The sequence below is a fragment of the Pezoporus flaviventris genome, unplaced genomic scaffold (assembly GCF_033815535.1).
Source record: "Pezoporus flaviventris isolate CSIRO_AGI_PZ_B2104156 unplaced genomic scaffold, CSIRO_AGI_Pfla_v1 ptg000035l, whole genome shotgun sequence".
NCBI classification, from domain to species: Eukaryota; Metazoa; Chordata; class Aves; order Psittaciformes; family Psittacidae; genus Pezoporus; species Pezoporus flaviventris.
The window spans coordinates 13119784-13191527 of record NW_026892583.1 but is presented as its reverse complement, the minus strand read 5'-3'; the positions used below and the strand labels follow the sequence as shown (position 1 = coordinate 13191527).

The window sequence follows — 71744 nt, the reverse complement described above, 5'->3', positions numbered from 1 at the left end:
GTGAATGATTTCAGCATCACCTTCACCTATGGCCAGATTAGCAGTTATCACCTGAAATCCTGAAGTGATTTTTTTGATGACTCTTCTTTGGGTGATCTGGAAATAACCCAGAGGAGCTGCATTCAGGAGATAACGTGCTTGTTCTAAAATGGGCACCCATGGCTTAAAGGAAATCCTGCACCTGCTGCTGTTTCATGGGGCTGGCTCCACACTTCAGAATGCAGCTTGAATATATACGAGTGTATATAGAGGTACACAGTGTGGTATATAAAAGCTTCAAAGCTCCACTGCTGCTAGGGTCTGCCCAAGCAGCTGTGAGCTGCTGATGTGCAACCTTTTAGTAGATGCAGCAGCACTAGAAATAGCAAAACAATCAACAAGGAGCTGATTTCGACTATTTGATTCAGTACTTAGTTCAGCAGCAGTCTCTACTCACACAATGCTGTTGCCAATGGACTGTTTCACTAGATGTTTTACTACATCTAGTAAACCAGAGATTTGCATATTTTAAGGATTACACAAGAAAAGTTATTCCTAGATTACAGTGGAATATGTGTTTTTCACAGTCCAGGGTAGCAAGAAGCTGTTAGCCTGTGCATTTTTCCTCCTTGGTGGCAAGTACTGAAGTTTGGACCCAACTAATTTAGCCACTGTTCCTCTACTCATACCAAGACATCCTGTTAGGTTTACTGCAGACAACATGGGTGAAACGCATTAGTCTTAAATTGAGCTTTGCCGGAACACTCCACTGCTACACCGCAACTTGCAGGAGATGGTGCCTGCTGGAGGCCGCGTTGTGAACATTCAGGACAATGAATATTCTAGATAATGGACAACGGACAATGAATATACCTCATCGGCCTACAGCTGCTCAGACTCATATCCCAGACCGAACTCGTCGCAAACCTCTAAATACACAGTGACAGTAGCCGGGCCCACTGGCGGCCTGATGTAAGGGCAGAGAAAGCGCAGCGCAGCGCAGCACAGCCAGCGGTGCCGCTCGGAGCCAGGCGAAGGCTGCGACGCTCCCTCTGGTGCACGGGCGGCCCATACCGTGCCTCGGGCAGGTGGCAGCTGGTGACGGACGGTCAGCGCTGAGCTCGCAGTGCCACCTGGCGAGACCAGCCGCCACACGAGCCCGGCTTTGACACCGCGGAGACAGGGCAGCTGCATCCCACCCAGCCCGCATCCCACTGCCATTACCCTCGAACCACTTCGGCCCCGTTCAAACCCCACCTCACTTCCGCGTTTAACGTCACCACCCCCACCGGTGTTTCCGGGGTGAAAAGCTGCCTGCGCTGCGGGAACGCTTCGGAGGGGCGGGGCTAGAGGGGAGGGAGAGGGGCCTCAGCGTTAGGGCGGGGATATGTGAGCATGGACCAATGAGCGACGGAGGGGGCGTGTCTGGGGCGGGGCTTGGCCGTGGCATGTGGCGCGGCGCGGGGTGCAGTCTGCCGCCGTTCTCGTGGGGCCGCCCAGGCGCGGGGCGTGCCGCCTCTGCCGGGGTAAGCGCCGCTTCCGTCCCGCTGGCCCAGGCCGTGGTTTGCGCCGGGCTGAGCCGCGTCGTGACGGAGTGGCTGCGGGTGGGCGGGCGGTGGTTTGTCCTGGGCCTGAGGGAGATGGGCGGAGGAGCGCCGCGGTCGGGTCTCGGAGGTGGGGGTTTCGCGGAGCGGGTGTCGGTTTGAAGCGTTGCGGGTCGTGACCATGGCCTGGGAGGGGAGTAGGGGCTCGGCAGTCTCTCCCATGAATGCCCCACGGAAGTTGCTAATAAAGTTGCAACTCCCCTCCCCATAGCAGTCGTGGCAGTGGTGGTTAGCGCTCACCCGCTGCTCGCCCGCAGTGCGATGTGTGTGTGCTCGTAGGTGACCGTGTTCTTGGGGAGGAAACTCGATTTCGTTGTGGGGAGGAAAGCTAATTGACTCAGCAAGTAATTCTTTGCCTGAAATGTAGCATTTTTAGGCCCTATGGGCCACCTCAGAAATACGGTGCCTGGTAGCAGATCACCCTTATGCATGGCATCACAGATGTGTACACATAACTTGTGTCTGAATAAATAATGCCAAATGCGTACAGTTGAGATCACCTTTGTAAATGAAGCGTAAGTGGAAAGAGTGAAATCTGTCGCATCGTACCAGTAGGTCTCGCTGTACCCTGGGCAATGTTAGCAAGGTGTCAGCTAGAATCTGGAAGTTGGTAGGAAGAATAAATACTGTCCTTTGCTCAGGCACTTGAATATGGCAGACTGTAGGGATATCCTATCACAGTGGATCTTGTTCTGGTGGATTCATCAAATGCCTTAACTTTCCCTTCTGCTGTCTCCCAAACTTTGTCTTCTAGGATTGGCAAAGAAAAATCCTGCTAAGTAAGGTGCCTTGATGTCCTACATGTTAGCTGACTGAATCACTACCAGGCTTGGTCATGCAACAGCACTCCTGTTTCCTGATAAAGTGAGTCAAATGACTGCTTACTGGAGGGGCAAACCCATAGAAATATTAATTTTCTGTACATTGAGCCAAGTTGCAGCCTTGCTGAGTGAGGTAAACTCACTGATAGTGAGCAGTTCGTGCCCTTTAGACCTCACAGGGTTTGTGGTTGATCAGTACCTTTGAAAACTAGGCTGTAAGATGCATATTGATGCAGTGTCTGTCTCAAAAAAGTGCATGAATTTCTGTGTTAATTTTACTTATCTACTGTAATTATCCACTACTATACGTGTTAATGCAGGCCATTGCATGATAGTGGCTAATTTAGAAGGAATCTATACATTTTTATTAGCTTTTACATCTATAGTAGATTAATGCTCTTGCTGTGCATGTTTACTGCTTGGTCCTAGTTTATATGTATATAAACATAATGTATGTATAATGCGTGTATTATTTTAGTAACTTTCAGGGATAAATTCAAGATTACATGCCTCTTAACACACTGGTGCAGACCTTTGTTTTTTGTTTTAATGGCAAATTCACTGCTGGATTTATAAACCCATCTGCCAGAAAACAGACTTTGTATCTGGTTATTTTCTCTTGAAATTCTAATTGGCACATCCATGCAACCCTGCAGCCTCTGCCTTCTAAGGGAAGTCTCCTGGCACACACATCTCCAAGGCAATGGGAATAATGTGCAAGCAAAATTTCAAGCTTTAGTGGTGAAAAACATTCGTTCTGAAGACGTGGTAATGTATTTGAAATGTCTGCTTGCATACCCTGGATTACAGGCTTAGGTAATGTACCTGCTTTTAAATGTGGTAGCTTTTTCAGTGACTAAATTTTCAAGAGAAAATGTTGCAGAGACATTAAGTAATGGGGATGTTTGTTTAAAGCAGTGCATGCTCGAAATGTCCAAAACTTTGCTTGAAGAAACCATGAAGAATTGATTTGTTTGGGTAGAGTTTCTTGCCTCTTTTTGTTTTGTTGGTTTTGATTTATTTTTAAGACATGGATTAAACTCCATGAAGCTTTTAGTATACAGTTCTGCTGATGTCTCCCTATGCTCTAATACACAATGTTAACTGAGCACGTCATTATCCAAGCTTTCACACGGTTTTATAATCTGAAAGTGCCTTCAAGCATGTCAAGCAAGACTTTATGCCACCATAATTGCAGTGAGAAACTATGGGGTACCTAGATGTAGGAGGAATGAACTTTTTGCTCCACTTTCACCCGCAAACCAGGTATATTGCAGTGGCTTCTTCATCCCGGCTGACATGCATGTTCTGATTGATGCTGGGCTTACGGCTCAGAGCAGTGGTACACATAGCTGCGTGTCATGCACACGTGTTTCCTTGCAGCCCTCATCTCTGTATGGAGATTTTGTACATTGCCTGCATGTGTGTGCTGAACAGCTCAGATTCATGTGCTTCGACCTGGTTCTGTTCTCATTGCTGGACCCCACATACAGAAGTGTTCAGGCACTGTTAATGTCAGTTTTATGTTTAGATTATTCTTGCATTTTAATTGTTGCTTTGTGTTTTATATGAACTTCTAATCGCAAGAGCCGTTACACATTGGGAAAGACAGAGGAGAAAGCTTCTGTCAATTCACTGGCATTTGCCGGTAGATCCTCAGCTGCTGTGCAGTGGCTACGGTTCTCGTCATGTCTGCCATTTCTGGCAGTGTTCAAGGCCAGGTTCAATGTGTCTTTGACCAACCTGATCTAGTGAAAGGTGTCTCTGCCAGTAGCAGGGGGGTTGGAAATAGATGGTCTTTAAGGTCCCTTCCAGCCCATAGCATTCTGTAGTTCTATGGTATGTGTTCCCTGTGGTGATGTTCATCTGTGGGACTTGGGCTAAGGTTGTCATTCTGTTGTACTTGGGAGCTGGGTTATGATATCATAGACTTGCAGGTCATGAGACTCATCTGGTCTGTGTGCTCGGTGTTGTCGTCACCGTTGTTCCTCGAGAGCCATCTGGTGACAACTGTGAACAATTGCACCTTTGGCCTTTTCTGGGGAACCGGCTGGTAACAGAAACCTCTTCCTACCACTACTTTCCATCCAATATCCTCATTCTTCTCCAGGATAATTACAGTAGTATCTGAGAAGTTTAAAAATTTTGAATATTCTTTGAACTCTTGAAACCAGCCTGGTTCTTTTGCTAGGAACCAGCATGTTGCTGAATATAGTTCAGATCCTGCTCAGGGTTAAATAGCTGCCTGTGGCTACTGCAACCCTCATGAAAAACACTGCAACTTGCAGGAGCAGGACTCGAGACTCTACTGACAGGCACTGTGGCTACTCAAACCCCAGTGGCAAGGAATTTGGCTGCTTCAACCCCTGCAGCACATGCTGTGGCTACTCAAACCCTGGCGACAAGCACTGCAGCCTCTTCAGTCTTCACAACAAGCACTGTAGCTACCCATACTCTGATGACCAGTACTGTGGCTACTCAGACTCCAGCAACAGGCACCGCAGCTACTTTTATCCCCATAAGAAACACTGCAGCCACTCAAACTCCAGCGACAACTATGGTAGCTGTTCAGACTTTGGCAACAGGCACTGCAGCCACTTTAATTCCTGTGATGAGTGCTGTTCCAGTCTCTGGTGGGCACTTTTCTAGATGGAGTGGAAAAGCTGATTTTTTGCTCCAGCTCCTATGCAAAGGGATTACAATCCCTTTGTACAAGAAGTAAGTGAAAAATCATATGGCCATTATTAAAGGGCCCCTGCCTCCAGCTAGGTGGAGGAAAAGGACAGCCAGGCTTAGTGGACTGTGTGGCTCAGATGGCCTGACACATCAGTCCCACAGGAGTATAAAGCTCTAGTAGACACCGGTGCACAGTGTACCCTGATGCCATCAAGAGGCAAATCCTGTTTGTATTTCTGGAGTAACAGGGGATCGCAACAGCTGACTGTACTGAAATCAGCCAGACTGGGAAGGAGTGGCAAAAGCACCCCATTGTGAGTGGTCCAGAGGCTTCTTGTGTCATTGGCATAGATTGTCTCGGGAGAGTTTACTTGAAGGACTCAAAAGGGTACTGATGGGCTTTTGGTATTACTGCCTTGGAAATTGCGCAGCTGTCCACCTTGCCTGGTCTCTCAGAGGATCTTTCCGTTGTGGGGTTGCTGAAAGTCAAAGAACAAGTGCCAGTCTCGACCACAACAGTGCACCGGCGGCAGTATCGTACCAGCTGAGTCTCCCTGATTCCCATCCATCAGCTGACCTGTAGACTGGAGAGTCAGGGGGTGATCAGCAGGACCCGCTCACCCTTTAATAGCCCCATATGGCCAGTGTGAAGGTCTAACAGAGAGTGAAGACTAACAGTAGACTATCGTGGCCTGAATGAAGTCACACCACCATTGAGTGCTGCCGTACCGGACATGCTAGAACTTCAGTATGAATTCGAGTCAAAGGCAGCCAAGTGGTATGCCACGACTGATATTGCCAATGCATTTTTCTCCATTCCTTTGGCAGCAGAGTGCAGGCCACAGTTTGCTTTTACTTGGAGGGGTGTCCAGTTCACTTGGAACCGACTGCCCCAGGGGTGGAAACACAGCCCTACCATTTGACGTGGACTGATCCAGACTGCACTGGAACAGGGACAAGCTCCAGAACACCTGCAGTACATTGATTACATTATCGTGTGGGGCGATACAGTGGAAGAAGTCTTTGAGAAAGGGAGGAAAATAATCCAAATCTTGCTGAAAGCCAGTTTTGCCATAAAATGGAGTAAGGTCAAGGGACCTGCACAGGAGATTCAATTTTGGGGCATAAAATGGCAAGATGGACATAGACAGATCCCCACAGATGTGATCAACAAGATAACAGCAATGTCTCCACCAACTAATAGGAAAGCTTGTATTTCTTTCTTAAGTATTGTGGGGTTCTGGACATCCTGGATTACAGACTTAGAATAAGAATGATTTCAAATGGGGCCCTGAGCAACAAGCAGCCTTTGAGCGAATTAAAGGAGAGATGGTTCATGCAGTAGCCCTTGGTCCAGTGCGGACAGGGCCAGATGTAAAAAATGTACTGTACACTGCAGCTGGGGAGATCGGTCCTACCTGGAGCCTCTGGCAGAAAGCTCCAGGGGAGACTCGAGGTCGACCCCTCGGCTTTTGGAGTTGGTGATACAAAGGATCTGAGGCCAGCTATACCCCAACTGAGAAAGAGATACTGGCAGCCTATGAAGGGGTTCAAGATGCTTCAGAAGTGATTGGCACTGAAGCACAGCTCCTCCTGTGCGTGGTACTTGGTTGCTGGCTGTATTTAAACCACCACACTGTTCAGGAGGGCAGTGGGATTGTCTTCCCTGAGCTCCAGCTGACTTGGTACCAGGATGGAGAACTGCCTAAGCAATAATTCAGCAAAACACTTGGGCGGATATGTCAGACAGGGAATATGCACTGGTGTTTAAAATTGTTTTAAATATATATATTAAAAAAGGGGGGGGGGGTAGATAAAAGGGATTTGATGACATTAGCATTGAATTTTGCTTATTTATTTGTGTTGGATTTGTATTTGTTTGGCTTGAGGAGACTTTGCAGCGCTAACTAAATTTGGGTTTAAATCCACTTAAGTTAAACCCCAGTACAACTTGTGTGTGGACAGCAGGATTTAATTTAATTTCAATAGGACAGAACATGTTATTTTGTGGAGTTTTCTTCTCTTTTTTTGTTTGGCTTCTCTGTATTAAAAAGGATAAACCTTTCCACTCTTCCATCTCTTTGTGAAAATACTTTGACTGTATCAGAGAAGTGGCTCTCTGGTTGCATACAACAATATTTAATTTTTTTTTTTTTTTTTTAATGCTTTCAGCTCTTGTCCTACTGTACCCAGGCTTTTACCGGCTTTTGCGTCCCCTAAAGGTGCAGTAAGTCCTGGCAGTGAGAAAACAATTACAAGGGTTTGCCTGGTAAGTTTCCACACTCAAAATTATTATTTTTCTTTTGCTCCCTCTGGACAGATTTGAAACTGCTGTGAAACAAGTCCATTGGTAAAGTGAAAATTTGTGGAAGTTGGCAGAAACTGAGCAGATGGGTGAGGGCAAAATTCATCCCTAGTTGTGAATGCTCCATCCCTGGCGGTGTTCAAGGCCAGGTTGGACAGAGCCTTGGGTAACATGGTTTAGTGTGAGGTGTCCCTGCCCATGGCAGGGGGGTTGGAACTAGTTAGCATTGGAAAAGACCTTAAGATCATCTATTCTATGATTCTATAAAGGTAGAAGTGTTATCAACGCAAACTGGTTGAATGGAAATATTTGGGATCCATTTAAGGTCAGGCAAGCCATTAATTGGAGAAGAGGCTATTTCATGTGTTTGTGCTATCTCTTCCCTTCCTCACTTCTCAATGTACATAATCCTCTGAATCTTAACTATTGGTTATTTTTGGTTTGTATGTGATATATGTTATAGGAACACTCCTTTTGCCCCTGTCCTTCAGAAAAGAAAAATCCCACAGGAGGTATTTCTGGGTATTCCTGAGATGTTTTTCATGACACACTTACTAAATATATGCTTTCATATTAAAAGTAGACTGTCTTGTAGCTCAGGCACTAAGCTGGATTTCAAGAGACTCAGTTTTCATTTGCAACTCTGACCAGTTCCTTCTATAGCCATACACAAATGGCTCAAGTCTTCTTGCACTTCTTTTTCCACCCTATGAGATGAGGGAGGGTTGGTCTATCTTACCTACACTCTGCTCTTTTGAACCTATGCCATGTTGTGCTATGGACTGACATGTGTTACAAAGGTTGGCCTGATGTATTTGTGTCAGCAGAGCTCCTTTACATCATCATCCTTTTGATGAAACTTTGTATAATTAGTGTGTCATCTTGCTAGCAGTGGCATCTGGACTTATGTTCCCATATCTAATTTAAAAAGGAGAGCATGGTAAAAGAAAAAAGAGAAAAAAGAAAAAAGCTATTTGTTTTTGCTGTAAGATAAGCAAGAGATTGGCTTATTAAGGAGGTTAAGGATGGGAGTATCTGGTGGGTGAGAAATGCCCAATGATGAATTGAAATATTCTATGTCCAAGCAAAGGGTATTTACTCCCTAGTTCTTTACCTGCAGTAAATGGGTGTTAGTCTATTTGGTAACTTAATAAGTATTGCTATAAATTTTTTTTGGCATTTCTCAGCTGTGCTGATCAAGTTTCTTTTCCTGCTGAGACCAGTTTTCTTTCAAGTTGTCATTTCTTCCCATTTCTAAAACTCTTCCTATCATAGCTGATCTGAAAAGATGATGCTGTCACTAGGATTTCACAGCTATTTATGTGAAACTTCAGTGTGAATTTCTGACATGCTGACTTGATGAGGCTTACAAAAAGGAGCAAAGCGGCTCTCCCTCCTCTAAAAGAAAATATTCTATACCCTGGTTTAATTTTTTTAAAGTATTTTGTTTGGAAAATGTCTCATTTATGAGCATGATGGAAGGTGCAGGGACAACTGTAGGCATGACTAGCTGGTCTGAAGTCTGAGTGTGAAAACTTGAGACCATCTTTGAAATGAGCAAACACACTCCCTCCTCAAGCTATTTTTTTTAGTTATTATTAGTCCTTTTTATTAATGAATCCTAATTATCTAGAGCTTTACAAAATGCACAAATCCTATTTAATCTTTCCAGTTTCTTTTTATATGTGAGGTTTCTTTCTGGGATAGTCATAGTTTGTGATACAGATGATGTTGTGTCTGTACAGTATTTGCTTAGGCTGATGTAGAACTGTAAATCCTGATGTATCTCAGATGCTTTCCATGCCTGGAAATGACCTTGTTTGCAAGAGCAGCAGCTCCTTCATTGTCTCAAAATGGTACTGCTATGCAAAGCTCCTTTAGGAACAAGAAGTGTAAGTGGTGTGACTGAAGGCTACCTCCCACCTGATGGTGGAGCGTATGCCTTTGAAGGCCACACAGAAGCTTCTGTTCTTCAATTTGATCTTGAGCAGAAGTAGGAACTTCTGTTCTGGGAAAATCTTCTATGAAGAAAAGCTGAGAGAGCTGGGACTGCTCAGCCCTGGCTCATGGGGATCTTTTCAATGTATATAAATACCTGAAGGGAGTGGTGCCTAGTGGCAGTGACATCATCCCTGTGAACTGGCGCACTGAACCTGGAACAGAGCCTCTTCTGATGGAGAACCCTGCTTTTCTGCATGGTGGTTCACCTGAATATTATTTGCAGTCTTTCTTCTAAAGTCTTCATGGTTACTGGCATTAGGATAATAATGTATGTACTTTCTGCTAATGAAAAGGTATCTGAGACACTGTCATCAGGCTTGGAGCCATGTTTTCAGGCTGTCTCATCCCTTTGATAAATACATAAATGTTCTGTAGCCAAGACCAGGTTGTGCAAATGTTCTGTTGATGATAATTAAAGCTTACTTACAGCTTTAGATGCAGGCTAACCATGCAACTCAGTCACAGCTTCTGGTCTTGGAGAGGTAATGTCACAGTGTCCTGGTTGCTGTTGATTCTTTCATAACGTGTAGCATGCAAAGTCTTCTCCATTAAAAGCAGCTGCACCTCTTTTTTAGTACTATGTCAAGTTTTGTAAGACTTAATTGTTGCTAGATGAAGATTTGCACTGTTGGCTCTGGCTAATGATAGATTTCTGAGTGAAAGGCCAAAGTACCTCTTCTAAAGAGGCACTTCAGAGTTTGTAAACAGGAAAAAATGAACTTTGGAGTTACAAAGGAGAGCTGGAAGAGCTGAGGGTTGTTGCCAACATCCAGTGGAAATGTTCTTCCTTTTTCTTGTTTATGTTTGAAAGTTGGTGCCTTCATACTGCTGAAGCCTGATGCCCACCACTTGTTAGTGAAGAAGGTGAAAACCCAGCATCACTTGCAAAATTCCTTCATATTGCCTTGCCAGGGCACCTTTGTACCTTATTATGCTTTAAGGCTAGGGAAACTGATTGTCTCTTTAGTTTTTGGCCTTTTAGACGTGAGCATTGGTATTAGATTTACCAGAAAAAAACCCTTGGGAACTTGCTTTTCCAGCTTCTTACTGAGATGGACACAGCCTTTCACAAAGGACTCCTATTCCTCAAATCCACTAAGCTGACCCAGAATAGAGAGGGAACCTGAACATGAGACTGATACCCCTCTGACCCATGTAGTCACTTAAAACATAGTACTTTTTGCTGATCTACTTTGGAAACTTTCAGGTTTCTGGGTGATTTCAAGAAGCAAATACATTTCGTAGCCAGAGCATGCAGTGATCTTTAAGATCCCTTCTAACCTGAACCATTCTATGATTCTTTTAGCAGTGAAGAGTCATTGCATTGGGACCTTGCTTTGGCTGTTTCAAGACTGTCTGAACTTTTTTCTCTGTTTCTGAACAATCCACAGTATTGCCTGATGATTTTGTAACATAGAGCACCATCACTGTTGTGCATAACTGTGCTGAAAACCAGGCACAGGCTTAACTTCCTGAGCAGACTTGCAGAACCTTATGTTCTGGATGAAGATGTGTCCTGTTTCTTAGTGCCCAAAATCAGTATTACAGCTACATGAACCGATAGAGGAGCATAATAATTTCTGAGAAATATCTGGAGTGAAAGATAGGATTGCAACTGTTAACTCCAGTGAAATTTAATTTGACCTGTATTGCCAGGGAAATGCTGACTGCAGTAAAACTCTGTAGGGTAGGGGGTGGGCAGGTAAGCATACTTTAACACACTGGCAGCTTTATTTGCTCCAAAAGTAACACTTAGTTGATTGTACCTTCAGGCTGAAGTCGCTGCTTATTTAAAAGTCTCTGTTAGGTCCGGACTTGGCAGTTTTGAATTTATAGCACCTCAGACGCAATTTATTCCTATGCATGTACATTGTGCTGGTTCTGGCTTCTAATGCCATCTCTCAGCAAGCATGAAGCACCCATGCTGCAGAGTACCTGCTTCTGCAGGCACTTAGAGAAACCAAAACCCTGAGCTTTCCTTTTACCCTTCTTGATCTCCTTTGTTCTTTATTAGCTCAGTTGTAGCAGAGCTCATGGGGGAACTAATGGGATGGTTCCTTTGAGGGCCTTGTTGAAAGGTGTTTAATTTGAAACATGTCTTATGAAATGCCCTGCTTATGATCTCCTGTTCCTGTGAGACAACAGCATGTCTGAAAACTTGCTAGCTGCTTTGGGTGTGCATCAGCCCAAGGAAGGTTGCACTTGAGGCATAGTGCAGATTTTTATTGCTTGGAGGTATCTTTGTTGCCAGATTTATTGCCCAGTTACAGCTTTATGCAGTTAACGTAGTTGACAGTTCATTTTTCTGTATCTTAAAACTGGATTGTTTCAGATACTCCAAAACAAGCCACATTTTCATAAATGAAATAGCTGTCTCATCATTTTTCACAGGAAAAAGTGTCTTGCTGAGTAATACTTCTCACCATCTGAACTGTATCACATGGTGCTAATATGGGTGAGAAAAGTTGATGGTGGGTAGTGCTGGTTTGAGGGTTTTAGGCTTAAACAGGCTTTTTTCTCGGAGGCAAAATGTGATGGCAGTGGAGCGTCAATGGTGCCAGTGTGGGTTGTCCTTGTTAGTGGGATAACAGATGCATTAACTGCCTTGCCTTGTGTCCTGAAAGAGGAATACAAGTGGAGACCTGAGGCACAGAAAGGTGGAGATTGCCAGAGCTGGTAACAGTCAAAACAAAACTAATCAAAGAAAGAAACCAAACCCACCCACAAAACCCACTGTGTTTAAATGTGTAAAGATTGTGAATCCATAGCACTGCATTACTTCCACAGGAAGCTGGAATGAGGGAGGGAGGCTGAGCTCAGGTTGTATCACTGTCAGTATGGGCTCTAACCACTAAAACCTCCTTCCTGTAGGGAAAGGAAGGTTGAACAAGTTGCTGAAAAATCTTGAACCTGAAGGATACAGCACTTTAATATTTGCGTGAACTGTTCAGACTGCAATTAACTCGGTTCTTGCATGGAAGTGGGTTTCCATTCCTTTTATTGGAGAGTAGTAGTGTTAACCTTGCAGAGATGCTGCTCCTTGTGAGCTTTGCACAGTCTTGGCCCTATGGAGCATAACATGCCCTTATCAGCATGGAGCCTGAAGTACTTCATACTTGTGCAAGTTTCAAGTGTTGGCCAAGTCCAAGTATGATCACAGAGTTTCTCAGCAAAACTTGGCATTCCACCTCTTTGAAAGAGACTTTAAGGTGTTTTTTCTGTTTATGCAGAGCATCTTGAAAGTCCTGATCTACCATGTTTGGCCGTTTATGAGCAGAAGAATAGGTTTTCTTACAGAGTAATATGTGGCAGCTGGAGAAATGTTTTAGCAGCTGCAGACTTCTTTTAAAAAGCACCATTTTACACCAGTCTTCCAGAGGATGCAGCAGCTTTCTCAGAGGCTGTCTGCCCAATGATGTTTGATTATTCCTTGCTCTCTAGCTTAGTAACTCTCATCTAAGTTGGTCAAATGTGAATCTGGGGGATGCGTTGGGTATGCTGAGCAAGGATGCTGTCTCTGTTCTTTTTATGTCATTGTTTGCAACTGTTGGATCATCACCTAAAGCTTGTAGATGCTGCTGTAGTCATTGCACCTTTCCTGTGGGGTTAGTGTCATGCAGATTGAATGGAGATTCAGCCATAGATGTGAACTCCACTACAAACTGAAGGAGGTGGTTTGTGTTTAAGGGAGGAGGAGATGGATAACTTTATGGCTGCTTAATTAAGATGGTTTTGCTTACTGGGCTGTTTTTCTTAACACATTCCAGTGTGATGCAATTTGTGTGGACTTTCTGACTTTGTAGGAGTTTAAAATCTTTCTTTGTGGACAGGTATTAGGAGAAACATCAGAAAAGGCAGCAGCAGACCAAACCAATGCCCATCCAATACCCTATTCAGTGAGAGTGTGCCTGCTATTGTGGATAGATGTGCCAGCAGTTCTGTAATACATGGCTGGCTGTCCAGTGTTATGCTCTGAAGAAGTTGTGTTGTAGGAGAAGGAATATAAGTGATTTTCTTCCACACCTGAGCTGGCAATGTTTCTTTGAATCACATTTCCGAGTATGTTTAATTTGTGTCCTACTGTTGTAGCAGATCAGCCTTGAATGCTGTGCTGGCCTCATGTCAGCCCCAGGTGTTATCAGATTCAGCTTTTTGGTCACCATCCTAGCTTGGTGGATGTATCCATAATGTATCAGTGATTTCTAGGCGCATTTTCCTTCAAAACTCCCTCTGAAAGTATAGAACTGTGCAGGTCCCACCACAGTCATCTTTCCAGGGGAGCATTTTGTTAGTACTGAAAATGGTGGGGACATGGAGACCCTGTATTAGGACAGCAAATGGACCATTGACCATTGTATTCTGGGTTTTCTAAGGAAGTAGAAATGCTTCATGCAGTGCATGTATCTTGGGAAATGAAAGGAACTGTGTCCAGACCAAGGACTTGGTAATGCACTTCTGGTAATCCTAGCAATTCTCTGCTTCACAGTCTCTGTTCAGCTCATTCTTAATTGTTGATAGCATATGACATTTTGTAGAAACAGCTTTGTAACTTGTCATTAGCTTTTTTTTCAGGAGCCAAAGGAACTTAATGGCTCTAAAGCTGCTCTTCAGAGAATTATCCAACTTCATGTATGATGTCTTCAGAGAATGATGTAACGTCAACTGACAGTGTGTCAGCCACATGTGCCTTGGTGCTGCCCCTTCTATCTCCAGACCTATCCATGTGTGCAACTTCAGCCTTGGAGATAAGTTAGGGAAACCAAATGCTTCTCAAGATTGCAGTGCAGATTCCCTGTCTCCTGCATTCTAGCCTTGATGCATGAAATGATATGTCTTCCCTCAGCAAAATCTGGTTTAATACTGTTTTTCAAAAGAGTGAAATATTGCACTTGTTTTGACAGCTGACAACGGATGAAGTGTTTAGCAGCAATTACAAGTTGAAACCAGGCTTTATGTCTTCTCGAGTTGATCGGAGCATCATTATCTGCAAAAGACATTCCACCCTTGTTTTCCCTGCTTTGTTGTTACACTCGGGATAGAAGTTTTCTTTGCAGCTCTTTGGCCTGATTTCATGCCTAGTTCATGCACACTTGTTAAGTATGAATTTTGGGGCAGTGTCTGCTAGCTCTTTGATGACAACTCAAAAGAGTATGTCATCAAATGATGGCATGACTTGCTTCGCTCACTTTGTACCTGTGATCTCTTTTCATGCTTTTCTTGTCTAGTTCTACATCTCTTCTTTCACCTTGATGTAGTCACTTGCATGCCCCTGCAGCTGCTTAACCAGGAGCAGCTGAGGCTGGCTCGGTGGGCATGAAAGCAAGGGGGTTATATTCCAAAGGCTTCATTTTGCTCTTGCAACATCATCTCAATCAATGCTGTTTGAAATAATACTCCCCCCCCCCCCCCCCCCCCCGATTCCTTGGCTGGAGCACAGGGAGATCAGCAAGAAGGAAGAATGCTTCTTGAAAAAGGAAGTGCCCTCTGGATATGTGTGTACGTTGCAAAGTCATTGGTCATTCAGTTGTTGACTCAAAGTTATTCTAGTTTTCCATGCTTGTTTCCTGATGAGTTATAGCCACAGATGGTAAAAGTAAGCTTTGAATTTTTCAGAGTGTAGTCCTTTCCCTGATTTTATTTGTTGCTGTCTTCTGTGGTTTGGTTTGACTTTTAAATTCCTTGGGAATGCTCTTCAGATGGAGAAGATAGTGCTCAAAGAGTGAATTTTGTCCAGGTTTATCAAAATTACTTCTGATGGGCACAGTAGCATTCATCTCATTCTCTTCGTTGTCTCTGACAGCCACAGGATGGTTTATTCTAGGGAGAAACATGGTCTGGAGAAGAAGCTGTAGCTGATGCTCTTCTGGGATGTAGGTGTGTGGAGTGGGTGCTCAGTGGGCTCTCTGAGTACAAATGGAGCCTGTAGGACTGGCTAGAAGCGTGATGGGAAGACATAAATAAAGCTTATTGCTTGTAATTATAAAAAGTTGTTAAGTTGGGAAAAGTGATCTATAGGTAATTGTGACTCTTATTCTGGATGTATGGGATTGTGCTAAAGTGGAAGAAGCCAGAAAAAAACCAACCTGCTAGCTGGAGTTTCTGATATTTAATACAGCATCCCAAGCATTACCTGGACTGCATTAAGGTATGACTGTGTCTGGTTATCCCCTTGCTGGACTTGGAAATGAGCTGTTTGCTTATCTGTTGTACTTACAGTCTGTATTGTGTTTGTCACATGCTCATTCTGCAATTTGTAAAGGGATTTTTATAACTGGCTAAAAAACATTTAAAATTATTTTAAACTTGTAAGTTTCTACTGAGCAGCTTGGGGGAGGAATTCCCAGTTGGCTCCTGAGGAGACCATGTTTAGTGAAAGAGAAAGGGGAGACAAACCTTTTGTGCCTGAGCTTGGTGTGTCCACCTTAACTGGTGCTGGCGTAATCCAGAAAGGCTGCCAGGTGCTTTGGATGAGGTGAGAGGCATTTACTGGTGTTTTGCTTTCCTCTGGAACTGCTGTAGTCAAGTGGGACTGAAGTCAGATGTAATGAGAAGGACTTCTGGTGTCTTAGTGTGGTTGAGGAGACAAAGCATCTCTGTGCACCTGGGAACAGACAGCATAGATATAATGCTGCTATATCTACATTTCCAAAATGCAATGGAAGGTGTTTATTCTCTGTGAGGGTTAGTAAGTGTAACGACAGAGGTATTAGTAAAGTTAGGGAAAAAAATCACAATGATGAGAGTGTTCTGTGTTTATTCATTGCAGTTTTCTTTAAAACAGTAAATGCATACATTCTTGCACAGCAAATTCCTTCTCAGGGTCACTTCTTAGGCTATAAAATATTGCATCTTCTAAGCCTTTTACCTTGAAAAGGGACTGCAAACATAACCTGGACTCTTTAAAACAAAAAATTTACCCTTAATGATGTACTTTTTTTTTTTTTCCTGTGGGCCTAATAATGTATTTTTTTTCTTTTTTTCTCTGCTTGCTGAATCTCTGCCTGTGACCTGAGAACTTTACAAGAATTGCACTTATTTCTGCATAATGTGTGGGAGTGCAGGTTGACAAGTTGTGCTCGGTGTTGGTGGGGTACCTATAGTGTCAATGAAAGAACCCAAATCACTCGCTTTAAGTTGAAAGATTTGTATTTAAAGCAAACTTTTGCTGTCTGACATCAATAAGGACCTGTCTGCTCTAAGAAAATCTCTTGTGGGCAGAGTATTTCACATCTTCTCTTGCTTTCCCTCCTGCTCACAGTCTTGTCAACAGGAGTTTTCAATGATTAAGCTACGGTTTATGCTAACAGTGGCAGCAAGAGTGTGCTGAAGGCTAAGGCAAACTTGTGGAAGTGCCTTGTAATTCAGAACAGTGGGAAAAGTGTTGAAGTTACCTTGCCTGAATAATACAAATTCATATTACCAGCATGATGCTGAAAACATGGGGTTGATTTCCTGTGTAGCTCATTCTTGTGTACTGTGCTGCAGGGGCTGCGGTTATGTATTGCACAGGTTATCTCCTCTCTTGTGCTGGTTCTTCCAAGTCACTCTAAGGTGCATTTGGAAGAGCAAGTGATGAGAGGGAATGAGCAAAGTCAGTCTGAGCTGTGTGTGCACAGTGTGAAGTGGGAGAGAGCCCTCAGCAAAGCTTGTGCTGGCTGGACACCAGGCACAGTCTGGTACGCAGGACTAGATGGGGCTGGTGAGCTGCCTTTCCCTTACAAGCCTTACATTGTCAGATCAGACTTAGAAATGTTTTCAGCTGCAAGGTGGGATGACGCAGACGTGAACTTTTGGCTGCAGTGAGAAAGCTGCTCACACAAACGAGCATGATGCTGTGCACATTTATTGCAGGGAGAAAGCCACAGAGGACTGCATAAGCTAAGGTCAGCGGTGCAAGTACCCAGGTACCTTACAGTGTCGTCCTTTCAGGCTCCCCGGCTCTCTGGGGAAGCAGATGTACAAATATTCCATCTATTTCCAACAGCCAAAGTAACTCCTTTTACTAGCCTAAATAAAAAGGCAGGCAGGAGGCTTTAAGTTCCTTTAGGAATTTGTAGGGCAAATAGGGATGCTGAATTTGAGGCACTGCATTTTAGTATAAAGTTTTGTCCCCATCTTTGACTCCTTGGTAGTCTAAGGTGGACCTGCACGTTGTGTCTTCTGCAAAGCTTGGGGTTGCTGTTTATATTTCACCCTTTTTCAGGCAGGGTGGTTTTGAAGCTAAAACTCTGTTACCCTGTTTGGGGCTTTAGGATGTAGAGTAGAGGAAAATTTCAAAACAGAAGTTTCATGGTACGAAGCATCCGAATGTTGTAATATGGGAGTCAAGGCTAGTAAGCATTATCTTGGGCTTTCTTGGAGATAAAAAAAAGGCTCTTACTCAGATTCTTAAATTCACAGGCATGATTGGGACTGGAGTTGAGAGCTCAGGGTGAAACTTCTTGCATGGATGGCTAGATCAGGGTCTTACTGATGACTGTTGGATTTTTTTCACTATGCTATTTATATCGTTCACACATGCTGTTCGTTCTGTGTTGTGAACTGTCTTTGCATCTTCAACTGCAGTCATCACATACATCTCTCAGATGCCACGGGGAGTTGAATCTCAGCAATCTTCTCTTTGAAGGCTATGAGATTTCTCCTCAGAACTGCAGGATGAAGACCAAAGCTTGCTACAGCGATGAGGAGGAAAGTTCACCTTAAAACTGCTTAAGGAAGAGACTTACAGTTGGTCTTGTTCAGGCTGAGCTCATATACAGTTTTATAAGTCTTGGAAACAGGGTAAATTCAGGTAGAGGCTGATGATGGGCTCTGAAGTCAATGGAAGCTGCTCCAGCGACTTGAAGGGTGAGGGCCCATCCACAGGGACAGTGTTTCATGTGTGCATTGGTAACGAAGAAAAGACATAGCCTATTCATTGTTTTATGTGGGGAAGCCTTACTGTGGGTGTGAATCTTCCTCAGCAACAGATCATGTGTGTGTAATGTTTCGGAAGACCTGAAATATTGGCTTTTGCTTGTTTTCAGTCAAAGTTTCTTTTAGGTTTTTTTTTTTTTTTTTGCAATGAGCGGGAATCAACTAAGGTTGATGCTTGATTTCAACTGACTTAGTGTAAGGGTAGAGCCACGACTATAGTTCCCATACTAACAGTGTGCTTTAGCTGGTGCAAACCCTTCTGCTGAGCCTGGGAACAATATTATGGGTCCCAGAACGTGTCAAAAAGCATCATCTCTGTGCTGCCCTACACCTGTGGGGTTTGATTTTTGCCATTTATACATGGCTTTTGACTTGAACTGTTCTCTGTTGGGGCTTGAGGGAAGAAGACCAAAGTAGCCTTTTTGAAGAAAGTGCCTGTCTGTGAATTCGGGAATGGTTTTTTCTTCCTGCTTCTGCATCCTTGCCTGTATGTTGTGTGTAATGATACTTGCTTTCATTTTGTATATACTTTTTTCCCATTCCTGCTGATAGGAGTGTATTTAATATAAAAATTGCTTGATATAAATTGATTTGTTTTCTTCTTTTTAATAGGAATACTGCAGTGGATTGAAAGCGAGATAAGAAAGAGCTGCTCCTGGGAAAAGAAGCCTCTCTGCTAGGCCAACCCTGAAGATGTGGACTGCCGTTGTATTCTTCCTGCTGATCTCTTTCTGTATATGCGAGCACAGGTTTTCTGTCCTGAAAGGGAGAGGAGTCCATGTAGTGCGAATAAACATGCTTACAACTGAAAAGGAGTGCAGGCAGGCTTGTCAAAGCCTGGGTGCTTCAGGTGAAGGTCTTGTCCCTTAGCTGAAATTTCAGCTGTGTTTTCTGTTCCTTAAAGGTCTCCTCTGCTTCCCTGACAACTGTCATTCTTAATTTCAGTTGTTTACAGGCATTTACAGTTACGGCGGCTCTGTACAGTCCAGTGGTGCTAAATAACTGATTAAACTGAATTCAGAAGAACCATTTCCCAGGGCCCTTCTACCTTCTGTAAGAAACAGCATGCATGTGTTCTTGGTGAGCACTGGCAGCTTGCAAACAGTGTTAGGTCACTTGACTTGAAAATGATTTTTCCGTGCTGCCAGATGTTTGCAAGTGAACAGTGCTCTTGTAGATGGCTGCACTGGGATGAGTAGTCTGTGCTCACTGGTATTTATGTGTGGTTTTTCTACCTCAGAAGAAACCAATCGTATCCTGCAATGAAGGGTTAAACAAGTTTTGCAGAATGAGAGCCTTCTGCTTTCTTCTTCTGGTGTCTTTAAAAAGCATTAAACTTCTAAATGAGTTTTTCAGAATTGTCCTTATGAAGGCCCTGATCTTATCTAGCCACACTTGAAAGCTTGTGGCACCTACAAACAATTGGTGATAATGTGGTGAAGATGAGACCTTGATTCAGGTGGATGAATGTCTGACAATCGGATTGATAGGAATATCATAAAGATGCCTTTTTCTAAAGCCCAGTGGTTTCAAACCTTTATTTTAAACATGAGACTTCCCTTCGTGGTGGAAAGAAAGCACCTTTGTAAACTGTTTTATTTAGGAGGTAAAAGATGAGTGGGTTTGTCTCCCAGGCACCAGAGCTGTGAAAACTCCTGCTTTTTAAGGTGGTAAACCATAGAAAGATGACACATTCACACCGACTTTGCTGACACTTAGGGTATGTAGCACTGCATGTTTGTCTGTTCCACCTGAGAATCTCTAAACACTGCCCATGTAATTTTAACTTCCTGATATTTTGATAAGGGTAGAAAAGTTGCTATCAGCTGCCTCATCCTGGGGATGTGAGGAATTTAGTCCATGGTCAGGGCTGGGAGATGATCTGAGTGCATGCTTCATCCTGTGACTGACTTCAACCACGTTTTTTTTTATGCCCTTCACCTTGTTCTCTCCTGCTCTGTTTTGTACAGAGCAAGTCCAGTTGAGTGTTGCCTTTATTGGGCAGAAGGGGTGGACCCTCTGGAATTAGGTGACCCTTTCCACCCTCAGGATGGACACAAAACTAAACCAAGGTTTTATGTTCTGTATTAAACCCACTGAAGCAGTTTATTGCTAGTTGTTACTTGATGGCCCATCTGCTGCACTGCCTGGTGTCAAGGGAAATGGAAAATATGCAAGCTCTTCATATCAGTGTATTAGCCATGTGCATAGAAAGAAGGACCTGAAATGTCTTTAAGAAAAAAAAAAACAAACCAAAAAACAACTTCAGGTTTTAAGATCAGCATTACTGCTCTTGTTCTCCATTCCCACCTTCCCCAAAGTATATTTATTTTTGTGCTTTCTTTCATTACAAATGTGAGGCCTGAGGCTTAGGTGTCAGAATAGTTATACCTATGAAACTGTCAGTAAAGGAGCAGTGGTTGTTATTTTTTAAGGTAATGTAGTGTTAACTTACAGGCCAAGGTTGCATGGGGAGGCATCTCACGGCTACGTTGCTTGGAGAAGTGGAAAAATAACATTCCTGGCTGGTTAGGCTCTATTCTGCAGATGTTATGACAGCAAGGGTACAAATCACATCACTAACTTGGAGTAGTGTAACTGTCACAAGAAGAACTTTTGCTAGTATATTCACGTCTCAGATATGCTCTGCAGAAAAGGGAATGTTTGCTGGTCTAGCTATTCCAGCATTGCCTTCAAGCACCCACAGCATCAGCCAGGGTACATAGTTAGCAAACTAACATATCACAAAACAGAACCCTAACCATTCTGTGATTGTATCAGTATCATGAAACAGTTTGACACTTCAATTGCATGCTAATAAAAGCAGCAAAACTCCCTAGGGCTGACAACATGGGTAGTAGATTTAACCTCCATTTGTTGTCTAGTGCAATGGGTTCAAGTCTCCAGATACTGCTAGGGCAAGCATCTTAGCAAAGATCTGGCAATCCAGGATTCCCAGGTGCTTCATGAATGTTGGAAGGTAAGACCATGCTCTTGCATTTGCATCCTCAGCCATATTCAGAGCTCTCTCAAGTTTCTTCTATGGCAGCCAGTCCAGAGCTGAAGGGGAAAATCCTGGTCATCTGAGCAATCTGGCTCTGAGAACATACTTTTGGGCTATCCTGCATACTCTGGGAAAAATAAAGGAAAAATATGACATGGCTGCAAGAGCAAATATTCCTGCTCACTAATTCCACAGTGCAGCTGCTTACCTGGCTTCTGTTTGCCTATGTGTATCTGCAGTTTCTTTCCAGTAGCAGCAGGCTTAAGCATGAAGTAAACCAGTTTTAGGGAAAACCTTGGCATCTGCCTACGTAGTTTCCTTTCAGAATAGCTCTGAAGAACATTTGTTGTCCTTCCACATTTTTATTCTTTTTTTTTTTTTCCTTCTGTCTCCTAATTAGAAGTAAGCAAAAAGGAGCCACTGGGTGGCATGTGTCTTGCAGTGTACATGTCGGCTGGAGCTTCAGTCTGGAGTTGCATGAGAGAGTATTAATCAGTACAGCTCAGTAGAGGTCTCTGGTTCTCCTGGGGAGCAACAGGGAAGTCATGAGCAGCTGGATACCATCCTGAAGGCATCAGAAACCAGGGTGTTTTAATGATGCTGACCACATTTGTCTCTTGATCTTTCTGAACTGACTGACTTAGACAAGTAGCCAGTGCAAGAGAGGCTGGTGGCTTTTTGTTTTCCCCTTCCCAAGAAATGGGAAATGGCATGATTTACAGTAGTAGATGGCCTGCATTTCTCCACTAGTGTGGCTTGTCAGGTGAGGGACAGGAGGTGGGATTTGGAATTGGGGCACATCCAAATGTGCTTTCATTTCTGAGGAGTGGGTTTTAATTTCTTGAAATGTAATTGGTTCAGCAAATGAAGAGTAAATTTCTGTGGAACTCCAAGCACTGAGATGAGAGCCCTCTCCCATGGGTGATGAGTGGCTTCTCAGTTACAGCTCACTTCCCCTCACCCTACCCCCCTATTAAGACATGTGGATTAATGCTAGCATTTAGATGGGTCCAAACTGTACAGCACTCTCTTTGTCATTGTCTGGGTGAGTAAATTGCTGTTGTTAGGAGATGTTGATACCAAAAGACAAGCAGGTAGGTAGGCTGCAGCAGCTATATTGATTGAACTAATCTTCCAGTTGTTTTCACTAAGGCTGTTAGGATCCCTTAAGGCCTGACCTTCCAGCTATTGTGGTTGGGGTTTAGTTTTGTTTTTAATTCTTTAATTACAGACCTGAAGCAGTGCATTCAGTATACAGTGTGTAGTGACCCAACTGGTTAGATTCTTTAACTGGCAGTGTTCAAGGCCAGGTTGGACAGAGCCTTGGACAACCTGATCTAGTGGGAGGTGTCCCTGCCCATGGCAGAGGGGTTGGAACTCGATCTTAAGGTCCTTTCCAACACAAACCATTCTGTGATAACATGACTTTATTTTCTCTGTTGTTTTCAGGTAACCATCACTGTAATTGGTTTGTGCCCTACCAAAATTATTGCATCCTCTTCCACTGTCACCAGCTGAGTGTGTGCCACAATGCTGGGGAACGAGACATCAAAGATCTGCTTGGAGGTAATTCCATGGTTCAGGCTCCTGCTAAATCCAGGATCCTTGTCCTTTTGCTTTAAATGCCTGTGTTTACACATTGACTGGCTTTTCGCAGAGAGAAATGGGTTGCGAGATGCCTTGCAGGATGATTCTGTAGGTGAACTTAGTCCACTGGAAAAACTGTTTCTTCAGCCTTGTGAGGACTCTGGCACTTACAGGTACATGATCTGTCTTTGAGTAACAGTTTGTCACCATATTGAGCACATCATTCATTCAAGCTGTTTGCACTCCATGCACCCTCCTTTGGAACATAAAGGCATACATTTTTTTAAGAGAAAGGAAAAATGCTTTGGCATTGCTTTTCCAGAGATTGCAGGATTTTGCGCCAGAGGCAGCAGGCTGTTTCTATAATGGGAGCAGCCTTAGTAGCAATTGCTCATGGTGACTTTACAGTGCCAGGGTCTTCAATTTTAATTAAGTGACACAACAACAAAATGGAGCTTGTTGGAAACTGGGGAATCAATTTTCTACAGTATGTTTCAAGAGTTTGCTGTACCCAAGTTTTTTGTTGATTTTTGGTTGGTTGGTTGGTTTTGTTGTTGTGGTTTTGTTTTTGGTTTTTTTTTTTTTTTTTTTAGAAAAAAGAAGTTTGTCCATGGTTCTTTTGGCTTGGCAAAGTTTTCTTTGCAGTATAGCTACAGACCTTTGATAAGCAAAGGTCTTTGATGGGATTTAGGTCTCTATAAATCTAGGTCACTAATTGTGAAGGAGATTCTTCTGAAGTATGAAAGTGTAAGCGGAAATTTCCACTCAGTTTTGAGAGATGGAAATTATGAATCTAAGCATGAAGGCTTTGTTGATGCTGTGTAACTTTGAAAGTGTGAGAGCTTCTTCTCAGGAGCTGGCACTTGTAACGCTACTCCTGTTGATAATGTGCTTCTACATTGCAACTCTGCACTTCCTTACTCCCCTTTTGTGGAGATAATTCCTTGGTTGGGCAAATGCCAGTGGTCTGAGGCAAATACAAATGACAAACAACATCTTCCCCTTCCCCCCCCCCCAAAAAAAAAAAAAAAAAATTGCTGACTTTAGGACTGATTTATTTCAGTTGTACTACATGTGCTGCAGAATGTGTTCTGGTTTGCATGTTGGGGTTTGAAGTCAGATTTGATCTTGAGAGTTTTAGTCTTACGACACTCATTGTTTTTGTCTTTTTGAAGGAATCCTGTTTCACCACCAAAGCTATCCACAGAAAAAGAGGAGGATGCTGAATGCACAAGTTGACCAAAACAATGTGGAAAACCTGTCCTTACCTGTTCAAACTCACAAGATTCATCTGAGGGATTTTCTTGGGGCTGACAGTGGAAATGTAACAACAAATGCAACAGAAACAATTGCAAGCAATACTAACACTGCTGCCACAGCCGTAACAACAACTGCAAGAGAAACAATTGCAAGCAATGCTACCACCACCATAGCAACCACCACTGCTGTCACAGACATAACAAAAGATGTTATAAATGCAACTGTCCTCACTTCAGCTTATGAAACAACTGCTGAAGCCTCAAATGCCCGTGAAGTTTCTGGTCATCTTTCTACAGCTATGTCATCCATTCCCTCTTTTCCCACGTCTGGTAACATCTCTGCTTCCACATCCAGCCATGTCACCAAGCGTGTGGCCACCACTGAAAAATCAGGAAATAGTAGCTCTGTCTCAGGGTTGTCCCCCACTTCTGCTCTTCTCACTGTCACTTCAGGTACTCCAGTGAGTCAGACAGAGCAGTTTAATCCAGCCATCACCACCACCAGCACTCCCTGCTCTAGTAGCCCCACCACTACTGAAGCTGGCCTGAAGACACTGACCACAACACTGGCCACCTCCATCCCACCAGCTGTAGGAACATCTGCCACTACTTCCACTCATGCCATGAAAATTACACCCTTGGAGAGTTCTCACTCTGTGAATCCACTCCCTGTTACATTGCCAAATCTAGATTCAGAAGCACGTATAGCCACAACATCCTTGAGTAAATCGACTTCTCATATGGGCTCTACAAGAAGTGCCACAGTTTTAATTACTGCCCATATAGCAGAAACTGTGCCTGGGCATGGGATAGAGTCAACAGCTCACATTTTTTCAACAGCCATCGTTCCAGCAGGTGCACCCAAAGCAACAGTTTCGGGCCTTGCAGAAACTCAGGACATAGACAATGAGTATCTTCTCATTGCAGCAGAGCCCCTGACTCAGTACTTGGTGGATAAAAGTTTGCTTCTTGCAGTGCTTTTAGTTGGTATGGTGTTTTTCATAACTGTTATAGTTCTTTTCCTTATGCAGGCCTATGAGAGCTACAAGAAGAAGGATTACACGCAGGTGGATTACCTGATCAATGGAATGTATGTGGACTCTCAGATGTGAAAGGGTGGGGATAAAACAGTGGGCAGAGAGATGGAAAGGAGACTGAAGGCCTGCCTGACTTATTTTTCTTTCCTGTTTGCCTATAACACAAACTGAAAGCGCTTCCAAATTTACTTGTGCAATTGAGGAGAAATGCCATGTACTGTATTAAGAAAAATGTTACTTTTTATTCAGCTGTGCCACAGGTTGCTGTAAAAATAATTTTAAAAAGAAGTATTCATTTTTAAAACTTCCATAATGCACAGTAGCTTTGGCTGTTATTTCTCATTGCAAACCAAACCTGACAAGGGGTAAAAGCCATCATGCTTGGAACATGCTGTGGTACTTTCTCAACTTTTTACAGTGCAAGTTGCTTGTGTTTCATTTGTTTCACATGGGCTCTTCTGAAAATGTTTTGTGAAGTGCCCTGAAATCTCAAGATGAGAAGTGGGGAGTATTGCTGCAACAGGTAACTTCTAATCCAAGGTGTGTCATGTTTCAGTATGCCTCTTGCTTGTAAAGAGGTCTGTTTACAAGGCATTGTGAACTGCGTTTACTGCTAACCCAAGATATCTTTTAGCCATGGAGCAGATTATTGTGCCTCTGCACTTAAATTATATTATTTTTGTATTCACTTAATAAATGGGGCCCTGGAAGAGCATATCTTATTGCATTTCTGTTTTCGTTCCTGTCACTGACAGTTCAGAAGCAGGCAAGTGGCTTTGAGGGCAGATTAGCTCTACTTCTATGTTTCAGGTGTGGGAGCTTTGAAGGCCTCACTGGATGTATGGACATGTCAGAGAAGATGCTGATCCTCTTCCAGGGTACTGCTTCTGTAATATCAGAGCAGCATGCTTCCAGTCTCCCGGGTATGCAGGCCCATTTACTGCTTATTGTCTTTCACATGTAGAGCATCAGGCTCTGTTCAGGTTTTTGTTCTGCATTCAGGACCAGCTCCTAGTTGCTAGTAGTTTGGAAACCTTATTGCACATGGTGTTGCAGCTCACCTGCTAAGATCTGCATCCGAGAGTGTGAGTAGAAACAATTAATTTTCAGGAAGTATTTTTCAGTGATTAATGCGTCTTATTTGAATGACACATACATACCAATAGCAAAATGCTAGATCAATGGAACGTATGTGGACTCTGAGTGGAGTGTATTATTTTTTTACCAGACTGATATCTTGCCTCTCACTTTGAATTACTTTACTCTTCTTTAATTCTGCTTGCATGTTATCTTGAGGCTGATAATAGGCAAACCTCAGAATTTGAGCTGTTGGATTTTGGTTTGGTTATTTATCCAAATTCTTTGGCTGTTTAGAATTTGGAGGGAGTCATTACCGTGGAAGAGGCTACTTTGTATTGTATAAGAAACTTCTTATTCATCATTCTCGTGGTTTAAACCCAGCCAGACAGCTTGTTCACTCACTCCCAGTGAGTGGTGCTGTGCTGGAAGCAGTCGAGGACTGTGTCCCTTTCCCCGCTGCCAGAGGGATGGGGAGGAGAATCGAAAGAATGCAACTCCCACGGGTTGAGACAAGAACAGTCCAGCAACCGATGTACAACACAAATCACCACTGCTACCACCAATGACAACAATGATAAGAGAAAATAACAAGGGAAGAGAATACGATACCACCTGCCAAAAAACGAGTCTGACCCAGAAGACCCCGTGTCCTTTCGGGTAACTCCCAGTTACCACCCCACCCTGGGACATGACGTGCTGTGGTATGGAATACCTCTTTGGCTAGCCTGGATCAGGTGTCCTGTCTCTGCTTCCTCCCGGCTTCCCCTCCTCCCTGGCAGAGCATGAGCCTCACAAGTCAGGGTAAACATTACTTAGTGACAACTCAAAACATTGGTGTTATCAGCACTGTTCCCACGCTGAAAGTCAAAACACAGCGCTGCACCAGCTACCAAGAAGGAGAAAAATCGACTGCTACTGCTAAACCCAGGACAGTATCCACCCCTTATTCCATACCATTCACTTCATGCTCAGATCCCACATACACACACAGACCAAGAGAAAGAGATCATTTTTTTAGTGCATGGACCAATTCCTATAATGCTGCCGATTCAATTCCGTCCATTGTGTCAGGTTCCATCTCTTGTAAGAGTCTTTCAGGGCAGGAGAGGCTGTGTGCAGTATTGGATCGTTGCCTGCTGCTACCGGTCGTTCCTTTAGTGCGGAACTCGTCTGGTTCTATCAAAGTTTATCCTCTGTTGGGATGATGGTAGGAGGGAAGTCAGGGCTAGTCGCTGATGCCCTGAAGACATCTAGTTGATGGGCTACAAAAGTATTACATAGCAGGCAACTGCATACAATTAAGTTCATTGGCTGTTTCCCCCTAAAATCAAATCCCCTTGAGGTATACATCAAGAGTTCCCCGTCTTCCTGCATTACCCACCAAGTATATCCAGGTCCCTGAGGAAAAGCAATCCCACGAGTGGATTTGCTTTGACCTGAAGCAGGAGTAACCCAGACTGTCTTCCCCAGCAAATTCGCCATATGCACCACAGGAACTTTGTCCCCCTCTCCAATATGTAAAAGTTCCGACTGGGCTGGCCAGCCCTGTTGGCAGATCCTCTGGTGTTGACCAACCAGGTGGCCTTTGGTTAAGTGTGTATCCCAATGCTTGAAAGTTCCCCCACCCATTGCTCTCAGTGTAGTTTTTAACAGCCCATTGTACCGTTCGATTTTCCCAGAGGCTGGTGCATGGTAGGGGATGTGATATACCCACTCAAGGCCATGCTCTTTGGCCCAAGTGTCTATAAGGTTATTCTGGAAATGAGTCCCATTGTCTGACTCAATTCTCTCTGGGGTGCCGTGTCACCACAAAATCTGTCTCTCAAGGCCCAGGATAGTGTTCCGGGCAGTGGCATGGGGCACAGCGTATGTTTCCAGCCGCCACCCGGTGGTTGCTTCCACCATGGTAAGCACATGGCGCTTGCCTTGGCGGGTTGGTGGCAGTGTGATATAGTCAATCTGCCAGGCCTCCCCATATTTGTATAAATATTCAACCATCGTCCTCCATACCAAAGAGGCTTTAACCGCTTGGCTTGTTTAATTGCAGCACACGTTTCACACTCATGAATAACCTGGGCAATAGTGTCCATTGTTAAGTCCACCCCTCGATCACGGGCCCATCTATATGTTGCATCTCTGCCCTGATGGCCTGAAGTGTCATGGGCCCACCAGGTCAAAAATAATTCACCTTTATGTTGCCAATCTAAGTCCATCTGAGCCACTTCAATCCTAGCAGCTTTATCCACTTGTTGGTTGCTCTGGTGTTCCTCAGTGGCCTGACTCTTGGGTACATGGGCATCTACATGACGTACCTTCACCACCAGGTTCTGCACCCTGGCAGCAATATCTTTCCACAGTGCAGCAGCCCAGATGGGTTTACCTCTGTGTTGCCAGTTGCTCTGCTTCCATTGCTGCAACCACCCCCACAGGGCATTTGCCACCATCCATGAGTCAGTATAGAGATAAAGTACTGGCCACTTCTCTCGTTCAGCAATGTTCAGGGCCAGCTGGATGGCTTTCACCTCGGCAAACTGACTCGATTCACCCTCTCCGTCAGCAGTTTCTGCAACTTGTCGTCCAGGACTCCATACAGCTGCCTTCCATCTCCGACACTTTCCCACAGTATGGCAGGACCCATCAGTAAAGAAGGCATACTGCTTTTCACTTTCTGACATTTTATTTTATGGTGAGGCCTCTTCAGCACGCACCAACTCCTCCTCTGGTGACATTCCGAAATCTTTGCCCTCTGGCCAGTCCATGACAACTTCTAGAACGCCTGGACGACTGGAATTTCCTATTCGAGCTCGTTGTATAATTAGTGCAGCCCATTTACTCCATGTAGCATCAGTTGCATGATGTGTAGAGGAGACCCTGCCTTTGAACATCCAGCCCAGCATGGGCAACTGGGGTGCTAGGAGGAGCTGTGCTTCAGTGCCAATCACTTCCGAAGCAGCTCGAACCCCTTCATAGGATTCCAGTATCTCTTTCTCAGTTGGGGTATAGCTGGCCTCAGATCCTTTGTATCCCCAACTCCAAAAGCCGAGGGGTCGACCTCGAGTCTCCCCTGGAGCTTTCTGCCAGAGGCTCCAGGTAGGACCGTTCTCCCCAGCTGCAGTGTACAGTACATTCTTTACATCTGGCCCGGTCCGGACAGGTCCAAGGGCTACTGCATGAACTATCTCGCGTTTAATTTGCTCAAAGGCTTGTTGTTGCTCAGGGCCCCATTTAAAATTATTCTTCTTCTGGGTCACATGATAGAGAGGGCTTACAATCGAACTGTAATTTGGGATGTGCATTCTCCAGAACCCCACTGCACCCAAGAAAGCTTGCGTTTCTTTCTTATTAGTTGGTGGAGACATTGCTGTTATCTTGTTGATCACATCTGTGGGGATCTGTCTATGTCCATCTTGCCATTTTATGCCCCAAAATTGAATCTCCTCTGCAGGTCCCTTGACCTTACTCCATTTTATGGCAAAACTGGCTCTCAGCAGAATTTGGATGGTTTTCCTCCCTTTCTCAAAGACTTCTTCCACTGTATCGCCCCACACAATAATGTTGTCAACATATTGCAGGTGTTCTGGAGCTTGCCCCTGTTCAAGTGCAGTCGGGATCAGTCCATGGCAAATAGTAGGGCTATGTTTCCACCCCTGGGGCAGTTGGTTCCAAGTGAACTGGACACCCCTCCAAGTAAAAGCAAACTGTGGCCTGCACTCTGCTTAACTTTTGAAATCAGACAAAATGGTCATGGGCAAAATACACCCTGTAAGCGTGCCAACATGGTGATGCCCATCCCAATCAGCAAACAAGTCTCAACAGTATTTAAAGGCCATTCAAGAACTTCAAAACTCTCAAATGATGCTGTAAAAGGTCTTGGGGGGGGGAAGGGGGGGGGGGGAACGACTGGGAGGGTAAAAGAATGTCTCCTTCACAGGTTGACCACCCGAGAAGGAGAAAAAAGATGACTAATTGCTAAGCACTTTTCTTATATACCTCCCAAAGTATAAAGGTGGTGACCACACTGAGCCACACTGAGAACGCAAGCCAGATCAGTTTCATGATCAATGATCCTGTTGTATTACAAGTCATTAGCATAAAGTACAATGAGACAAGAACCTTAGCCCAAGGCCCCCAACCGATAAACAGTAAGACAGCAAATGCCAGCTGTAAGTAAGGTACGACATGCTGAACCTCCGAGATCAAGAGCAACAACTTTGAGAGCCAATAAGTCAGCATTGTGACGAGTGACTATTAATCTGGGCAGATCTGTTGTTATCTCAACTCTTCCCGCCCCGTGTTGGGCGCCAAGAAGACTGTCATGGTTTAAACCCAGACAGACAGCTTGTTCACTCGCTCCCAGTGAGTGGTGCTGTGCTGGAAGCAGTCGAGGCCCCCATTCCCCCCCCGGGGATTCTCCCCTGGCTTTCCCCCCCCCCCCCCCCCGGGGGCTCTCCCCTTCCCCGCTCCCAGAGGGATGCGGAGGAGAATCGAAAGAATGCAACTCCCACGGGTTGAGACAAGAACAGTCCAGCAACCAATGTACAGCACAAATCACCACTGCTACCACCAATGACAATAATGATAAGAGAAAATAACAAGGGAAGAGAATACGATACCACCTGCCAAAAAAACGAGTCTGACCCAGAAGACCCCGTGTCCTTTCGGGTAACTCCCAGTTACCCCCCTCCTGTTGCAGAATGACTCTAAGAGCAGGGCCATGGAGCCCTGGAGGACTGTGCGAGCAAGGCAGGGGGTGACCCCCACAGGTAACTGGAAACCGGAGGTGGGAGGAGAATGTGGAGGAAGCTGTGTGGGTCTAACCAATACTGTTGGGCCAAGGAGGAGTGGCTGAATACCACTCCTATATAAGTGAACTGCATCACAAATAAAGTAGAAGTTTGCTTATCACCCATATTGGGTTGGCCTGTCTGCTTCTCCTCGCCGCTTACAAATGGCGCCCGAATAGGGACCATGGACTAATGGGCCCAGGCTACCGGGAACCCGGAATACAGGGCCCCGGTTACAGGGCCCCGGATTACAGGGCCCCGGTTAACGGGGACCTGGAATACAGGGCCCTGAGTATCAGGGACCCGGAACGGTGAGTGAGCGGCGCCGGCGGCAGTGGCCGGGGAGCGCGGGCAATGCTGCTGCGGTGGCGTGACGGACCCGGGTGCTTGGACTAACTGAAAGGAGTCCGTCGCTGGGGCGAACCAGACACTGCTGCGTCGGAGGCCGATCCGGAGACCGAGGTTACAGGACGACCCAGAAGAAGACGATCCGGAAAAGGCCGGCCATGAAAATGGGCCGAGAGGTAGCCCTGGACTTCACAGTATCACAGTATCACAGTATGCTAGAGATTGGAAGGGACCTCGAAAGATCATCTAGTCCAATCCGCCTGCCAGAGCAGGAACACCTAGATAATGTTACACAGGAATGTGTCCAGGGGAGTTTTGAATGTCTCCAGGGAAGGAGACTCCACAACCTCCCTGGGCAGCCTGTTCCAGTGTTCCGTCACCCTCACTGAGAAGAAGTTTCTTCTCAAGTTTAAGTGGAACCTCTTGTGTTCCAGTTTGGACCCATTACCCCTTGTCCTATCATTGTTTGCCACTGAGTAGAGCCTGGCTCCATCCTCGTGACACTCCCCCTTTATATATTTATAGACACTAATAAGGTCACCCCTCGGTCTCCTCCAAACTATAGAGACCCAGCTCCCTTTCCTCATAAGGGAGATGCTCCACTCCCTTAATCATCTTCATTGCCCTGCGCTGGACTCTCTCCAGCAGCTCCCTGTCCTTCTTGAACTGAGGGGCCCAGAACTGGACGCAATATTCCAGATGCGGTCTCACCGTCTCACCAGGGCAGAGTAGAGGGGAAGGAGGACCTCTCTCGACCTACTAACCACCCCCCTTCTAATACACCCCAGGATGCCATTGGCCTTCTTGGCCACAAGGGCACAGTGTTGGCTCATGGTCATCCTGTCATCCACTAGGACCCCCAGGTCCCTCTCCCCTACACTGCTCTCTAACAGGTCGTTCCCCAACCTATACTGGAACCTGGGGTTCTTCCTGCCCAGACGCAGGACTCTACACTTTCCCTTGTTATATTTCATCAAGTTATTCCCTGCCCAACTCTCCAGCCTGTCCAGGTCTCGCTGGATGGCAGCACAGCCTTCCGGCATGTCAGCCACTCCTCCCAACTTAGTGTCACCAGCAAACTTGCTGATAGTACACTCAATTCCCTCATCTAAATCATTGATGAATATATTAAATAATACCGGTCCCAGTACTGACCCTTGAGGCACTCCACTAGTTACAGGCCTCCAACTAGACTCAGCCCCATAGACTACAACTCTCTGGCTTCTCTCCTTCAGCTAGTTCGCAGTCCACCTCACTACCTGATCATCCAGTCCACACTTCCTCAATTTAGCTGTGAGGATGCTGTGAGAGACTGTGTCAAATGCTTTGCTGAAGTCAAGGTAGACCACATCCACTGCTCTGCCATCATCCATCCACTGTGTTATTTCCTCATAAAAGGCTAAGAGATTGGTCAAACATGATTTCCCCTTGGTGAAGCCATGTTGACTGCCCCTCATAACCCTCTTATCCTTGATATGCCTTAAGATGGCACCAAGGATAAGGTGTTCCATCACTTTCCCAGAGATGGAGGTGAGGCTGACCGGTCTATAGTTACCCGGGTCCTCATTCTTGCCCTTTTTGAAGACCGGAGTGACATTTGCTTTCCTCCAGTCCTCAGGCACCTCTCCCGTTTCCCAAGACTTGGTAAAGATCATGGAGAGTGGTCTAGCAATGACTTCCGCCAGTTCCCTCAGCACCCGTGGGTGCATCCCATCTGGACCCATGGATTTATGGATGTCCAGATTGCTCAACTGGTCTCTAACCCATTCCTCATCGACTAAGGCAAACCGCTCCGTCGACCTGACTTCATCTAAGGTCTCAGGGGTACAGGGCTCTTCAGGACTGCCTACAGCAGAGTAGACAGAGACAAAGAAGGCATTCAGTAACTCTGCCATCTCTGTATCTTCTGTCACCAGGGCACCCATCCCGTTCATCAGTGGGCCTACATTGCCTCTGGTGTTAGTTTTGTCTGCCATGTATTTGAAAAAGCTCTTTTTGCTGTCCTTGACCCTTCCCGCCAGGTTTAAGTCTAAGGAGGCCTTAGTCATCCTAGCTGCCTTCCTACATCCTCTAGCAGCAGCCTTATATTCCTCCCAAGTGGCCAGCCCCTCCTTCCATGACCTGTAAACTCTCCTCTTCCACTTGAGCATACCCAGCAATTCCCTATTTAGCCACGAAGGTCTCCTGGACCTCTTCCTTGACTTCCTACGTGTCGGGATGCTCTGATCTTGAGCTCGGAAAAAGCAATCCTTGAATGTCAACCAACTATCTTGGGTCCCTTTACCTTCAAGCAGCCTTGCCCATGGGATTTCCCCTAGCAATTGCTTGAAAAGGCCAAAGTTTGCCCTGCTAAAGTCCAGGGTTGCAATTCTACTTGCTATTCTACTGGTCCTACCACACAAGATCCTGAATTCCACCATCTCGTGGTCGCTGCAACCAAGGCAGCCCTCAACCCTTATTGCTTCAACCAGGTCATCCTTGTTAGTGAGGATGAGATCCAGCAGCACTCCTCTCCTGGTCGGCTCATCCACCATTTGCAGGAGGAAGTTATCATCCATACACTGGAGGAACCTCCTGGACTGTGCCTCGGTTGCCGAGTGGTCCTTCCAGCAAACATCAGGGAAGTTAAAATCCCCCATGACGACCACGGCCTGTGACTGTGAGGCCGCTCTCAGCTGCCTGTAGAAGGCCTCATCAACTTCCTCACCCTGATCTGGTGGTCTGTAACAGACACCTACAACAGTATCCCCCCTGCCAGCCTGCCCCTTAATTCTCACCCACAGACTCTCAACTCGCCCGTCATCTGTCCCTGGACAGAACTCGGTGCATTGTAGTTGCTCTCGCACATAAAGAGCAACCCCACCACCCCTCCTGGCTGGCCTGTCTTTCCTGAAAAGGACATAGCCCTCCATGACTATATTCCACTCATGTGAGCTGTCCCACCACGTCTCTGTAATTGCCACCAGATCATAGTCTCCTGACTTAACACAGGTTTCCATCTCCTCCTGCTTATTTCCCATGCTGCGCGCATTGGCGTACAGACATTCCAGGGAGCGAGCTGAGCACACCGATTTCACCCTAGGATTATAGGAGGCCTCCCAGTCTTCATTAATTCTGAAGTGCTGCCCGACTGGGGCAAGCCCAGCTACAAACCCATCCCCCTTCGAATCTAGTTTAAAGCTCTCCAAATGAGCCCTGCTAATTCGTGCCCCAGCATCCTTTTGCCTCTGTGAGATAAACCTTTCCCACTTGTCATTGTCCAGAATGGTGCCCTATAAAACCAGCTGTTATCAAAGACTCCAAAGCCCTGCCTGTAGCACCAGTCTCGAAGCCAATTGTTTATGAACTGAATCTTCCCATTCCTTCCCACATCATCAGTGGAAAATGGAAGGAGTGAGGAGAAGATCACTTGAGCCCCAGACTCTTTCACCATCCACCCCAAGGCCCTGTAGTCTTTCTTCATCCCCCTCAGACTGCGGGAAGCAGCTTCCTCCCCACCTGTCTGGAAGACCAGCAGCGGGTAGTAGTCTGTCAGGTGCACCAGGCTGGGGAGCACCCTAGTGATATCCCTGATCTGGGCTCCAGGCAGACTACACACTTCCCTATGATGAGGGTCAACTCTGCATATCGGGCCCTCTGTTCCTCTCAGAAGGGAATCCCCTACTACAATGACCCTTCTTTCTTTCTTAACAGAGGCAGTCTTGAGGTGCAAAGTCGACCGCCTTTTCCTATGTGGCCTTGTGGGCTGGCCTTGCCCCACATTCTCACCTACCTCTCCTTCAAGATCCAGGGCCTCAAACCTATTACGGAGGGACACCTGGGGAAGCAGGGCAGGAAGGGGGGAGGGTTTCCCACGACGCCGAACTGGAACTCGCTTCCAACCCTCGTCGTCTTTTTGGTCCCCTGCCTCTGTGCAACAGCTACAGGGCAGGGGCTGTCTCGGGCCATCCCCCTCTGTGTGAGAAGGCAGGGGGTCCTTCCCCTTTTGGGGAGTATCTCCCTGGAACCGTTCCGACTGGCACGCCAGGGAGTTACTCCACCAGTCGATCTTCCTTTCACATTCCCTGATGGTCCTCAGCGTCTCAACCTCCTCCTTAAGTTTTGCCACCAGGCTAAGCAGATCTTCTACCTGCTCACACCTCACGCAGGTGGAATGCTGTCCTCCCTCCTCCGGCAGCAGCAGGCTCTGGCACTCCCTGCACCCAGAGACCTGAACAGCCACGGTTTGGGACGGGGTCTCTGTCTGAGTTGCTGCAGTCACCTTACTGCAAGCTCTCTTTCTGGAGGCGACCATATTGGTCCGCAGTCTGGGACACCAGCGACAGGGTCAGCAACACGACCTGCTTGCTCCTCCCTGCGCCTGGTGGTGTCGCTGCCCTCTCAGAGGCTCTTCCAAGGCAAGGGGCAGCGGAGTGGTCACCGTCACTGTGGGAACGCCCCCCGGCACGTCAGCCGCGCTCTCGCAAGGGCTGCTGGGGCTTCGGGGATCGGGAGATGTCGGGAATCGCGATGTCTCTGCGCTATCCCCTCTGATTTTCCTAATCTCCGGTGACCCTCGTGGTCGCTGAAGCCTGCCGGCTGCGGCTCTAGCTAGGCTAGCTCCGATCAGCTGACTGAATCTTATTACAGTGCTTTTTATAAAAGCGGGGAATTGAGCCTGAGACTCTAAAGCAGCTAGCAGGTCTAGTGGCTGAAGGGAAGGCTAAGGGATTTTTTGTAGATCCTAATACAGTTTTTGAGGAGAGTGAGTGGCGAAAGTTTGGTGATGAGCTATTTGACTCAATGCTAAATGATGATAAAACGGCAAAGAAACTCGGTAAACCACAGAGAGAAGTAATGAACTGTATAAAAAGATACAAGGCAGAAAAGAAAACTGCCGTGGTAGCAACGAAGAAACTTGGAACAGACGTCCCCGGTCGGTTGAAACCAGGGGAAGATTACAACTCGTTTCCCCCAACTCGCGGGAGCACAGGGTTTCCCCCTCCCCCCTTCCTTTTCTCCCCCTCCATCAGAAGGTGCCGCGGAGGAGGTGTAACCCCCTGCTCCCCCACCACCCCAGTTCCGAAAGTAGGGACTTTGAAAAGGACAGAGAAAGTATATTGGAAGGTATGCACATGATAAATGTCGAGGAATCCGAAAGAAAGAGGGCGGTGCCTCGGCGCCAGATCGATTGCGGTGCCATTTTGAAGCACGCAGTAGAAAATAGGGATCATGCGCTAGCGGGAGATTTAAAGAAACTGCGAGCCTCTCCAACCCACTATGCCCTAGAGTGGAAATTTTTAACTCAGTTACGGAGAAGCCAGGTCTGCAGATGGCTACATACCGAACGGGAGACATCTGATAAGAAAGACACAGCTGCGAGCAACGGAGACCCTGAGTTCGGCTCAGGATCAGCCCCCGAATCCCCTGAATCCGAGCCAGATTTATATCCTCTGCTTCCAGACTCTGACTCTTCATCTTCCTGGTCGGTCTGCTCAGACTCACTGGCCCTGGAGACGCTCAGCTGTAACAATGGGTAACCAAGGATGTGATCATTACTGGGGAATTTTCTGCAATGGGCATCTTTGCATATCCTGTATTTACTACACAGCAGGGGGCTAAAGAGTGGGACGCTCTTGATCTCAAAATAGTTAAGGAGGCCTGACAAACAGTGACCACGTATGCGTTAAAATCCTCTTACACTCAAGCTGTATATGTTATGATTTTTTCTTGCAATTGACAGGGGGAGCCCATACAGTTTCTCTGTGATACTCATGTACTAGAAGTTGGTAAATATAAGTATGTCCAGGTTTCTATCAACCCTTGGAGACCTCTGTAGATACTGCTGGCCACTTCTTCCAGCACAGGCTGGCCACCTCTGTCGGAATGAGTGTGCATTTTGGTCAGTATAAAAGCCCAAGCCTCATACGATGTGGGGGAGGCAGAGCCTCTGCGGGGACACCCGCTAAGGTTGAGCCTGCCACCTCGCACTGCAATGATGCCTCTCGGAGCTGGTTTGCTGTTAGTCTCCACAGGGTCCTTGTGCCATGTTCTGTACGTGGAACTGTAGTGGGAGTAATGATTGTCTGGATTTTGTGCTTCAAATATTGTGTGGTGTGCTTGTGGGATCCCAGACGCGTGTGTTTGTATGTGTGTGCTGAGGGCAGACGGTGTTCTGTGTATTTTTCTTGTTGTTGGGTTCATGTAAAAGCTTTCAACGGGTAGCTGTTTAACAGTTCGGGCATGAAAGGGTTAACATAAAGGTGCGGTTGCCGGAGGGTATTTATGGTTGCTGCTGAAGCAGGCAGGCCGCTATTGTTGCTGCCCAGCAGGATGGCTTTTGCAAATAAAAAAGGGGGGGGGGGGGGGAGAGAGAGAGAGAGTAATGATGCTGCATTTAACCTGTCTACTTCTCAAGAACTGAAGAACTGATAACCTGTGGGAGGGGGTATATTTGTGTCCTCCTGCCTACAGGTCCATGGCGACTGCCTGCAAAGTTTGTCAAGCCCTGCCATGAGCTGGACAGACGAATGGAAAAACCTGATGCCTCAGCTAAAGGAGCTGACCGTGAATACCCCAAGCAGAATGAGATAGAGGAAGAGAAAGAACGATTAACTGCAAAACATCACTTGGGGACAACTGAAAAGTAACATCCTGAATATGTGTGCTTGTAAAGTAGCTATTATTAGAGGTTGTGATTTTGTGTATAAAACCACCTGTATTTACTAGCTAGTTGCTAATAAGAAACTGCACCTTGCATTGTATAGATTTGTCACTTGTAAAAGAGATGTTAGAGTGTGGAAATTTGCAGTAGCTGCTAGAAAATGCTAAGGCAAAAGCTAGAAAGATTTTAATACAATGGTAGTCTTATAAAGCAGGTGATAGAACAAATTAAGAGGGTGGGAGAATTCCACTGGTAAGAAATTTCTTTGGCTAGTCCCTCACTGCCATCAGCATCTTCAACATGCTGCTGCACCCTGTAATAGTTACTCTGCTAATGTAAATTTGTGTGTGCCTTGCTGTAGTAGCAACTTGTTACTGGAGAAAACAAAAGGGGGGAGATGTGGAGACAGTGTTCTCATGGGAGAATGCATAATTGGTACATAAACTTTGAATAGTCCTGAAAGGTACAGCAAGGCCATGAGAGGCCCGAAGAAGCTTAAGCAAGCAAGATAAGAGGCTGGAATTCACCAAGTTAATGAGAACTGTGGACTGTTGGCAAGCTTTCAAGGTTGAGTTCTCACACCTGTGTTTAACCAATTATATGTTAGTCATTAAGGGTCTTCCAAAACATGTATCCAATCATAATATGCCAAATCACTGTAAGTGCTTCAGCCGGGGCCTTGGCTCAACTAAGCAGACTGAGTTGCTAAGCAGACAAATACTACATCGAAGGCAATTTCTGATTTGTTGTTTAAATGTTGACTCTCTAAGACATGCAACACTGCAGAACCTTTTGTTGTTGGAACAGGGACATGGCTGTGAAGAGTTTGATGGAATGTGTTGTATAAATCTTTCTGGTCATTTTAATTCGATACATGCACAGCTGAAAACCCTGGCTCAGCTTACCCAGCAATAGTAAATGAGCAATATCCTAGGAATAACTAGATGGTTGTCTTCACGGGGCGTTACAGGTTGAGTTAAACACTGCTGTTTGAAGTACTGCACTTATGTATCATTGTTAGGTTAATCATTGTAGCTATTAGACTTGCTTATAGTTGTGTGATAAAACAGGTGAACAGAATAACCCACAATGCCATGCTCGCACAAAGAAAAAGGGGGGAATTGTTGCAGAATGACTCTAAGAGCAGGGCCATGGAGCCCTGGAGGACTGTGCGAGCAAGGCGGGGGGGGGGCCCCCACAGGTAACCGGAAACCGGACATGGGAGGAGAATGTGGAGGAAGCTGTGTGGGGCTAACCAATACTGGTGTGCCTAGGAGGAGTGGCTGAATACCACTCCTATATATATGTGAACTGCGTCACAAATAAAGTAGAAGTTTGCTTATCACCCATATTGGGTTGGCCTGTCTGCTTCTCCTCGCCGCTTACACCCCCGGGCATGACGTGCTGTGGTATGGAATACCTCTTTGGCTAGCCTGGGTCAGGTGTCCTGTCTCTGCTTCCTCCCGGCTTCCCCTCCTCCCTGGCAGAGCATGAGCCTCACAAAGTCCTTGGTCAGAGTAAACATTACTTAGTGACAACGGAAAACATCGGTGCTATCAGCACTGTTCCCACACTGAAAGTCAAAACACAGCGCTGCACCAGCGAAAAACTGACTGCTACTTGCTAAACCCAGGACAATCATCAAGCTGAAAGTGCTATGAAAATAGCTGCAAATAGCACAAGCAGCAGCAGAAGCACGGGGTTGCTTGAAAGAAATGGGCAGAAGGGAATCTTACAACATAAGATTACCTTTAAGTTCAAGAGGACAAAATCTGAGCAAGTATGGAGTTGAGGAAATGAAAGAGATAGCTTTGGAAGTGAGGTGACTTGGTTGTCAGCATGTTCTGGTTTCATGTGAGATAGAGTTTATTTTCTTCCTAGCAGCTGGTACAATGCTGTGTTTTTGATAGCCCCTTCTTGGTACCCAGCATGTGCCTGGAAGGGTTGAGATAACAACAGATCTGACTAGACCATGTTAAAACAAATTTGTTGTGAGCATTCACCATAATGGTTTAATAGTCCCTGGCCATGATTTTGATTTATTTGCTGTCAGAGTTGTTGTGCTTGTTTGTAGGGTTGTGTTATATGATACCTTACTTGCAGTATGTGTTCCCTCTGATTATGTTGATTATCCTTGGGGCTTGGGCTAAGATTATAATTTTGTTGTACTTTGTCATACTGGTTTATGATATGATAGAAACACCGCTTGTGAAACTAATCTGGTATGTGTACTCAGCATTGTCATAATTTCTGTACTTTGGAAGTCATCTATTGGGAACTATTAATAATTACGCCTTTGACTTTTCTCCTCTGAGTGCCAATCTACGTGGAAGACAGCTTCCTTCAGCTTTCTTCCTTCTTTCCTTTCCTCCTTCCTTGCAACAGCTTCATTCTCCTCTAAGCTGAATACAGTAGTGTTTGATAATTTTTAATAATTTTGAATAGCCCTTGAGCACCCTTGAAAGCAACCTGGTCCTTTTGCTAGGAGCCAGCATGTTGCTGCATACAGCTCAGGTTTTGTTTAAGGTTAAACAACTATTTAAGAATACACCCAGAGAGTTGCCCAGAGATTGGACAGTTACAAGTGGCATGGTGACTCCTGTCACTCCAGAAATAGAAATGGATTCCACCCCTTGACAGCTTGATAGCATCAGGGTACACTGTGCACCGGTATCTACTAGTGCCTTATACTTCTGTGGGACTGATGTGCCAGGCCATTTGATCCACACAGTCCAGTAAATCCGATTATCCCCTACCTCCACCTGGCTGGAGGCAGGGCCCCTCTAATGGTCATCACGTTGGTCACTTACGTCTTGTTGAGAGGGATTAGTCTTCATCACAGGAGCTGAAGTAAAATCGGCTCTTCCGCTCCATCTGGGAATCTGCTCACCAGAGACTGAAGCCGCAGCTTTCATGGGATGATCATCCTTGACCTTTGCTCTCCTCTTTAAATTCACTCACCTGTTCCTCCAGAGAGGAACTGGAGGGGCCCACTGGCCTAGATACTTGCCCATACTGTCCCACACACCCTGCGACTCATGACTGTCCAGCCTCGGGGAAAATCTCTTGGTCCTCCTATATCATGGTCTAACCCTAGACAAGGCCCAAACCCAACTCTGCTTAACTTTCGAGATCAGATGAAATGGTCATCGGTAAAACACACTCTGTATGTGTGCCAACACGGTGATGCCCGTCACAATCAGCAGGCAGGTCTCAGGGGTACTCAAAGACCATTCAACACCTTCAGAACCCTCAAATGATGCTGGAAACGGTCTGGTGGGGGAGCTGGGAAGGTAAGGGAATGTCTCCTTCACAGGTTGACCACCCGAGAAGGAGAAAAAAGATGCGTAATTGCTAAGCGCTTTTATTATATACCTCCCAAAGTATAGAGGTGGTGACCACACTGAGAAGGCAAGCCAGATCAGTTTCATGATCAATGATTGTGTTGTATTACAAGTCATTACTATAAAGTACAATGAGACAAGAACCTTAGCCCAAGGCCCCCAACCGATAAACAGTAAGACAGCAAATGCCAGCTGTAAGCAAGGTACGACATGCTGAAACTGTGAGATCAAGAGCAACAACTTTGAGAGCCGATAAATCAGCATTGTGACGAGTGACTATTAATCCAAAACAATGAATGCTTGTCACCAATACGATTAGACGCACTCTGGTCAGATCTGTTGTTATCTCAACCTTTTGTGCCCCACGCTGGGCACCACAATAAACTGTTGTGATTTAGGCCCAGGCGGCAACCCAGAAACCATGCAGCCGTTCACTCGCTCCCCCACCTTCCTCCCCCAGCTCCCAGAGGGATGGGCAGGAGAATCGAAAGAATGTGACTCCCACGGGTTGAGAGAAGAACAGCCCAGTAACTAAGGTGTAACACAAAACCACTACTGCTACCACCAATAACAATGATAAGGGAAATAACAAGGGAAGAGAATACAACTGCTCACCACGTGCCGACCGATACCCAGCCTGTCCCGAGCAGTGATCTGGCCCTTCTGGATAACTGCCCCCAGTTCATATAGCAGGCATGACATGCTGTGGTATGGAATAGCCCTTTGGCTAGTCTGGGTCAGGTGTCCTGTCTCTGCTTCCTCCCGGCTTCCTATCCTCCGTGGCAGAGCATGAGAATCAGAGAGTCGCTGGTCAGAGTAAACATTACCGAGCAAGCACTAAAAACATCGGTGTTATCAGCGTTGTTCCCAGGCTGAAAGTCAAAAACACAGCACTGCACCAGTTACTAAGTAAGAGAAAAATGACTGCTACTGCTGAACCCAGGACAGTGCAGTGTTGGATTGTTGCCTGCTGAAGACACAGCGGAACTCATCCGGTCACTGCTGAGCTGGTCTGTTTTTTCAAAGTTCATTCTTTGTTGGGATGGTGATTGGAGGGAAGTCAGCGCCAGACACTGGTGACCTGAAGACTAGCTGGCGGGCTATAAAAGTGCTACATAGCAGGCAACAGCATACAATTAAGTTCATTGGCTGTTTTCCCCCACAATCAAATCCCCTTGAGGTACACACTGGACTTCCCCGTCTTCCCGCATTACTCACCAAGTATATCCGGGTCCCTGAGCAAAAGCAATGCCACGAGTGGGTTTGCCTTTACATGAAGCACGAGTAACCCAGACTGTCTTTCCCAGCAAATTCCTCATGTGCACCACAGGAACTTTATCCCCTTCTACAGTATGTGAAAGTTCCGACTGGGCCGGGCCAGCCCTGTTGGCAGATCCTCTGGTGTTGACCAACCAGGTGGCTTTTGGTAAATGTGCATCCCAGTGTTTGAAAGTTCACCCACCCATTGCTCTCAGTGTAGCTTTTAGCAGCCCATTGTACCGTTTGATTTTCCCAGAGGCTGCTGCATGGTAGGGGATGTGATATACCCACTCAATGCCATGCTCTTTGGCCCAAGTGTTTATAAGTTTGTTCTGGAAATGAGTCCCATTGTCTGACTCAGGTCTCTCTGGGGTGCCATGTCAACACAAGATTTGTTTCTCAAGGCCCAGGACTGCATTTCTGGCAGTGGCGTGGGAAGCAGCTGGCCCGTGGTTGTGTGGGCGGGACTGCGGTGCACCCCCAGTGCCTGTGACATCACAGGGGACGAGTCACAGGGGGGGATGGATATGAGGGTGCCAGCAGGCAGCACTGGCCCAGTACAGCCTGGGACAGCAGTGAGTGCGCACGCAGAGGGGAGGTTGGGCTGGACAAGGGCCGGGGCAGAAACCTGGGCCCCTGGGGGTGGGTGCTCACCCTGCATCGAGGCCCTGGCTGCGAGCGCCTTGGGCAGGGCACGCTGCTGCTGGCACCGGGCCTGGGTGCAGCCCTTGCTGCCTCCCAGCTGCCTCGTTCCCTCTCCTGCCTGTCCCCAGCTCCCTGCGGCTCCTGCATCCACTCCCCCCACCACCAGCTCCCTTCCTCCTTCCCTCCCTCCCAGCCCCACTGAATTCTTTCTCTCTTCTGCAGGCCATGGCTGTCACAAACCTCTCACTCTGGGTTCTGCAACAGCTCATCCTGAATGTGCATGTCGTCAGTGATGAGATGGATGAAGCCACACGTGACCGCATGGAGCACCGTGCCAAGCAGCTGAGCCGGGAGATGACTCGGCTGCTGCAGGAGCTGGAGCAGAAGAGCCAGGAGCAGAGGAGCAAGGAGCAAACTCCCGTGGCCTGGAGAGGCCTGCTCTTTGCTGCCTTGCAGCACTGGCAATTCTGGGCGATTGCTGGCATGCTGCTCCTCCTGATTCTTTGGCTCTGCTGGTGCCTCAGGAGGAGCCATGAGGAGGGCAGCAGCAGTGAAGAGGACAGCTCCAACAGCAGCAGTAGAGAAGAGGAAGAGCGGGAAGAGCAGAATGAAGAGGAAGAAAGTGAATACACAAAGGACCTGACAAGGCATTTTGAGGAGCACATACAATGGCCTAATCAGAACCTGTTCACAGTGTCTGAATCTGTGAGGAGCCTTGTGAATGCTTTTATCCTTGCTGCCAGACAAGTCTTGTCAGATAGCTCCTTCCCAGTGCTGGAACCATGCTTTGGCATAGGCAGCGCACATGAAGGCTGGAGTCCCGATGAAGAAAACATCGTCTATCAAGTGCTTGTGCCCCTGGGCCCCCCGTCTGGCCACACCTTTCTCCCGGAGCTCTGCAGTCCGGGGCAGGTGCCAGAGAGGAACTTCCGCATCCGCGTGGAGCTGCAATGTACATGCCAGGCCGAGCAGCTGGAGGGGGGCATGCTGTGCTTCCTCCACCACGACCATGAGGAGCTGAGAATGTATCAGGGCCGCAGCCTCCTACAGACCCTCTGCACCGGCTCCTACCTAGATGTGGAGAAAACAGCTTGCAGGCTTCATGGGCTGGTGAAAGCATGCTGGGTGCTTCTGCCTTATTCACACCAGTGGCGTTTAACTATGCTGCCCTACAGCCGCTCCTGCAAATTCAAGATAGCAAGAGCAGAGAAGGAAGCCATCATTGAAATTATGTTGGGCGTGCAGCAAGGCGACTCGGACATCTTCCTGAGCAGCCAGGCTAGTGAGGCTATCTTCACCCCAAGCACAACCTGGACATTGAGCTGTGCTGTGGCAGAGGCAAAGTTCTTTGAGCTGATGACTAGGCAGGCCCCAGATGGCAGCTTCCACCTCAGATGCCTGCAGCTCTGCGCCCGTGCTCTGGTGGGCACAGGCTTTTCCAGCTGTACCTTGAAGACAGTGGTGATGCACCTCCTGAACACCACACCCCTGTCAGGCTGGCACAAGACACGTTTCCTGCTAAGGCTGGATGACATCATGCGGTACCTGTGCCACTGCTTGGAGGAGAAACGCCTTGACCACTTCTTCTTTGGGAATGAGAAGATTCCTGAGGAGATCATCTTGCCCCCAGCCTTGCAAAGAGCCGAGCCATTCAACCTCTTCCAGCATCTGGCACAGGATCCGGATGCCCAAGCTGAGGCAATGAGGCAGTTCATGGACCTGCAAGATCGCCTCACAAGAATGCTGACCTACGGCCACTGAAAGTGGTCTTCGTGCACAGAGCTGTGTTTGCAGGGTGCACAGCTGACAGCAGATGACAAACTTGTACCTGAGGGAAAAAGAGGGGAGAGACAGAAAGAGGACACAGAAAGCACAAGGAAAACTGTGCCGCAGGCCTCTCAGAGGAGTGGCAGCGTTCTCCCCTTGACGTTCTCCCCAGCGCAGCAGCAGGTTATACCTGTGGCGGCGTCCTGGGTTCAGCAGTAGCAGTCAATTTTCTCCTTCTTAGGATCCTGTTTGCACTAGGGTCTCTGACTGTAATGCATGTAACCATGTTGTCGTGGTTTAAACCCAGTCAGGTAACTTGTTCACTCACTCCCAGTGAGTGGTGCCGAGCTGACAACAACCGAGGTCCGTGTCCCCCCCCGGAGGAACAGGGAGGAGGATCGAAAGAGTGCAACTCCCACGGGTTGAGACAAGAACAGTCCAGCAACCAATGTACAACACAAATCACCACCGCTACTATCAACTACAACAATGATAAGGGAAAATAACAAGGGAAGAGAATACGATACCACCGGCAGGGAAGACGAGTTCCACCCGGAAGCCCGTGTCCTTCCGGGTAACTCCCAGTCACCCCCCACCCCGGCCATGACGTGCTGTGGTATGGAATACCTCCCTGGCTAGCCCGAGTCAGGCGCCCCATCTCTGCTTCCTCACAGCTTCCCCTCCTCCCTGGCAGAGCATGAGCCTCACAAAGTCCTTGGTCAGGGTAAACATCACTTAGCAACAACTGAAAACATCGGCTTCACCAACACTGTTCTCAGGCTGGAAGTCAAAACACAGCGCTGCACCAGCTACCACCAAGGAAAAACATGACTGCTACTGCTGAACCCAGGACACATGTCTAAACCAAAAATCATTTAAACACCTTCCCGCACAACAGGACTCTTCTTGAGAATAAAGTTCATTTATTAATGAAACACGGATCTGTGCTTTTGCAATGAGAGAGAAAATATCACAGTGCACAAACTGGCAGAAGACCAACTATGTGCAGGACAATTTATTTTTCCCTTTTAAGCTAAATTTCCAAACACCCTTTGCTCTAATTAGCCTTCTCTTTTCTCAAAACACAGTCAATCTGTTCCTCTTCTGGGTTATTTAGGACAGGATTCGTGTCCATATGCCTGATTTATTCTGATTTTACCTGCAGATGCAGTTCAAAGACCCAGCAGTTGCACTTCAATAGGGCTTGCAAAAATGGTGTTCATGTATGATGCTTCTCTGGTCACAAAGATCATGCAGAAAATCTACTTTCAGCAGTGGTCCCAAACTTGGTGTACTCCCAGGTCACCCAGGAACGTAGTTCAGGCTGTCTGTAGATCCCATCTCACCTTCAAATGGGATCACTAAGGATCTGTCTGCTCTAAGAAAATCTCTTGTGGGCAGAGTATTTCACATCTTCTCTTGCTTTCCCTCCTGCTCACAGTCTTGTCAACAGGAGTTTTCAATGATTAAGCTACAGTTTATGCTAACAGTGACAGCAAGAGTGTGCTGAAGGCTAAGGTAAACTTGTGGAAGTGCCTTGTAATTCAGAACAGCGGGAAAAGTGTTGAAGTTACCTTGCCTGAATAATACAAATTCATATTACCAGCATGATGCTGAAAACATGGGGTTGATTTCCTGTGTAGCTCATTCTTGGGTACTATGCTGCGGGGGCTGCGGTTATGTATTACACAGGTTATCTCCTCTCTAAGGTGCATTTGGAAGAGCAAGTGATGAGAGGGAATGAGCAAAGTCAGTCTGAGCTGTGTGTGCACAGTGTGAAGTGGGAGAGAGCCCTCAGCAAAGCTTGTGCTGGCTGGACACCAGGCACAGTCTGGTACGCAGGACTAGATGGGGCTGGTGAGCTGCCTTTCCCTTACAAGCCTTACATTGTCAGATCAGACTTAGAAATGTTTTCAGCTGCAAGGTGGGATGACGCAGACGTGAACTTTTGGCTGCAGTGAGAAAGCTGCTCACACAAACGAGCATGATGCTGTGCACGTTTATTGCAGGGAGAAAGCCACAGAGGACTGCATAAGCTAAGGTCAGCGGTGCAAGTACCCAGGTACCTTACAGTCTCGTCCTTTCAGGCTCCCCGGCTCTCTGGGGAAGCAGATGTACAAATATTCCATCTATTTCCAACAGCCAAAGTAACTCCTTTTACTAGCCTAAATAAAAAGGCAGGCAGGAGGCTTTAAGTTCCTTTAGGAATTTGTAGGGCAAATAGGGATGCTGAATTTGAGGCACTGCATTTTAGTATAAAGTTTTGTCCCCATCTTTGACTCCTTGGTAGTCTAAGGTGGACCTGCACGTTGTGTCTTCTGCAAAGCTTGGGGTTGCTGTTTATATTTCACCCTTTTTCAGGCAGGGTGGTTTTGAAGCTAAAACTCTGTTACCCTGTTTGGGGCTTTAGGATGTAGAGTAGAGGAAAATTTCAAAACAGAAGTTTCATGGTACGAAGCATCCGAATGTTGTAATATGGGAGTCAAGGCTAGTAAGCATTATCTTGGGCTTTCTTGGAGATAAAAAAAAGGCTCTTACTCAGATTCTTAAATTCACAGGCATGATTGGGACTGGAGTTGAGAGCTCAGGGTGAAACTTCTTGCATGGATGGCTAGATCAGGGTCTTACTGATGACTGTTGGATTTTTTTCACTATGCTATTTATATCGTTCACACATGCTATTCGTTCTGTGTTGTGAACTGTCTTTGCATCTTCAACTGCAGTCATCACATACATCTCTCAGATGTCACGGGGAGTTGAATCTCAGCAATCTTCTCTTTGAAGGCTATGAGATTTCTCCTCAGAACTGCAGGATGAAGACCAAAGCTTGCTACAGCGATGAGGAGGAAAGTTCACCTTAAAACTGCTTAAGGAAGAGACTTACAGTTGGTCTTGTTCAGGCTGAGCTCATATACAGTTTTATAAGTCTTGGAAACAGGGTAAATTCAGGTAGAGGCTGATGATGGGCTCTGAAGTCAATGGAAGCTGCTCCAGCGACTTGAAGGGTGAGGGCCCATCCACAGGGACAGTGTTTCATGTGTGCATTGGTAACGAAGAAAAGACATAGCCTATTCATTGTTTTATGTGGGGAAGCCTTACTGTGGGTGTGAATCTTCCTCAGCAACAGATCATGTGTGTGTAATGATTCGGAAGACCTGAAATATTGGCTTTTGCTTGTTTTCAGTCAAAGTTTCTTTTAGTTTTTTTTTTTTTTTTTGCAATGAGCGGGAATCAACTAAGGTTGATGCTTGATTTCAACTGACTTAGTGTAAGGGTAGAGCCACGACTATAGTTCCCATACTAACAGTGTGCTTTAGCTGGTGCAAACCCTTCTGCTGAGCCTGGGAACAATATTATGGGTCCCAGAACGTGTCAAAAAGCATCATCTCTGTGCTGCCCTACACCTGTGGGGTTTGATTTTTGCCATTTATACATGGCTTTTGACTTGAACTGTTCTCTGTTGGGGCTTGAGGGAAGAAGACCAAAGTAGCCTTTTTGAAGAAAGTGCCTGTCTGTGAATTCGGGAATGGTTTTTTCTTCCTGCTTCTGCATCCTTGCCTGTATGTTGTGTGTAATGATACTTGCTTTCATTTTGTATATATTTTTTTCCCATTCCTGCTGATAGGAGTGTATTTAATATAAAAATTGCTTGATATAAATTGATTTGTTTTCTTCTTTTTAATAGGAATACTGCAGTGGATTGAAAGCGAGATAAGAAAGAGCTGCTCCTGGGAAAAGAAGCCTCTCTGCAAGGCTGTCGTGGTTTAAACCCAGTCAGGTAACTTGTTCACTCACTCCCAGTGAGTGGTGCCGAGCTGACAACAATCGAGGTCCGTGTCCCCCCCCCCACCGGGGTTCTCCCCCACTCCCGGAGGAACGGGGAGGAGGATCGAAAGAGTGCAACTCCCACGGGTTGAGACAAGAACAGTCCAGCAACCAATGTACACAAATCACCACCGCTACTATCAACTACAACAATGATAAGGGAAAATAACAAGGGAAGAGAATACGATACCACCGGCAGGGAAGATGAGTTCCACCCGGAAGCCCGTGTCCTTCCGGGTAACTCCCAGTCACCCCCCACCCCGGCCATGACATGCTGTGGTATGGAATACCTCCCTGGCTAGCCCGAGTCAGGCGCCCCATCTCTGCTTCCTCCCGGCTTCCCCTCCTCCCTGGCAGAGCATGAGCCTCACAAAGTCCTTGGTCAGGGTAAACATCACTTAGCAACAACTGAAAACATTGACTTCACCAACACTGTTCTCAGGCTGGAAGTCAAAACACAGCACTGCACCAGCTAGCACAAAGGAAAAAAAAAAACAAAACATGACTGCTACTGCTGAACCCAGTACAAAGGCCAACCCTGAAGATGTGGACTGCCGTTGTATTCTTCCTGCTGATCTCTTTCTGTATATGCGAGCACAGGTTTTCTGTCCTGAAAGGGAGAGGAGTCCATGTAGTGCGAATAAACATGCTTACAACTGAAAAGGAGTGCAGGCAGGCTTGTCAAAGCCTGGGTGCTTCAGGTGAAGGTCTTGTCCCTTAGCTGAAATTTCAGCTGTGTTTTCTGTTCCTTAAAGGTCTCCTCTGCTTCCCTGACAACTGTCATTCTTAATTTCAGTTGTTTACAGGCATTTACAGTTACGGCGGCTCTGTGCAGTCCAGTGGTGCTAAATAACTGATTAAACTGAATCCAGAACAACTATTTCCCAGGGCCCTTCTACCTTCTGTAAGAAACAGCATGCATGTGTTCTTGGTGAGCACTGGCAGCTTGCAAACAGTGTTAGGTCACTTGACTTGAAAATGATTTTTCCATGTTGCCAGATGTTTGCAAGTGAACAGTGCTCTTGTAGATGGCTGCACTGGGATGAGTAGTCTGTGCTCACTGGTATTTATGTGTGGTTTTTCTACCTCAGAAGAAACCAATCGTATCCTGCAATGAAGGGTTAAACAAGTTTTGCAGAATGAGAGCCTTCTGCTTTCTTCTTCTGGTGTCTTTAAAAAGCATTAAACTTCTAAATGAGTTTTTCAGAATTGTCCTTATGAAGGCCCTGATCTTATCTAGCCACACTTGAAAGCTTGTGGCACCTACAAACAATTGGTGATAATGTGGTGAAGATGAGACCTTGATTCAGGTGGATGAATGTCTGGCAATCGGATTGATAGGAATATCATAAAGATGCCTTTTTCTAAAGCCCAGTGGTTTCAAACCTTTATTTTAAACATGAGACTTCCCTTCGTGGTGGAAAGAAAGCACCTTTGTAAACTGTTTTATTTAGGAGGTAAAAGATGAGTGGGTTTGTCTCCCAGGCACCAGAGCTGTGAAAACTCCTGCTTTTTAAGGTGGTAAACCATAGAAAGATGACACATTCACACCGACTTTGCTGACACTTAGGGTATGTAGCACTGCATGTTTGTCTGTTCCACCTGAGAATCTCTAAACACTGCCCATGTAATTTTAACTTCCTGATATTTTGATAAGGGTAGAAAAGTTGCTATCAGCTGCCTCATCCTGGGGATGTGAGGAATTTAGTCCATGGTCAGGGCTGGGAGATGATCTGAGTGCGTGCTTCATCCTGTGACTGACTTCAACCACGTTTTTTTTTATGCCCTTCACCTTGTTCTCTCCTGCTCTGTTTTGTACAGAGCAAGTCCAGTTGAGTGTTGCCTTTATTGGGCAGAAGGGGTGGACCCTCTGGAATTAGGTGACCCTTTCCACCCTCAGGATGGACACAAAACTAAACCAAGGTTTTATGTTCTGTATTAAACCCACTGAAGCAGTTTATTGCTAGTTGTTACTTGATGGCCCATCTGCTGCACTGCCTGGTGTCAAGGGAAATGGAAAATATGCAAGCTCTTCATATCAGTGTATTAGCCATGTGCATAGAAAGAAGGACCTGAAATGTCTTTAAGAAAAAAAAAAACAAACCAAAAAACAACTTCAGGTTTTAAGATCAGCATTACTGCTCTTGTTCTCCATTCCCACCTTCCCCTATTTATTTTTGTGCTTTCTTTCATTACAAATGTGAGGCCTGAGGCTTAGGTGTCAGAATAGTTATACCTATGTAACTGTCAGTAAAGGAGCAGTGGTTGTTATTTTTTAAGGTAGTGTAGTGTTAACTTACAGGCCAAGGTTGCATGGGGAGGCGTCTCACGGCTACGTTGCTTGGAGAAGTGGAAAAATAACATTCCTGGCTGGTTAGGCTCTATTCTGCAGATGTTATGACAGCAAGGGTACAAATCACATCACTAACTTGGAGTAGTGTAACTGTCACAAGAAGAACTTTTGCTAGTATATTCACGTCTCAGATATGCTCTGCAGAAAAGGGAATGTTTGCTGGTCTAGCTATTCCAGCATTGCCTTCAAGCACCCACAGCATCAGCCAGGGTACGTAGTTAGCAAACTAACATATCACAAAACAGAACCCTAACCATTCTGTGATTGTATCAGTATCATGAAACAGTTTGACACTTCAATTGCATGCTAATAAAAGCAGCAAAACTCCCTAGGGCTGACAACATGGGTAGTAGATTTAACCTCCATTTGTTGTCTAGTGCAATGGGTTCAAGTCTCCAGATACTGCTAGGGCAAGCATCTTAGCAAAGATCTGGCAATCCAGGATTCCCAGGTGCTTCATGAATGTTGGAAGGTAAGACCATGCTCTTGCATTTGCATCCTCAGCCATATTCAGAGCTCTCTCAAGTTTCTTCTATGGCAGCCAGTCCAGAGCTGAAGGGGAAAATCCTGGTCATCTGAGCAATCTGGCTCTGAGAACATACTTTTGGGCTATCCTGCATACTCTGGGAAAAATAAAGGAAAAATATGACATGGCTGCAAGAGCAAATATTCCTGCTCACTAATTCCACAGTGCAGCTGCTTACCTGGTGTCCTGGGTTCAGCAGTAGCAGTCATGTTTTTTCCTTTGTGTTAACTGGTGCAGTGCTGTGTTTTGACTTCTAGTTTGAGAACAGTGTTGGTGAAGCCGATGTTGTCGCTTGTTGCTAAGTGATGTTTACCCTGACCAAGGGCTCTGTGAGACTCAGGCTCTGCCAGGGAGGAGGGGAAGCTGTGAGGAAGCAGAGACGGGGCGCCTGACCCGGGCTAGCCGGGGAGGTATTCCATACCACAGCACGTCATGCCCGGGGTGGGGGGTAACTGGGAGTTACCCGGAAGGACAGGGGCTTCCGGGTGGAACTCGTTTTCTTGGCCGGTGGTATCGTATTCTCTTCCCTTGTTATTTTCCCTTATCATTGTTTTAGCTGATAGTAGCGGTGGTGATTTGTTGCTGGACTGTTCTTGTCTCAACCCGTAGGAGTTGCACTCTCTCGATCCTCCTCCCCGTTCCTCCGGGAGCGGGGAAGGGGAGAGCCCCGGTGCAGGGAGGGGGGGGAGACGAACACGGACCTTGATTGTTGTCAGCTCGGCACCACTCACTGGGAGTGAGTGAACAAGTTACCTGACTGGGTTTAAACCACGACAGTTCTTTTTTGGCGCCCAACGTGGGGCACGAGGGGTTGAGATAAGAACAGATCTGACTGGATTGATAGTCACTCGTCACAATGCTGATTTATTGGCTCTCAAGGTTTTTCCTCTTCATCTCACAGTTTCAGTATACCATATCTTACGTCCATCCGGTATTGGCTGTATTAGTGTTTTTCAAGTGTGGGGCTTGGGCTAAGGTTTTTATCCCATTGTACTTTATGGTAATGACTTGTAATACTATAGAATCATTGATCATGAAACTGATCTGGTTTATGTTCCCAGTGTGGTCGCCACCTTTATACTTTGGGAGGTATATGATGGAGGTGCTTAGCAATTACACATCTTTTTTCTCCTTCTCAGGTGCTCAACCTGTGAAGGAGACATCCTTTTACCCTCCTAGTCGTCCCCCCAGACCATTTACATTTGAGAGTTTTGAATTTTTTGAATGGCCTTTTAATGCTGTTGAGACTTGTTTGCTGATGGTGATGGGAATCACCATGCTAACACGCATACAGAGTGTGTTTTGCCCACTACTGATTTCAAGAGTTAAGCAGATTCAGGTTTGGGTCTTGTCTGGGGTCAAAAGACGATGTAGGAGGACCGAGAGATTTTCCCAGAGGCTGGACAGCCATGAGTGGCAGGGTTTGTGGGATAGTATGGGCAAGTATCTAGGTCAGTGGGCCCCTCCAGTATTTTGGAATTTCACTACCGAACAACTGCAAAATCCAGAAGAATTAGTAAAACACTTAAATGAGGTGTGTGGTCATTCTGGCCATACCAGAGATGGACAAATCACGGCAACGTGCTGGGGCTTGGCCTATGCTTACAGGGCCTTGTTCAACACTATCCAGCACCTTCAAAAGGAAAAGAATATCGGCGGATTTGAGGGCAAAGCGACAGTCGCTACTCAAACTTTGGCTGCAATGAACTGCGCAGCTACCCCAGTGGCAAGTACAGCAGCTGCTCAAACTTCAACTGCAATAGACAGCGCGGTTACCCCAGCTCCAAACACGGTAGCTACACCACCCCCAGCAACAAGTACAGTCGCTACTCAAACCACGACACTTGCAAAGCTCTATCTTGGTTTAGCATCTGAAACCTCACCGGGGTGTCTTGTACTTACTATTATGTGGGATGGATACACATTTTATCCCATCTTTTTACCTGTTTATGATCTGTCACGTTTTGTTCTGCAGAAGCTTTTATTTCCTCTTTAAGGACACAGGAAAGATGTTGCTTCTCTACCAGTTCTGAATTAATCTAATTCTACCAATATCAGTTGCCCCTGTACGCAAGAGAACAAGCAAAAAGGAGGCAAAAAGGGTGAAGCGAGATGAAGAACCAATGAATTCACCACCCGGTCCAGAATCTGATCAGGAGTCATCATCACATGACGAAGAAGAAGAAGAAGAGGTAACTTCTCGACCTCGAACCTCAACCGAGCTGCGGAATATGCGAAAAGATTTTACCCGTCAACCAGGGGAGCACATCATCACCTGGTTACTCCGATGCTGGGACAATGGGGCCGATGGTCACGAACTAGAAGGTACAGAAGCCAAGCAGCTGGGATCACTTGCTAGAGAAGGGGGAATTGACAAAGCAATTGCAAGAGAGAAAAAGTCCCTCAGCCTTTGGAGGCGGCTCTTGGCAGCTGTGAAAGAAAGGTTTCCGTACAAGGACGATGTTACGAGTCGTTCGGCCAAGTGGACTACTATAGACAAAGGCATCCAGTCTCTGAGGGAATCGGCCATCGTAGAGATGATCTATCACATCAAGCCGAATAACGGGGATACACCTATAGATCCAGATGAAGTTGAATGTACACGACCCATGTGGCGAAAACTTACACGGAATGCACCGTCATCATATGCCCATTCATTGGCAACAGTGACCTGGAATGACATAGTACCACTAACAGTGGATGAAATGGTTCATAAACTCCGAGAGTTCGAAGACAATCTCACTCCTTCCATCATCTCAGCTGTGAAAAAACTGTCCCAGGACCTCGACAAATTGAGGGACGATGTATCTGATTTATCCAGCTCCTCACGTGTACCAACACACGTCTCAGCTATTAACAAAAGACGTCCTATTATTCAAGAGAGGAGATACAGAAGGTATACGCCACGGGGTACCCTATGGTTTTACCTGCTGGATCACGGAGAAGACATGACAAAGTGGGATGGAAAACCTACTTCAGCTTTGGAGGAACGGGTGAGTGAACTGAAGAGGGGAGCAAGGGCCAAGACTGATCGTCCCATGAGAGCTACGGCTTCAGTCTCTGGTGAGCAGTTTCCCAGATGGAGTGGAAGAGCTGATTTTACTCCAGCTCCTGTGATAATGAAGAATAATCCCTTTCAACACGACTTAAGTGTCCAGTGCTGTGACGACCATTAGAGGGGCCCTGCCTCCAGCCAGGTGGAGGTAGGGGACAATCGGATTTACTGGACTGTGTGGATCAGATGGCCTGGCACATCAGTCCCACAGAAGTATAAGGCTCTAGTAGATACCGGTGCACAGTGTACCCTGATGCCATCAAGCTGTCAAGGGGTGGAACCCATCTATATTTCTGGAGTAACAGGAGGATCCCAAGAGTTGACTGTGCTGGAGGCTGAAATCAGCCTGACTGGGAGGGAGTGGCAAAAGCACCCTATTGTGACTGGTCCAGAGGCTCCATGCATCCTCGGCATAGACTACCTCAAGAGAGGGTACTTCAAAGACCCAAAAGGGTACCGGTGGGCTTTTGGTATTGCTGCTTTGGAGACTGAGGAAATTGAGCAGCTGTCCACCTTGCCTGGTCTCTCAGAAGATCCCTCTGCTGTGGGGTTGCTGAAAGTTGAAGAACAACAAGTGCCAATTGCGACCACAAAAGTGCACCGGCGGCAATATCGCACCAACCGAGACTCCCTGATTCCCATCCATCAGCTGATCCGTAGACTGGAGAGTCAGGGGGTGATCAGCAGGACCCGCTCACCCTTCAATAGCCCCATATGGCCAGTGCGAAAGTCTAATGGAGAATGGAGACTAACAGTAGACTATCGTGGCCTGAATGAAGTCACACCACCATTGAGTGCTGCCGTACCGGACATGCTAGAACTTCAGTATGAACTAGAGTCAAAGGCAGCCAAGTGGTATACCACGATTGATATTGCCAATGCATTTTTCTCCATTCCTTTGGCAGCAGAGTGCAGGCCACAGTTTGCTTTTACTTGGAGGGGTGTCCAGTTCACTTGGAACCGACTGCCCCAGGGGTGGAAACACAGCCCTACCATTTGCCATGGACTGATGCAGACTGCACTGGAACAGGGGCAAGCTCCAGAACACCTGCAATACATTGATGACATTATTGTGTGGGGCGATACAGTGGAAGAAGTCTTTGAGAAAGGGAGGAAAATAATCCAAATCCTGCTGAAAGCTAGTTTTGCCATAAAACGGAGTAAGGTCAAGGGACCTGCACAGGAGATTCAATTTTGGGGCATAAAATGGCAAGATGGACATAGACAGATCCCCACAGATGTGATCAACAAGATAACAGCAATGTCTCCACCAACTAATAAGAAAGAAACGCAAGCTTTCTTGGGTGCAGTGGGGTTCTGGAGAATGCACATCCCAAATTACAGTTCGATTGTAAGCCCTCTCTATCATGTGACCCGGAAGAAGAATGATTTTAAATGGGGCCCTGAGCAGCAACAAGCCTTTGAGCAAATTAAACGTGAGATAGTTCATGCAGTAGCCCTTGGACCAGTCCGGACCGGGCCAGATGTAAAAAATGTGCTGTACACTGCAGCTGGGGAGAACGGTCCTACCTGGAGCCTCTGGCAGAAAGCTCCAGGGGAGACTCGAGGTCGACCCCTCAGCTTTTGGAGTCGGGGATACAAAGGATCTGAGGCCAGCTATACCCCAACTGAGAAAGAGATACTGGCAGCGTATGAAGGGGTTCGAGCTGCTTCGGAAGTGATTGGCACTGAAGCACAGCTCCTCCTGGCGCCCCGGCTGCCCGTGCTGGGCTGGATGTTCAAAGGCAGGGTCTCCTCTACACATCATGCAACTGATGCTACATGGAGTAAATGGGCTGCACTAATTACACAACGAACTCGAATAGGAAATCCCAGTCGTCCAGGCATTCTAGAAGTCATCATGGACTGGCTAGAGGGCAAAGATTTCGGAATGTCACCAGAGGAGGAGGTGGTGCGTGCTGAAGAGGCCCCACCATATAATAAACTGTCAGAAAGTGAAAAGCAGTATGCCTTCTTTACTGATGGCTCTTGCCGTATTGTGGGAAAGCATCGGAGACGGAAGGCAGCTGTATGGAGTCCTGGACGACAAGTTGCAGAAACTGCTGAAGGAGAGGGTGAATCGAGTCAATTTGCCGAGGTGAAAGCCATCCAGCTGGCCCTGGACATTGCTGAACGAGAAAAGTGGCCAGTACTTTATCTCTATACTGACTCATGGATGGTGGCAAATGCCCTGTGGGGGTGGTTGCAGCAATGGAAGCAGAGCAACTGGCAACGCAGAGGTAAACCCATCTGGGCTGCTGCACTGTGGAAAGATATTGCTGCCCGGGTGCAGAACCTGGTGGTGAAGGTACGTCATGTAGATGCCCATGTACCCAAGAGTCGGGCCACTGAGGAACACCAGAGCAACCAACAAGTGGATAAAGTGGCTAGATTGAAGTGGCTCAGATGGACTTAGATTGGCAACATAAAGGTGAATTATTTTTGGCCCGGTGGGCCCATGACACTTCAGGCCATCAGGGCAGAGATGCAACATATAGACGGGCCCGTGACCGAGGGGTGGACTTAACAATGGACACTATTGCCCAGGTTATTCATGAGTGTGAAACATGTGCTGCAATTAAACAAGCCAAGCGGTTAAAGCCTCTTTGGTATGGAGGACGATGGTTGAAGTATAAATATGGGGAGGCCTGGCAGATTGACTATATCACACTGCCACCAACCCGCCAAGGCAAGCGCCATGTGCTTACCATGGTGGAAGCAACCACCGGGTGGCTGGAAACATACGCTGTGCCCCATGCCACTGCCCAGAACACTATCCTGGGCCTTGAGAAACAGATTTTGTGGCGACACGGCACCCCAGAGAGAATTGAGTCAGACAATGGGACTCATTTCCGGAATAACCTTATAGACACTTGGGCCAAAGAGCTTGGCATTGAGTGGGTATATCACATCCCCTACCATGCACCAGCCTCTGGGAAAATCAAACGGTACAATGGGCTGTTAAAAACTACACTGAGAGCGATGGGTGGGGGAACTTTCAAGCATTGGGATACACATTTACCAAAGGCCACCTGGTTGGTCAACACCAGAGGATCTGCCAACAGGGCTGGCCCAGCCCAGTCAGAACTTTTACATATTGTAGAGGGGGACAAAGTTCCCGTGGTGCATATGAAGAATTTGCTGGGGAAGACAGTCTGGGTTATTCCTGCTTCAGGTCAAAGCAAACCCACTCGTGGGATTGCTTTTGCTCAGGGACCTGGATATACTTGGTGGGTAATGCGGGAAGATGGGGAAGTCCGATGTATACCTCAAGGGGATTTGATTTTAGGGGAAAACAGCCAGTGAACTCAATTGTATGCAGTTGCCTGCTGTGTAATGCTTTTATAGCCCATCAACTAGATGTCTCCAGGTCACCAGCGACTGGCCCTGACTTCCCTCCAGCCATCATCCCAACAGAGAATGAACTTGGAACATCATGGACCGAATGGACTCGGCAGCATTATAGGGATTGGTCCATGCACTAAGAAAATTATTTTTTTCCTCTTGGTCTTTATGTATATGGATGTATATATGTGGGAGAGCGATGGTGTATTGAAAATGTGGGATCTGAGCACGACGTGAATGGTATGGAATAAGGGGTGGATAATGTCCTGGGTTCAGCAGTAGCAGTCATGTTTTTTCCTTTGTGTTAACTGGTGCAGTGCTGTGTTTTGACTTCTAGTTTGAGAACAGTGTTGGTGAAGCCGATGTTGTCGGTTGTTGCTAAGTGATGTTTACCCTGACCAAGGACTCTGTGAGGCTCATGCTCTGCCAGGGAGGAGGGGAAGCTGTGAGGAAGCAGAGACGGGGCGCCTGACCCGGGCTAGCCGGGGAGGTATTCCATACCACAGCACGTCATGCCCGGGGTGGGGGGTAACTGGGAGTTACCCGGAAGGACAGGAGCTTCCGGGTGGAACTCGTTTTCTTGGCCGGTGGTATCGTATTCTCTTCCCTTGTTATTTTCCCTTATCATTGTTTTAGCTGATAGTAGCAGTGGTGATTTGTTGCTGGACTGTTCTTGTCTCAACCCGTAGGAGTTGCACTCTCTCGATCCTCCTCCCCGTTCCTCCGGGAGCGGGGAAGGGGAGAGCCCCGGTGCAGGGGGGGGAAGACGGACACGGACCTTGATTGTTGTCAGCTCGGCACCACTCACTGGGAGTGAGTGAACAAGTTACCTGACTGGGTTTAAACCACGACACCTGGCTTGTTTGCCTATGTGTATCTGCAGTTTCTTTCCAGTAGCAGCAGGCTTAAGCATGAAGTAAACCAGTTTTAGGGAAAACCTTGGCATCTGCCTACATAGTTTCCTTTCAGAATAGCTCTGAAGAACATTTGTTGTCCTTCCACATTTTTTTTTTTTTTTTTTTTTCCTTCTGTCTCCTAATTAGAAGTAAGCAAAAAGGAGCCACTGGGTGGCATGTGTCTTGCAGTGTACATGTCGGCTGGAGCTTCAGTCTGGAGTTGCATGAGAGAGTATTAATCAGTACAGCTCAGTAGAGGTCTCTGGTTCTCCTGGGGAGCAACAGGGAAGTCATGAGCAGCTGGATACCATCCTGAAGGCATCAGAAACCAGGGTGTTTTAATGATGCTGACCACATTTGTCTCTTGATCTTTCTGAACTGACTGACTTAGACAAGTAGCCAGTGCAAGAGAGGCTGGTGGCTTTTTGTTTTCCCCTTCCCAAGAAATGGGAAATGGCATGATTTACAGTAGTAGATGGCCTGCATTTCTCCACTAGTGTGGCTTGTCAGGTGAGGGACAGGAGGTGGGATTTGGAATTGGGGCACATCCAAATGTGCTTTCATTTCTGAGGAGTGGGTTTTAATTTCTTGAAATGTAATTGGTTCAGCAAATGAAGAGTAAATTTCTGTGGAACTCCAAGCACTGAGATGAGAGCCCTCTCCCATGGGTGATGAGTGGCTTCTCAGTTACAGCTCACTTCCCCTCACCCTACCCCCCTATTCAGACATGTGGATTAATGCTAGCATTTAGATGGGTCCAAACTGTACAGCACTCTCTTTGTCATTGTCTGGGTGAGTAAATTGCTGTTGTTAGGAGATGTTGATACCAAAAGACAAGCAGGTAGGTAGGCTGCAGCAGCTATATTGATTGAACTAATCTTCCAGTTGTTTTCACTAAGGCTGTTAGGATCCCTTAAGGCCTGACCTTCCAGCTATTGTGGTTGGGGTTTAGTTTTGTTTTTAATTCTTTAATTACAGACCTGAAGCAGTGCATTCAGTATACAGTGTGTAGTGACCCAACTGGTTAGATTCTTTAACTGGCAGTGTTCAAGGCCAGGTTGGACAGAGCCTTGGACAACCTGATCTAGTGGGAGGTGTCCCTGCCCATGGCAGAGGGGTTGGAACTCGATCTTAAGGTCCTTTCCAACCCAAACCATTCTGTGATAACATGACTTTATTTTCTCTGTTGTTTTCAGGTAACCATCACTGTAATTGGTTTGTGCCCTACCAAAATTATTGCATCCTCTTCCGCTGTCACCAGCTGAGTGTGTGCCACAATGCTGGGGAACGAGACATCAAAGATCTGCTTGGAGGTAATTCCATGCTTCAGGCTCCTGCTAAATCCAGGATCCTTGTCCTTTTGCTTTAAATGCCTGTGTTTACACATTGACTGGCTTTTCGCAGAGAGAAATGGGTTGCGAGATGCCTTGCGGGACGATTCTGTAGGTGAACTTAGTCCACTGGAAAAACTGTTTCTTCAGCCTTGTGAGGACTCTGGCACTTACAGGTACATGATCTGTCTTTGAGTAACAGTTTGTCACCATATTGAGCACATCATTCATTCAAGCTGTTTGCACTCCACGCACCCTCCTTTGGAACATAAAGGCATAACAGATGTATTTACATTTTTTTAAGAGAAAGGAAAAATGCTTTGGCATTGCTTTTCCAGAGATTGCAGGATTTTGCGCCAGAGGCAGCAGGCTGTTTCTATAATGGGAGCAGCCTTAGTAGCAATTGCTCATGGTGACTTTACAGTGCCAGGGTCTTCAATTTTAATTAAGTGACACAACAACAAAATGGAGCTTGTTGAAAACTGGGGAATCAATTTTCTACAGTATGTTTCAAGAGTTTGCTGTACCCAAGTTTTTTGTTGATTTTTGGTTGGTTGGTTGGTTTTGTTGTTGTGGTTTTGTTTTTGGTTTGGGTTTGTTTTTTTTTTTTTTTTTTTAGAAAAAAGAAGTTTGTCCATGGTTCTTTTGGCTTGGCAAAGTTTTCTTTGCAGTATAGCTACAGACCTTTGATAAGCAAAGGTCTTTGATGGGATTTAGGTCTCTATAAATCTAGGTCACTAATTGTGAAGGAGATTCTTCTGAAGTATGAAAGTGTAAGCGGAAATTTCCACTCAGTTTTGAGAGATGGAAATTATGAATCTAAGCATGAAGGCTTTGTTGATGCTGTGTAACTTTGAAAGTGTGAGAGCTTCTTCTCAGGAGCTGGCACTTGTAACGCTACTCCTGTTGATAATGTGCTTCTACATTGCAACTCTGCACTTCCTTACTCCCCTTTTGTGGAGATAATTCCTTGGTTGGGCAAATGCCAGTGGTCTGAGGCAAATACAAATGACAAACAACATCTTCCCCTTCCCCCCCCCCCAAAAAAAAAAAAAAAATTGCTGACTTTAGGACTGATTTATTTCAGTTGTACTACATGTGCTGCAGAATGTGTTCTGGTTTGCATGTTGGGGTTTGAAGTCAGATTTGATCTTGAGAGTTTTAGTCTTACGACACTCATTGTTTTTGTCTTTTTGAAGGAATCCTGTTTCACCACCAAAGCTATCCACAGAAAAAGAGGAGGATGCTGAATGCACAAGTTGACCAAAACAATGTGGAAAACCTGTCCTTACCTGTTCAAACTCACAAGATTCATCTGAGGGATTTTCTTGGGGCTGACAGTGGAAATGTAACAACAAATGCAACAGAAACAATTGCAAGCAATACTAACACTGCTGCCACAGCCGTAACAACAACTGCAAGAGAAACAATTGCAAGCAATGCTACCACCACCATAGCAACCACCACCGCTGTCACAGACATAACAAAAGATGTTATAAATGCAACTGTCCTCACTTCAGCTTATGAAACAACTGCTGAAGCCTCAAATGCCCGTGAAGTTTCTGGTCATCTTTCTACAGCTATGTCATCCATTCCCTCTTTTCCCACGTCTGGTAACATCTCTGCTTCCACATCCAGCCATGTCACCAAGCGTGTGGCCACCACTGAAAAATCAGGAAATAGTAGCTCTGTCTCAGGGTTGTCCCCCACTTCTGCTCTTCTCACTGTCACTTCAGGTACTCCAGTGAGTCAGACAGAGCAGTTTAATCCAGCCATCACCACCACCAGCACTCCCTGCTCTAGTAGCCCCACCACTACTGAAGCTGGCCTGAAGACACTGACCACAACACTGGCCACCTCCATCCCACCAGCTGTAGGAACATCTGCCACTACTTCCACTCATGCCATGAAAATTACACCCTTGGAGAGTTCTCACTCTGTGAATCCACTCCCTGTTACATTGCCAAATCTAGATTCAGAAGCACGTATAGCCACAACATCCTTGAGTAAATCGACTTCTCATATGGGCTCTACAAGAAGTGCCACAGTTTTAATTACTGCCCATATAGCAGAAACTGTGCCTGGGCATGGGATAGAGTCAACAGCTCACATTTTTTCAACAGCCATCGTTCCAGCAGGTGCACCCAAAGCAACAGTTTCGGGCCTTGCAGAAACTCAGGACATAGACAATGAGTATCTTCTCATTGCAGCAGAGCCCCTGACTCAGTACTTGGTGGATAAAAGTTTGCTTCTTGCAGTGCTTTTAGTTGGTATGGTGTTTTTCATAACTGTTATAGTTCTTTTCCTTATGCAGGCCTATGAGAGCTACAAGAAGAAGGATTACACGCAGGTGGATTACCTGATCAATGGAATGTATGTGGACTCTCAGATGTGAAAGGGTGGGGATAAAACAGTGGGCAGAGAGATGGAAAGGAGACTGAAGGCCTGCCTGACTTATTTTTCTTTCCTGTTTGCCTATAACACAAACTGAAAGCGCTTCCAAATTTACTTGTGCAATTGAGGAGAAATGCCATGTACTGTATTAAGAAAAATGTTATTTTTTATTCAGCTGTGCCACAGGTTGCTGTAAAAATAATTTTAAAAAGAAGTATTCATTTTTAAAACTTCCATAATGCACAGTAGCTTTGGCTGTTATTTCTCATTGCAAACCAAACCTGACAAGGGGTAAAAGCCATCATGCTTGGAACATGCTGTGGTACTTTCTCAACTTTTTACAGTGCAAGTTGCTTGTGTTTCATTTGTTTCACATGGGCTCTTCTGAAAATGTTTTGTGAAGTGCCCTGAAATCTCAAGATGAGAAGTGGGGAGTATTGCTGCAACAGGTAACTTCTAATCCAAGGTGTGTCATGTTTCAGTATGCCTCTTGCTTGTAAAGAGGTCTGTTTACAAGGCATTGTGAACTGCGTTTACTGCTAACCCAAGATATCTTTTAGCCATGGAGCAGATTATTGTGCCTCTGCACTTAAATTATATTATTTTTGTATTCACTTAATAAATGGGGCCCTGGAAGAGCATATCTTATTGCATTTCTGTTTTCGTTCCTGTCACTGACAGTTCAGAAGCAGGCAAGTGGCTTTGAGGGCAGATTAGCTCTACTTCTATGTTTCAGGTGTGGGAGCTTTGAAGGCCTCACTGGATGTATGGACATGTCAGAGAAGATGCTGATCCTCTTCCAGGGTACTGCTTCTGTAATATCAGAGCAGCATGCTTCCAGTCTCCCGGGTATGCAGGCCCATTTACTGCTTATTGTCTTTCACATGTAGAGCATCAGGCTCTGTTCAGGTTTTTGTTCTGCATTCAGGACCAGCTCCTAGTTGCTAGTAGTTTGGAAACCTTATTGCACATGGTGTTGCAGCTCACCTGCTAAGATCTGCATCTGAGAGTGTGAGTAGAAACAATTAATTTTCAGGAAGTATTTTTCAGTGATTAATGCGTCTTATTTGAATGACACATACATACCAATAGCAAAATGCTAGATCAATGGAACGTATGTGGACTCTGAGTGGAGTGTATTATTTTTTTACCAGACTGATATCTTGCCTCTCACTTTGAATTACTTTACTCTTCTTTAATTCTGCTTGCATGTTATCTTGAGGCTGATAATAGGCAAACCTCAGAATTTGAGCTGTTGGATTTTGGTTTGGTTATTTATCCAAATTCTTTGGCTGTTTAGAATTTGGAGGGAGTCATTACCGTGGAAGAGGCTACTTTGTATTGTATAAGAAACTTCTTATTCATCATTCTCGTGGTTTAAACCCAGCCAGACAGCTTGTTCACTCACTCCCAGTGAGTGGTGCTGTGCTGGAAGCAGTCGAGGACTGTGTCCCTTTCCCCGCTGCCAGAGGGATGGGGAGGAGAATCGAAAGAATGCAACTCCCACGGGTTGAGACAAGAACAGTCCAGCAACCGATGTACAACACAAATCACCACTGCTACCACCAATGACAACAATGATAAGAGAAAATAACAAGGGAAGAGAATACGATACCACCTGCCAAAAAACGAGTCTGACCCAGAAGACCCCGTGTCCTTTCGGGTAACTCCCAGTTACCACCCCACCCTGGGACATGACGTGCTGTGGTATGGAATACCTCTTTGGCTAGCCTGGATCAGGTGTCCTGTCTCTGCTTCCTCCCGGCTTCCCCTCCTCCCTGGCAGAGCATGAGCCTCACAAGTCAGGGTAAACATTACTTAGTGACAACTCAAAACATTGGTGTTATCAGCACTGTTCCCACGCTGAAAGTCAAAACACAGCGCTGCACCAGCTACCAAGAAGGAGAAAAATCGACTGCTACTGCTAAACCCAGGACAGTATCCACCCCTTATTCCATACCATTCACTTCATGCTCAGATCCCACATACACACACAGACCAAGAGAAAGAGATCATTTTTTTAGTGCATGGACCAATTCCTATAATGCTGCCGATTCAATTCCGTCCATTGTGTCAGGTTCCATCTCTTGTAAGAGTCTTTCAGGGCAGGAGAGGCTGTGTGCAGTATTGGATCGTTGCCTGCTGCTACCGGTCGTTCCTTTACTGCGGAACTCGTCTGGTTCTATCAAAGTTTATCCTCTGTTGGGATGATGGTAGGAGGGAAGTCAGGGCTAGTCGCTGATGCCCTGAAGACATCTAGTTGATGGGCTACAAAAGTATTACATAGCAGGCAACTGCATACAATTAAGTTCATTGGCTGTTTCCCCCTAAAATCAAATCCCCTTGAGGTATACATCAAGAGTTCCCCGTCGTCCTGCATTACCCACCAAGTATATCCAGGTCCCTGAGCAAAAGCAATCCCACGAGTGGATTTGCTTTGACCTGAAGCAGGAGTAACCCAGACTGTCTTCCCCAGCAAATTCGCCATATGCACCACAGGAACCTTGTCCCCCTCTCCAATATGTAAAAGTTCCGACTGGGCTGGTCTAGCCCTGTTGGCAGATCCTCTGGTGTTGACCAACCAGGTGGCCTTTGGTAAGTGTGTATCCCAATGCTTGAAAGTTCCCCCACCCATTGCTCTCAGTGTAGTTTTTAACAGCCCATTGTACCTTTCAATTTTCCCAGAGGCTGTGAGAGACTGTGTCAAATGCTTTGCTGAAGTCAAGGTAGACCACATCCACTGCTCTGCCATCATCCATCCACCGTGTTATTTCCTCATAAAAGGCTAAGAGATTGGTCAAACATGATTTCCCCTTGGTGAAGCCATGTTGACTGCCCCTCATAACCCTCTTATCCTTGATATGCCTTAAGATGGCACCAAGGATAAGGTGTTCCATCACTTTCCCAGGGATGGAGGTGAGGCTGACCGGTCTATAGTTACCCGGGTCCTCATTCTTGCCCTTTTTGAAGACCGGAGTGACATTTGCTTTCCTCCAGTCCTCCAGGCACCTCTCCCGTTTCCCAAGACTTGGTAAAGATCATGGAGAGTGGTCTAGCAATGACTTTCGCCAGTTCCCTCAGCACCCGCGGGTGCATCCCATCTGGACCCATGGATTTATGGATGTCCAGATTGCTCAACTGGTCTCTAACCCATTCCTCATCGACTAAGGCAAACCGCTCCGTTGACCTGACTTCATCTAAGGTCTCAGGGGTACAGGGCTCTTCAGGACTGCCTACAGCAGAGTAGACAGAGACAAAGAAGGCATTCAGTAACTCTGCCATCTCTGTATCTTCTGTCACCAGGGCACCCATCCCGTTCATCAGTGGGCCTACATTGCCTCTGGTGTTAGTTTTGTCTGCCATGTATTTGAAAAAGCTCTTTTTGCTGTCCTTGACCCTTCCCGCCAGGTTTAAGTCTAAGGAGGCCTTAGTCATCCTAGCTGCCTTCCTACATCCTCTAGCAGCAGCCTTATATTCCTCCCAAGTGGCCAGCCCCTCCTTCCATGACCTGTAAACTCTCCTCTTCCACTTGAGCATACCCAGCAATTCCCTATTTAGCCACGCAGGTCTCCTGGCCCTCTTCCTTGACTTCCTACGTGTCGGGATGCTCCGATCTTGAGCTCGGAAAAAGCAATCCTTGAATGTCAACCAACTATCTTGGGTCCCTTTACCTTCAAGCAGCCTTGCCCATGGGATTTCCCCTAGCAATTGCTTGAAAAGGCCAAAGTTTGCCCTGCTAAAGTCCAGGGTTGCAATTCTACTTGCTATTCTACTGGTCCTACCACACAAGATCCTGAATTCCACCATCTCGTGGTTGCTGCAGAGGGCCCTCTGTTCCTCTCAGAAGGGAATCCCCTACTACAATGACCCTTCTTTCTTTCTTAACAGAGGCAGTCTTGAGGTGCAAAGTCGACCGCCTTTTCCTATGTGGCCTTGTGGGCTGGCCTTGCCCCACATTCTCACCTACATCTCCTTCAAGATCCAGGGCCTCAAACCTATTACGGAGGGACACCTGGGGAAGCAGGGCAGGAAGGGGGGAGGGTTTCCCACAACGCCGAAGTGGAACTCGCTTCCAACCCTCGTCGTCTTTTTGGTCCCCTGCCTCTGTGCAACAGCTACAGGGCAGGGGCTGTCTCGGGCCATCCCCCTCTGTGTGAGAAGGCAGGGGGTCCTTCCCCTTTTGGGGAGTATCTCCCTGGAACCGTTCCGACTGGCACGCCAGGGAGTTACTCCACCAGTCGATCTTCCTTTCACATTCCCTGATGGTCCTCAGCGTCTCAACCTCCTCCTTAAGTTTTGCCACCAGGCTAAGCAGATCTTCTACCTGCTCACACCTCACGCAGGTGGAATGCTGTCCTCCCTCCTCCGGCAGCAGCAGGCTCTGGCACTCCCTGCACCCAGAGACCTGAACAGCCACGGTTTGGGACGGGGTCTCTGTCTGAGTTGCTGCAGTCACCTTACTGCAAGCTCTCTTTCTGGAGGCGACCATATTGGTCCGCAGTCTGGGACACCAGCAACAGGGTCAGCAACACGACCTGCTTGCTCCTCCCTGCGCCTGGTGGTGTCGCTGCCCTCTCAGAGGCTCTTCCAAGGCAAGGGGCAGCGGAGTGGTCACCGTCACTGTGGGAACGCCCCCCGGCACGTCAGCCGCGCTCTCGCAAGGGCTGCTGGGGCTTCGGGGATCGGGAGATGTCGGGAATCACGATGTCTCTGCGCTATCCCCTCTGATTTTCCTAATCTCCGGTGACCCTCGTGGTCGCTGAAGCCTGCCGGCTGCGGCTCTAGCTAGGCTAGCTCCGATCAGCTGACTGAATCTTATTACAGTGCTTTTTATAAAAGCGGGGAATTGAGCCTGAGACTCTAAAGCAGCTAGCAGGTCTAGTGGCTGAAGGGAAGGCTAAGGGATTTTTTGTAGATCCTAATACAGTTTTTGAGGAGAGTGAGTGGCGAAAGTTTGGTGATGAGCTATTTGACTCAATGCTAAATGATGATAAAACGGCAAAGAAACTCAGTAAACCACAGAGAGAAGTAATGAACTGTATAAAAAGATACAAGGCAGAAAAGAAAACTGCCGTGGTAGCAACGAAGAAACTTGGAACAGACGTCCCCGGTCGGTTGAAACCAGGGGAAGATTACAACTCGTTTCCCCCAACTCGCGGGAGCACAGGGTTTCCCCCTCCCCCCTTCCTTTTCTCCCCCTCCATCAGAAGGTGCCGCGGAGGAGGTGTAACCCCCTGCTCCCCCACCACCCCAGTTCCGAAAGTAGGGACTTTGAAAAGGACAGAGAAAGTATATTGGAAGGTATGCACATGATAAATGTCGAGGAATCCGAAAGAAAGAGGGCGGTGCCTCGGCGCCAGATCGATTGCGGTGCCATTTTGAAGCACGCAGTAGAAAATAGGGATCATGCGCTAGCGGGAGATTTAAAGGAACTGCGAGCCTCTCCAACCCACTATGCCCTAGAGTGGAAATTTTTAACTCAGTTACGGAGAAGCCAGGTCTGCAGATGGCTACATACCGAACGGGAGACATCTGATAAGAAAGACACAGCTGCGAGCAACGGAGACCCTGAGTTCAGCTCAGGATCAGCCCCCGAATCCCCTGAATCCGAGCCAGATTTATATCCTCTGCTTCCAGACTCTGACTCTTCATCTTCCTGGTCGGTCTGCTCAGACTCACTGGCCCTGGAGACGCTCAGCTGTAACAATGGGTAACCAAGGATGTGATCATTACTGGGGAATTTTCTGCAATGGGCATCTTTGCATATCCTGTATTTACTACACAGCAGGGGGCTAAAGAGTGGGAAGCTCTTGATCTCAAAATAGTTAAGGAGGCCTGACAAACAGTGACCACGTATGCGTTAAAATCCTCTTACACTCAAGCTGTATATGTTATGATTTTTTCTTGCAATTGACAGGGGGAGCCCATACAGTTTCTCTGTGATACTCATGTACTAGAAGTTGGTAAATATAAGTATGTCCAGGTTTCTATCAACCCTTGGAGACCTCTGTAGATACTGCTGGCCACTTCTTCCAGCACAGGCTGGCCACCTCTGTCGGAATGAGTGTGCATTTTGGTCAGTATAAAAGCCCAAGCCTCATACGATGTGGGGGAGGCAGAGCCTCTGTGGGGACACCCGCTAAGGTTGAGCCTGCCACCTCGCACTGCAATGATGCCTCTCGGAGCTGGTTTGCTGTTAGTCTCCACAGGGTCCTTGTGCCATGTTCTGTACGTGGAACTGTAGTGGGAGTAATGATTGTCTGGATTTTGTGCTTCAAATATTGTGTGGTGTGCTTGTGGGATCCCAGACGCGTGTGTTTGTATGTGTGTGCTGAGGGCAGACGGTGTTCTGTGTATTTTTCTTGTTGTTGGGTTCATGTAAAAGCTTTCAACGGGTAGCTGTTTAACAGTTCGGGCATGAAAGGGTTAACATAAAGGTGTGGTTGCCGGTGGGTATTTATGGTTGCTGCTGAAGCAGGCAGGCCGCTATTGTTGCTGCCCAGCAGGATGGCTTTTGCAAATAAAAAAGGGGGGGGGGGGGGGGGAGAGAGAGAGAGAGTAATGATGCTGCATTTAACCTGTCTACTTCTCAAGAACTGAAGAACTGATAACCTGTGGGAGGGGGTATATTTGTGTCCTCCTGCCTACAGGTCCATGGCGACTGCCTGCAAAGTTTGTCAAGCCCTGCCATGAGCTGGACAGACAAATGGAAAAACCTGATGCCTCAGCTAAAGGAGCTGACCGTGAATACCCCAAGCAGAATGAGATAGAGGAAGAGAAAGAACGATTAACTGCAAAACATCACTTGGGGACAACTGAAAAGTAACATCCTGAATATGTGTGCTTGTAAAGTAGCTATTATTAGAGGTTGTGATTTTGTGTATAAAACCACCTGTATTTACTAGCTAGTTGCTAATAAGAAACTGCACCTTGCATTGTATAGATTTGTCACTTGTAAAAGAGATGTTAGAGTGTGGAAATTTGCAGTAGCTGCTAGAAAATGCTAAGGCAAAAGCTAGAAAGATTTTAATACAATGGTAGTCTTATAAAGCAGGTGATAGAACAAATTAAGAGGGTGGGAGAATTCCACTGGTAAGAAATTTCTTTGGCTAGTCCCTCACTGCCATCAGCATCTTCAACATGCTGCTGCACCCTGTAATAGTTACTCTGCTAATGTAAATTTGTGTGTGCCTTGCTGTAGTAGCAACTTGTTACTGGAGAAAACAAAAGGGGGGAGATGTGGAGACAGTGTTCTCATGGGAGAATGCATAATTGGTACATAAACTTTGAATAGTCCTGAAAGGTACAGCAAGGCCATGAGAGGCCCGAAGAAGCTTAAGCAAGCAAGATAAGAGGCTGGAATTCACCAAGTTAATGAGAACTGTGGACTGTTGGCAAGCTTTCAAGGTTGAGTTCTCACACCTGTGTTTAACCAATTATATGTTAGTCATTAAGGGTCTTCCAAAACATGTATCCAATCATAATATGCCAAATCACTGTAAGTGCTTCAGCCGGGGCCTTGGCTCAACTAAGCAGACTGAGTTGCTAAGCAGACAAATACTACATCGAAGGCAATTTCTGATTTGTTGTTTAAATGTTGACTCTCTAAGACATGCAACACTGCAGAACCTTTTGTTGTTGGAACAGGGACATGGCTGTGAAGAGTTTGATGGAATGTGTTGTATAAATCTTTCTGGTCATTTTAATTCGATACATGCACAGCTGAAAACCCTGGCTCAGCTTACCCAGCAATAGTAAATGAGCAATATCCTAGGAATAACTAGATGGTTGTCTTCACGGGGCGTTACAGGTTGAGTTAAACACTGCTGTTTGAAGTACTGCACTTATGTATCATTGTTAGGTTAATCATTGTAGCTATTAGACTTGCTTATAGTTGTGTGATAAAACAGGTGAACAGAATAACCCACAATGCCATGCTCGCACAAAGAAAAAGGGGGGAATTGTTGCAGAATGACTCTAAGAGCAGGGCCATGGAGCCCTGGAGGACTGTGCGAGCAAGGCGGGGGGGGGGCCCCCACAGGTAACCGGAAACCGGACATGGGAGGAGAATGTGGAGGAAGCTGTGTGGGGCTAACCAATACTGGTGTGCCTAGGAGGAGTGGCTGAATACCACTCCTATATATATGTGAACTGCGTCACAAATAAAGTAGAAGTTTGCTTATCACCCATATTGGGTTGGCCTGTCTGCTTCTCCTCGCCGCTTACACCCCCGGGCATGACGTGCTGTGGTATGGAATACCTCTTTGGCTAGCCTGGGTCAGGTGTCCTGTCTCTGCTTCCTCCCGGCTTCCCCTCCTCCCTGGCAGAGCATGAGCCTCACAAAGTCCTTGGTCAGAGTAAACATTACTTAGTGACAACGGAAAACATCGGTGCTATCAGCACTGTTCCCACACTGAAAGTCAAAACACAGCGCTGCACCAGCGAAAAACTGACTGCTACTTGCTAAACCCAGGACAATCATCAAGCTGAAAGTGCTATGAAAATAGCTGCAAATAGCACAAGCAGCAGCAGAAGCACGGGGTTGCTTGAAAGAAATGGGCAGAAGGGAATCTTACAACATAAGATTACCTTTAAGTTCAAGAGGACAAAATCTGAGCAAGTATGGAGTTGAGGAAATGAAAGAGATAGCTTTGGAAGTGAGGTGACTTGGTTGTCAGCATGTTCTGGTTTCATGTGAGATAGAGTTTATTTTCTTCCTAGCAGCTGGTACAATGCTGTGTTTTTGATAGCCCCTTCTTGGTACCCAGCATGTGCCTGGAAGGGTTGAGATAACGACAGATCTGACTAGACCATGTTAAAACAAATTTGTTGTGAGCATTCACCATAATGGTTTAATAGTCCCTGGCCATGATTTTGATTTATTTGCTGTCAGAGTTGTTGTGCTTGTTTGTAGGGTTGTGTTATATGATACCTTACTTGCAGTATGTGTTCCCTCTGA

General features: G+C 46.4%; 1 protein-coding gene and 2 pseudogenes across 1 annotated transcript; all 3 read left to right on the top strand.

Moving 5' to 3' along the window:
- Nucleotides 1-18455: 18455 nt before the first annotated feature.
- On the top strand, nucleotides 18456-25911 carry LOC133273929 (uncharacterized protein C11orf24-like; annotated as a pseudogene).
- A 17232-nt stretch (nucleotides 25912-43143) lies between these two features.
- Nucleotides 43144-45054, top strand: LOC133274003 (inositol 1,4,5-trisphosphate receptor-interacting protein-like 1). The gene has a single exon (XM_061462753.1). It carries the CDS (start codon nucleotides 43519-43521, stop codon nucleotides 45052-45054), a length of 1536 nt encoding a protein of 511 aa, XP_061318737.1. The 5' UTR covers nucleotides 43144-43518.
- Nucleotides 45055-49419: 4365 nt separating this feature from the next.
- Nucleotides 49420-63433, top strand: LOC133273927 (uncharacterized protein C11orf24-like; annotated as a pseudogene).
- Nucleotides 63434-71744: the final 8311 nt, after the last annotated feature.

Excerpts from the sequence above, each read along its gene's own strand:
- LOC133274003 (XM_061462753.1), top strand. The coding sequence starts at position 43,519 with ATGGCTGTCACAAACCTCTCACTCTGGGTTCTGCAACAGCTCATCCTG.